General features: G+C 51.2%; 5 protein-coding genes and 1 long non-coding RNA gene across 16 annotated transcripts in view; 4 read left to right on the top strand and 2 right to left on the bottom strand.

Annotated features, from left to right (window-relative positions):
* The window catches only part of ZNF48 (zinc finger protein 48), a 20,691-nt gene extending 7,765 nt beyond the window's left edge, over positions 1-12,926 (bottom strand). For both annotated transcript variants that reach the window (XM_035267402.3, XM_035267403.3), the window contains exon 1: positions 12,813-12,926. The gene's annotated coding sequence lies outside the window, so the exon portion shown is untranslated. The remainder of the gene's footprint in view (positions 1-12,812) is intronic.
* SEPTIN1 (septin 1) lies at positions 4,097-13,083 on the top strand. 3 transcript variants are annotated; one of them, XM_009009434.5, is made up of 13 exons: positions 4,097-4,223; positions 8,458-8,514; positions 8,650-8,723; positions 8,884-8,974; positions 9,070-9,156; positions 9,376-9,499; positions 9,793-9,927; positions 10,028-10,145; positions 11,232-11,333; positions 11,763-11,862; positions 12,108-12,273; positions 12,524-12,614; positions 12,704-13,083. In XM_009009434.5, exons 2-13 carry the CDS (start codon positions 8,460-8,462, stop codon positions 12,788-12,790), a joined length of 1,230 nt encoding a protein of 409 aa, XP_009007682.3. In that variant the 5' UTR covers positions 4,097-4,223; positions 8,458-8,459; the 3' UTR covers positions 12,791-13,083. The 3 variants fall into 3 exon arrangements, with proteins under 3 accessions (XP_009007682.3, XP_009007683.1, XP_078201271.1); XM_009009435.5 differs by lacking the exon at positions 4,097-4,223 and having other exon boundaries at positions 8,388-8,507; XM_078345145.1 differs by lacking the exon at positions 4,097-4,223 and having other exon boundaries at positions 8,388-8,514.
* Positions 13,084-13,263: 180 nt separating this feature from the next.
* On the bottom strand, positions 13,264-16,520 carry MYL11 (myosin light chain 11). Its single transcript, XM_009009433.5, has 7 exons — positions 16,462-16,520; positions 15,348-15,440; positions 15,036-15,111; positions 14,736-14,840; positions 14,564-14,642; positions 13,549-13,597; positions 13,264-13,457 (listed from the first exon to the last, which is right to left on the bottom strand). Exons 1-7 carry the CDS (start codon positions 16,462-16,464, stop codon positions 13,353-13,355), a joined length of 510 nt encoding a protein of 169 aa, XP_009007681.1. The 5' UTR covers positions 16,465-16,520; the 3' UTR covers positions 13,264-13,352.
* Positions 16,521-21,465: 4,945 nt separating this feature from the next.
* On the top strand, positions 21,466-33,749 carry TBC1D10B (TBC1 domain family member 10B). Of its 2 annotated transcripts, XM_017978860.4 has the most exons (9): positions 21,466-22,681; positions 25,893-25,992; positions 26,288-26,395; positions 26,496-26,602; positions 31,006-31,120; positions 31,241-31,306; positions 31,481-31,670; positions 32,009-32,163; positions 32,253-33,749. In XM_017978860.4, the coding sequence occupies exons 1-9, from the start codon at positions 21,744-21,746 to the stop codon at positions 32,895-32,897; spliced, it is 2,424 nt and encodes an 807-aa protein (XP_017834349.3). In that variant the 5' UTR covers positions 21,466-21,743; the 3' UTR covers positions 32,898-33,749. The 2 variants fall into 2 exon arrangements, with proteins under 2 accessions (XP_017834349.3, XP_002756109.5); XM_002756063.6 differs by lacking the exons at positions 25,893-25,992; positions 26,288-26,395; positions 26,496-26,602.
* Positions 33,750-36,381: 2,632 nt separating this feature from the next.
* On the top strand, positions 36,382-41,608 carry CD2BP2 (CD2 cytoplasmic tail binding protein 2). 7 transcript variants are annotated; one of them, XM_054242762.2, is made up of 7 exons: positions 36,382-36,449; positions 36,955-37,059; positions 37,652-37,787; positions 37,914-38,071; positions 38,174-38,609; positions 38,689-38,795; positions 39,352-41,608. In XM_054242762.2, the coding sequence occupies exons 2-7, from the start codon at positions 36,982-36,984 to the stop codon at positions 39,403-39,405; spliced, it is 969 nt and encodes a 322-aa protein (XP_054098737.1). In that variant the 5' UTR covers positions 36,382-36,449; positions 36,955-36,981; the 3' UTR covers positions 39,406-41,608. The 7 variants fall into 7 exon arrangements, with proteins under 7 accessions (XP_054098737.1, XP_009007674.1, XP_035123291.1 ...); XM_009009426.5 differs by having other exon boundaries at positions 38,881-41,608; XM_035267400.3 differs by having other exon boundaries at positions 36,382-36,498; positions 38,881-41,608.
* A 7,155-nt stretch (positions 41,609-48,763) lies between these two features.
* On the top strand, positions 48,764-55,573 carry LOC144578613 (uncharacterized). The gene is made up of 3 exons (XR_013524777.1): positions 48,764-49,016; positions 49,111-49,163; positions 55,440-55,573. It is a non-coding gene; the product is annotated as an uncharacterized LOC144578613 (long non-coding RNA).
* Positions 55,574-67,356: the final 11,783 nt, after the last annotated feature.

Genomic DNA, 67,356 nt, shown 5'->3' with positions numbered 1-67,356 from the left:
ATTGAAAACCTAATATGGGCCAGGCATGGTGGCTCACACCTGTAATCCCAACACTTTGGGAGGGTGAGGTGGGCAGGTCTCTTGAGTATAGGCGTTTGAGACCAGCTTGGCCAACCTGGTGGAACCCCATCTCTACAAAACATATAGAAAAGTTAGCTGGGAGTGGTGACTCACACCTGTAATCCCAGCTACTCGGGAGGCTCAGGTGACAGGATTGCTTGAGCCTGGGAGGTAAAAGTTGCAGGGAGCTGAGATCATGCCACTGCACTCCAGCCTAGGTGACAGAGCAAGATCCTATCAAAAAAAAAAAGAAAGAAAGAAAAGAAAACCTAAGGCCAGGCTCAATGGCTCACGCCTGTAATCCCAGCACTTTGGGAGGCTGAGGTGGGCAGATCACCTGAGGTCAGGAGTTCAAGACCAGCCTGGCCCACATGGCAAAAACCCATTTCTACTAAAAAATATAAAAATTAGCAGGGGGCCGGGCACGGTGGCTCACGCCTGTAATCCCAGCACTTTGGGAGACCGAGGCAGGTGGATCACGAGGTCAAGATATCGAGACCATCCTGGTCAACATGGTGAAACCCTGTCTCTACTAAAAATGCAAAAAAAATTAGCTGGGCATGGTGGCGTGTGCCTGTAATCCCAGCTACTCAGGAGGCTGAGGCAGGAGAATTGCCTGAACCCAGGAGGCGGATGTTGTGGTGAGCCGAGAACGCACCGTTGCACTCCAGCCTGGGTAACAAGAGCGAAACTCCGTCTCAAAATATATATATAAATTAGCTAGGTGTGGTGGCACCTGTAATCCCAGCTACTCGGGAGGCTGAGGCAGGAGAATTGCTTGAACGCAGGAGCCAGAGGTTGCAGTCAGCCAAGATCACAGTACTGCACTCCAGCCCAGGCAACAGAATGAAATTCTGTCTCAAAAAAAAAAAAAAAAAAAACAGAAAGAAGGAAAACCTAATGTGTGCTAGAAGCTTGAGATCCAAAGATGACTATGGATTATGACCTATTCTCAGAGAGGAAAATAGAGAACAGTTCTATTTTTTTTTTTTTTTTTTTTGAGTTGGAGTTTTGCTCTTGTTGCCCAGGCTGGAGTGCAATGGCATGATCTCAGCTCACTGAAACCTCCACCTCCTGGGTTCAAGTGATTTCTCCTGCCTCAACTTCCCAAGTAGCTGGGATTACAGGCATGTCCCTCCATGCCCAGCTAGTTTTGTATTTTTAGTAGAGACAGGGTTTCGCCATGTCGGTCAGGCTGGTCTCAAACTCCCGACCTCAGGTGATCCATCTGCCTCAGCCTCTTGGAGAGCTGGGATTACAGGTGTGAGCCACCTTGCCTGGCCTGAATAGTTCTATTTTAATGTTCTATGAGTTTACATAATAGGAAAGCAGTGAAAGATGAAGATAGAGTGTAAGTTTATTCAGCCAGGTGTGGTGGCTCATGCCTGTAATCCCAGCACTTTGGGAGGCCAAGACAGGTGGATCGTGAGGTCAGGAGATAGAGACCATCCTGGTGAACACGCTGCAACCCCATCTGTACTAAAAATGCAAAAAAATTAGTAGGGCATGGTAGCACGTGCCTGTAGTCCCAGGTACTCAGAGGGGCTGAGGCAGGAGAATCGCTTGAATCCGGGAGGCAGATGTTGCAGTGAGTCAAGATCACAACACTGCACTCCAGCCTGGCAACAGAACAAGACTCCGACTCAAAAAAAAAAGAATGTATATTCATTTGTTCCACAAACATTTCCTGGGTATCCATCAGGTACCAGGTACTTGTGCTGGGAAATAGAAGAGAGTATAAATGGTCAGCCTGCCCACACTATACTTACTTGCAGAGCTACCTAACTTGGACTTTCAGAGGACAAAGCCTAGAGTTATTAGATCTGAACTTGAATTCATGTCTGAAGATATAGAGGTCCCTTCAGGGATGCAAGGGGGAGGGGCAGAGGTAACTATGAAAACATAATGGATGTCTCAAGCCTGTAGTCCTAGCACTTTGGGAGGCCGAGGCAGGTGGATCACGAGGTCAAGAGATCGAGACCATCCTGGTCAACAAGGTGAAACCCCGTCTCTACTAAAAATACAAAAATTAGCTGGGCTTGGTGGTGTGAGCCTGTAATCCTAGCTACTTGGGAGGCTGAGGCAGGAGAATTGCTTGAACTCAGGAGACGGAGGTTGTGGTGAGCCGAATAGCACCATTGCACTCCAGCCTGGGTAACAAGAGCAAAACTCGGTCTCAACAAAAAAAAAAGAAACTCCTTCCTTTGTCGAAGCAAACAAGCCCCAAATATCATGTGACTGATTGGCCATGATTAGTTGGAATTAATAAGCACGGGAGTTTTGACCAGCTCCGTTTCCTCGTGATCCACCCGCCTCAGCCTCCCAAAGTGCTAGGATTACAGGCTTGAGCCACGGCGACCGGCCATCCATTATGTTTTCATAGTTACCTGCCCCTCCCCCTTGCATGTAAATGGATTATGGTGTCACTGTTAATATAAACTCTACATTTAACACAATGACCAAGCAAGAGCCCTTTTTTGCAGGGCAATTGGTTTGTTGTTGTTGTTGTTACCTTTTTTTTTTTTTTTTTTTTCAGAGACGGGGTCTCCCTATGTTGCCCAGGCTGGAGTGCAGTGGCTTTTCACAGGCACAATCCAACTACTGATCAGCACGGGAGTTTTGACCAGCTCCATTTCCGACTTGGGCCGGTTCACCCCTCCTTAGGCAACCTGGTGGTTCCCGGCTCCCAGGAGGTCACCATATTGATGCCAAACTTAGTGCGGACACCTGATCAGCACAGCGAACTACAGGCCAAAATTCCTGGGCTCCTGATCCCCCAGCCTCAGCCTTCCGATTAGCTGGGACTACAGGCACGCGCCACTGCGCCTGGCTTATTTTTCTTTTTCTTTTGAGATGGAGTCTCATTCTGTTGCCCAGGCTGGAGTGCAGTTGTCCGATCTCTGCTCACTTTACCTCCGCCTCCCGAATTCAAGTGATTCTCCTGCCTCAGCCTCCCACGTAGCTGGGATTACAGGTGTGTGCCACCACACCTGGCTAATTTTAGTTTTTGTTTTGTTTTTGAGACGAAGTTTCGCTCTTGTTACCCAGGCTGGAGTGCAATGGCGCGATCTCGGCTCACCGCAACCTCCGCCTCCTGGATTCATGTAATTCTCCTGCCTCAGCCTCCTGAGTAGCTGGGATTACAGGCATGTGCCACCATGCCCAGCTAATTTTTTTTTGTATTTTTAGTAGAGACGGGGTTTCACCATGTTGACCAGGATGGTCTCGATCTCTTGACCTCGTGATCCACCCGCCTCGGCCTCCCAAAGTGCTGGGATTAAAGGCAAGAGCCACCACTCACAGCCGGTTTTTTTTTTTAAAGAAAGTAACTAGAAATTGTTGTTTTGTTGAGACAGAGTCTCACTCTGTCGCCACTGCACCCAGCTTGGCATTAATATGTACAAATGCCTTAAATATATAACTTCCTGGGCCAGGTGCAGTGGCTGTAACCTCAGCACTTTGGGAGACCGAGATGGGAGGACTGTGTGAGTTTAGGAGTTCAAAGCCAGCCTGGGCAACATAGCAAGAACTTGTCTCTACTAAAAGTCAGAAAGGTTAACTGGGTATGGTGGTGTGCACCTGTCGTCCCAGCTTAAAAAATAAAAAGATAATGTACATGTGCATGTATCATAGGAAGATGTAGAGAATACAAGAACTGACAAAAGCAGATTCCCAAAGTTATGGTGTGACCTTTTTTTTTTTTTTTTTTTGAGACAGAGTCTTGCTCTGTTGCCCAGGCTGTAGTGCAAAGGCACGATCTCTGCTCACTGCAACCTCTGTCTCTGGCTACCTCAGCCTCCTGAGTAACTGGGATTACAGGCATGGGCTGACATGCTAATTTTTGTATTTTTGGTAGAGACTGGGTTTCACCCTGTTGGTCAGGCTGGTCTCGAACTCCTGACCTCATGATCCACTGGATCATGTGATCTGCTGGGATTATAGTTGTGAGCCACTTCCCCCAGCCACATTTTATAATTTTTCTATGAGAGCATGTGTTGGTTGTATAATAAATAGATAAATTATTTATTTCTTTTTTAGACAGGATCTCACTGTCACCCATGCTAAAGTGCAGTAATGCCATAATGACTCACTGCAGCTTCAAACTCCTGGACTCAAGTGATCCTCCTGCCTCAGCCTCCCCTCCCAACTATCTGGGACGACAGGTGTGTGTCACGACGCCCAGCTAATTTTTTTTTTGTGTGTGTGTGGAAACAGAGTCTCACTGTGTTGCTCAGTCTGGTCTCAAACTCCAGGCCTCAAGTGATCCTCCCACGTTGGCCTCCCAAAGTGCAGATATTACAGACATGAGCCACTGCCAGGCCTATATGTTATATATTTTATTTTTTTATAGAAATGGGGTCTTACGGGCCGGGCGCGGTGGCTCACGCCTATAATCCCAGCACTTTGGGAGGCCGAGGCGGGTGGGTCACGAGGTCAAGAGATAGAGACCATCCTGGTCAACAAGGTGAAACCCGTCTCTACTAAAAACACAAAAATTAGCTGGGCATGGTGGCGCACGCCTGTAGTCCCAGCTACTCGGGAGGTGAGGCAGGAGAATTGCTTGATCCCAGGAGGCAGAGGTTGTGGTGAGCCAAGATCAAGCCATTGTACTCCAGCCTGGGTAACAAGAGGGAAACTCGGTCTCAAAAAAAAAAAAAAAAAAAAGGAAAATGGGGTCTTACTATGTTGACCAGGCTGGTCTTGTTCTCCTGGCCTCAAGCAATCCTCCCACAGCACTGGGATTACAGGCATGAGCCACCATGCCCGGCCTTTTTTTCTTGAAACATGTTACTCTTTCAAAGGTTTTTGAACAACTCAGAGATCAGGGTCCCAACCCAAAGTGGGTTAATGTCATGGAGGGTATGAAGAAAAGGGGACCAATTTGTCTGATGGATAGGCCGGACTTGGAAACACTTGTGGGGAGGAGGGTCAGAGCAGTTCAGAATTTTAACTAAGACCATAGAGATGCTCAGCCTGGGGAAAGATACAGGAGGAAGTCAGTCGTGGAGTGCTCAGGGGTACCATGATCCCTGCCCTTTGCTTATTTTATTTTATTTGTTTATTTTTGAGATAGAGTTTTCACTCTGTTACTCAGGCTGGAGTTCAGTAGCGCAATCTCAGCTCGCTGCAACCTATGCTTCCTGGATTCAAGCAATTCTCCTGCCTCAGCCTCCAGAGTAGTTAGGATTACAAGCACGCCCCACCACACCCAGCTAATTTTTGTATTTTTAGTAGAGATGGGGTTTCACCGTGTTGGCCAGGCTGGTCTCAAACTCCTGACCTCAAGTGATCTGCCCGCCTCGGCCTCCCTAAGTGCTGGGATTACAGGTATGAGCTACCTTACCCGGCCTCCCTTTTTTCTTTTTCTTTCTTTTGTTTTTGAGATGGAGTTTCACTCTTGTTGCCCAGGCTGGAGTGCACTGGTGCAATCTCAGCTCACTGCAATCTCCACCTCTGGGGTTCAAGTGATTCTCTTGTCTCAGCCTCCCGAGTAGTTGAGATTACAGATGCCTACTACCATGCCCAGCTAATTTTTGGCATTTTTAATAGAGATGGGGTTTCACCATGTTGGCCAGGCTGGTCTCAAACTCCTGACCTCAGGTGACCCACATGCCTCAGCCTCCCAAAATATTGGGATTACAGGCATGAGCTACTGCGTCCAGCATTTTTTGAGTTTTGAGACAGTTTCAGTCTTGTTGCTTAGCCCGAAGTGCAACGGCACGATCTCTGTTCACTGCAACCTCCGCCTCCTGGGTTCAAGGGATTACAGGCATATGCCACCACACCCGACTAATTTTTGCATTTTTAGTATAGATGGGGTTTCATCATCTTGGCCAGGCTATTCTCCGACTCCTGACCTCAGGTGATCTGCCTATCTCAGCCTCCCAAAGTGCTGGGATTACAGGCATGAGCCACCATGCCCAGCCCCCTTTGCTTATGTCTAAGTAGTCTGCTTCCTGCATTTTTAGCACAAGTGCTGTGTGTTGCACTTGCTTGTGGCTGTCTCTCTCCTGAGAGGGTCACTTGATTCACTGTGTCCAGATTCTTAGCAGTCCCTAGATCTGAGCTGTGGTATCACCACGCCCCTCAGGTCATGTGATGATATTAAGTAGCATTTTGTATGAGCTCATTTCCTATGCTAGGTGCTGTACTAAGAGCTTTATGTACATTAACCCATATAGAGGTAGATTTTTTTTTTTAATAGAGACGTGGTTTTACTATCTTGGCCAGGCTGGTCTTGAAACCCTGGCCTCGTGATCCACCCTCCTCAGCCTCCCAAAGTGCCGGGATTACAGGCCTGAGCCACGGTGCCCAGCCCCTATGAGGTAGATTTTTTAAAAAACATTTTTTTTTTTTTTTAGATGGAGTCTCACTCTATGGCCCAGGCTGGAGTGCAGTGGCACAGTCTTGTCTCACTGCAACTTCCACTTCCCAGGTTCAAGCAATTCTCCTGCTTCAGTCTCCCAAGTAGCTGGGATTACAGGCACACCACTGCACCTGGATGATTTTTGTATTTTTAGTAGAGACAGGGTTTCACCATGTTGGCCGTGCTGTTCTTGAACTCCAGATCTCCAGTGATCCACCCGCCTCGGCCTCCCAAAGTGCTGGTATTATAGGCGTGAGCCACTGCAACTGGTCTGAGGTAGATTTGTTTGTCTGAGACAAGGTCTTGCTCTGTTGCCTAGGCCAGAGTGCAGCGGCACAATCTTGGCTCACAGCAACCTCTGCCTCCTGGGTTCAAGCAATTCTCCTGCCTCTCAAGTAGCTAAGATTACAGGCATGCACCACCATGCCTGGCTAATTTTTGTATTTTTGATAGAGACAGGGTCTCCTCATGTTGGTCAGGCTGGTCTTGAACTCCTGGCCTTCAGTGATCTGCCCGCCTCAGTCTCCAAAAGTGTTGGGATTTCAGGCATGAGCCACTGCACCCAACCAGGCGCAGGGGATTTAAAGAAGGGACAATGACCCTGCCTATGGTAGGTGGGGAGATTGCATAGAGGCAGAGCCCTTTGAACGAAACTCTTGAAGGATGAGTAAGAGTTCACCTGATTTGAAAAAAGGAAAAGCTCAATGTGAGTAGACAGCCAAGGATGTTTGGATGAATGACAGATGGGTTGATGAGGCCAGCTGAGGGAGGCTTCGGTGTCCAGGTCAGAATTCAGACTTGACTCAGTCACTGGGGCGTCCCTGAAAGATTCTGAGCAGCAGAGTTCCTTGGCCAGGATTCTGAAGGAAAATCTCTGCAGCAGCGGTGTCCAAAGGCATGGTAGAGTCCTCTGATGAATCCATTCCCTAAGCTGGAAAATGGATGGCCTCACCCACCCCCAATCTCATCGTGGCTACTGGTCATGAGAACTTTTATCTTTTTCTTTTTTTGAAACAGGGTCTTGCTGTGTTGCCCAGACTGGAGTGTAGTGGTGCGATCAGAGCTCACTGCAGCCTTGATCTCCTGGGCTCATGCAATCCTCCCACCTCAGCCTCCCCAGTAGCTGGGACTACAGGATTGCATCATCATACCTGACTAATTTTTTTTTTTTTTTTGAGATGGAGTTTCACTCTTGTTGCCCAGGCTGGAGTCCAATGGTGCGATCTCAGCTCACCACAACCTCTGCCTCTTGGGTTCAAGGGATTTTCCTGCCTCTGCCTCCAGAGTAGATGGGATTATAGGCATGCACCACCACATCCAGCTAATTTTATATTTTCGGTAGAGATGAGATTTCTCCATGTTGATCAGGCTGTCTTGAACTCCTGAACTCTCGACCTCAAGTTATCCACCCACCTTGGCCTCCCAAAATTCTGGGATTACAGGCATGAGCCACCACACCCGACATGCCTGGCTAATTTTTTAAATTTTTTGTAGAGATGGTTGGGGGGCATGTCCCTCTGTTGCCCAGGCTGGTCTGAGCTCCTTGGCTCAAGCAATCCTCCCACCTCTGCCTCCTAAAGTACTGAGATTACAGGCGTGAGCGACCTTGCCCGGCCTGGGAACCGTTTTTTAACCAGCTCATCCAAACCTTCATCTCCACTGGGCACGGTGGCTCAGGCCTGTAATGCCAGCCCTTTGGGCGGCTGAGGCAGGCAGATCACTTGAGGTCAGGAGTTTGAGACCAGCCTGGCCAACATGGCGAAACGCTGTCTCTACTAAAAATACAATTCGCCAGGTGTGGTGGTAAGTACCTGTGATCCCAGCTACTCAGGAGGCTGAGGCAGGAGAAGCACTTGAACCTGGGAGGCGGAGGTTGCAGTCAGCCAAGATCACAACACTGCACTCCAGTCTGGGCAACAGAGTGAAACTTCGTCTCAAAAAAAAAAACCAAAAAAAAACCCTTCATCTCACCTGCTAACAAAGGCTGTCTGCTTTCTTCCTCTCTGCACATACCCCATGTCTCACCACAGTGATGGGGCTGCAGTGGCACTTGGAATCCAGATGTGTGAAGAATGGAGGGGTTGAAGGTGCGTGGAGGGGTGATAGGACAAGGGGTCCAGGAGGCGGTAACCCCAGGTTTCTTGGCCTTGGCCTTCCCTACCTCTCTGGGACTGGGCCAGCTTGAGCATCTCAGCTGCCTCTTCTGCCCGCCCCCTCTTTAGCCGCAGTCAACTTCCTCCCCCACCACAGGAAGTGGGGTGAGACAGCAGGTGCAGTGACGGCTGGCGGAGCCATGGTGAGTCCTTAAGCCCAGAAACCTGGGCATCTTGGTCCCCAACCCCCTATGCCCAGGGTCACAGACCCTGCTGACTCTTCCTAGCCCAAGACCTCAAGTGATGCTGGGGGACCCTGCCTGCCATTGCCAACAGCTTCGTATTGTCCACCCCCATCCACAGGACAAGGAGTACGTGGGTTTTGCTGCCCTCCCCAACCAGCTGCACCGCAAGTCCGTCAAGAAGGGGTTTGACTTCACGCTCATGGTGGCAGGTCTGGGGGTTTTGGAGAGGGAACTGTGGAGGGGATGTCCTTAGGAGACCCTGGCTGTCCTCTCCCCTGACCAGCTGGGCCTGTTCTGTCCACAGGGGAGTCAGGCCTAGGGAAATCTACCCTCATCAACAGTCTGTTCCTCACCAACCTCTATGAGGATCGCCAGGTGCCAGAGGCCAGTGGTAAGACCCTCACCACCCTCTCCAGGCAGTAGCCCCTGTCCCCATCCCCTGTCCCTGGGTTACATCCTAGTCTTTTCCATCTGGGGACTCAGGTAGCTGACTTTTTTTCTGAGACCTTCCTCCCCTGGAAAACGGGTGCAGGCAGCTGTGAAATTGACAAAGTAAATTAATCCTGTCTCAGAGCCTCCCTGGATCCCTGACCTCTCTCCCATCTCAAAGCTCGCTTGTCACAGACTCTGACCATTGAGCGCCGGGGTGTGGAGATCGAGGAGAGGGGTGTGAAGGTGAAGCTGACCGTGGTGGACACGCCTGGCTTTGGGGACTCGGTGGACTGCTCTGATTGGTGAGGAGGGGAGGGGACAGAGGCTCAGCCTTTCACAGTGGTGACTCCCTGGAGACCAACATGTCAGTTATAGGGCTGGTTTGTGCTGGTTCCCTATCCCAAAAGCTGGTATCTGTTTTGGAGGGCCACTGGGTCCCTGTGCTTCTTGAGGACTCACATAGGCCCCACCAGTTCCCTTTAATGTCTTTGGATGAAGCCAAATAAATGATGTTTTACTCTCGAAGTCCTGGCTAGCCTCACCCCCTGCCCTCTGGCCTTTGATCTCTGACTTCACATCCTCTTCCAACATCCAGCTGGCTTCCTGTGGTGAAATTCATCGAGGAGCAATTTGAGCAGTACCTTAGGGATGAGAGCGGCCTGAACAGGAAGAACATCCAGGACTCCCGAGTCCACTGCTGCCTCTACTTCATCTCACCCTTCGGCCGGGGGTCTGGTGGGGGAATCCCGGGGGCTGGGGCATTTAGGGAGGGCTTGGGGCTGGGGGTCTTTGTGCCCTGAGGCTGGGCACTGACCAGTCCCTGGGTGCAGGCTCCGGCCCCTAGACGTGGCCTTCCTCCGGGCAGTACATGAGAAAGTCAACATCATCCCAGTCATTGGCAAAGCGGATGCCCTGCTGCCCCAGGAAACCCAGGCCCTCAAGCAGAAGGTGTGAGTAATGACCTCTGACCTTTAACCCAAGTGCAGCCGAAAGTCACCACCAATCATAACATTTCAGCTTAGACGTCTTTGATCTTGTAGTGGCCTTTTTGGAGCATGGTGTGTCAGGCTAGACTGTAGAAGCTTGTGAGAAAGGCAGGTGGTAAGCTGCCAGCGTAGCCCTGTCTCTGAAGGCTCAAAATAGGCTAGATATGCAGCCTCTGGGCTAGATGCTTGGCTAAGGCCTATTTGAGGGCAGGAGCATAGACACGAGGACATGGTGACTTCCCTCTGGCCCCTACCTTGTGTCTTCAGCACCCTTTCCTACTGTTTCTGCTTATGTCTCTCTTGGCCTCTGTCTTTTTTGTTTGTTTTGTGGAGATAGAGTCTCACTCTGTGGCCCAGGCTGGAGTACGGTGGCACACCACTGCAGCCTCAAACTTGTAGGCTCAAGTGATCCTCCTGCCTCAGCCTCTTGAGTAGCAGGGATTACAGATGTGCGCCACCATGTCTGACTAACTTAAAAAATACTTTTTTGGCTGGGCATGGTGGCACACACCTGTAATCTCAGCACTTTGGGAGGCTGAGGTTGGAGGATTGCTTGAGCTGAAGAGTTCAAGATCAGCCTAGGCAACATGGCAGAACCCCATTTCTACAAAAAGTACAAAAAATAGTCAGGTGTGGTTATGTGCACCTGTAGTCCCAGCTACTCCGGAAGCTGAGATGGGAGGATCACTTGAGCCTGGGAGATTGAGGCTACAATGAACCAAGATGGAGCCACTGCACTCCAGCCTGGGAGACAGAGTAAAAATTTGTTTCAAAAAATATACATTTTTTTTAAAGAGATGGGATCTAGCTATATTTCCCAGGCTTCTCCTGATCTCTTAATGTCTACCCCATCTTAGAATCTTGTTTCTCACCGTCTGTCTCTGAGGTTTTTATTTTGGTCTTCCTGTACGTCCATCTCTCCCCATCTGTATCTTTCATGTCTTTCTCTCTATCTCTCACCACCCAGTATCTCTGTGTCTCACTGTCTCTGGCCATGCAATGTTTGTCATTGTGGCCTGTTTCATACTGTCTCTGTATGTTTCCTGAGATCCGGGATCAGCTGAAGGAGGAGAAGATCCACATCTACCAGTTCCCTGAATGTGACTCTGACGAAGATGAAGACTTCAAGAGGCAGGATGCAGAGATGAAGGTGTGGGAGATGAAGGAAGGGGGTGCAGAGTGTGGTGGCTCACGCCTGTAATCCCAGCACTTTGGAGGCCAAGGCGGGTGGATCCTTTGAGGTCAGGAGTTCTAGACCAGCTTGGGCAACATGTTGAGACCCCTGCCTCTACTAAAAATACAGATATTATCGAGGGATAATGGTGGGCACCTATAATTCCAGCTAGTCAGGAGGCTGAGGCAGGAGAATCACTTGAACACTCCAGCCTGGGCAATGGATCAAGAAAAAAAAAAAAAAAAAAAAAAAAGACCCTGTCTCAAAAAAGAAAAGAAATAGAAAAAGTTTAAAAAAAAAAAAAGAGGAAGGGGTGAGAAGCAGAGGAGGCGGGTGTGGAGGTTGAAGCTGGGGAAGAGTTTCTACCATGTGGGCCAGGAGTGACCCCTGCCCCCTGCCCTCCAGGATAGCATCCCTTTTGCAGTTGTGGGTTCCTGCGAGGTGGTGAGGGATGGCGGGAACCGACCAGTGAGGGGACGCCGATACTCTTGGGGGACCGTGGAGGGTGAGTGAGGACAAGCAGGGGTCCTGTGGCAGGAGGGAGCTTGGGGCTTCTGGGTCAGCCGCACTCAACATGTGAGGTTGGGGTGGATCCTAGGAGGAAAGAGGGGTCGTTGGGCTGCAGATTGTAGACCCTCCGATAGAGTGGCAGCAGGACTTCCTTGTAGACCCGACCCTGCGGGTGGGTTGGACTTGAAACTTCCTGATGTTCGCTGCTCCGCCGCCCCCTTCCCCCCTCCAACCTCCCAGTGGAGAACCCACATCACTGCGATTTCCTGAACCTGCGACGAATGCTGGTGCAGACACATCTGCAGGACCTGAAAGAGGTGACGCACGATCTGCTTTACGAGGGCTACCGGGCCCGCTGCCTACAGAGCCTGGCCCGGCCTGGGGCTCGAGATCGAGCCAGCCGCAGGTGAGAGACGGGGCCGACATTCTTGGAGCCTCCAAGGTCCTGCCTCACCCATGACCCGGTCCTCACAACTCGTGACCCCGCCTTCACCACTCAGACCTCTCACTCTACACCCCCTTTGCCTTCGGCCCTAACCTCAGGGACCTGGCTCCGCCTCCTAGACCCCAACCTCGCCCCAGGCCCTGCTTCCAGGGTCTCACTCACAACCTCAGGCCCGGTTCCTGATTCTTGACCCCTTCCCACTGCCCCGCAGTAAGCTTTCCCGCCAGAGCGCCACGGAGATTCAGCTGCCCATGATGCCTCTGGCGGACACCGAGAAGCTGATCCGCGAGAAAGACGAAGAGGTGAGCACGCACCTCGCTTCTCCCCGACCGAGGCCACAGATCCCTTTCTGGCCTCGCCCGGTCACCGCCTGCAATCTCCCCCCGCACAGCTGCGCCGCATGCAAGAGATGCTGGAGAAGATGCAGGCCCAGATGCAGCAGAGCCAAGCCCAGGACGAGCAGTCAGACGCCCTCTGAGGCCACGCCCCGCCCGGCCTACCTTCGGTTCCGCCTTCAGTCGGCCTCTTGTCCAATCCCCGCACCCCACACTGCCCAGCGCCTAATCCCGGACTCCCGCGGGTGCCGCCCTCGCGCTGGCTCGTGGGAGGTTCTCCCAGCCAGGATCAGAAGCCCCGCCCCTTCCCCGCCCAGCAAGACCACGCCCACTTCCCGGCCAGAGCCTGCAGCCCAGTCCCGGACTGCCGCACTGTCTTTCGGGGTCGTCTCTTCTCCCAGGCTCTGTCTTCAATAAAAACTGAGCTTCCTGCGGCCATGCGAGACTTCTCCTTCCTTGCGGAAACAAGCGGCAGCCGTAGATTGTAGGGCCGCCCCCCCCACAGGCCTCCAGGCCGCATCCCTCCATTTGTGGGGTGCTCCCTTAGGGGTGGGCCGCGTCTGGGCCCAGCCTCCTGCCTGAGGCCCTCGCGCAAACACACTAAACGCGTTGCCGATAAGAAAGAAAGACCAGTTGAATTTTATTGGGAGCCGCATGGGGGTCGGGCCGGCCGGAAGCGTCGGCCAGGGAGGCCCGCGGAGGCCCCTACTCCTGGTCCTTGGCGTCGCCGTGCGTGATGACGTAGCAGATGTTCTTGTAGTCAACGTTGCCGCCCACGTCGGGAGGGAAGGCAGCCCACATGTTCCTGATCTGGGGAAAGACGCAGTGGCGTCTCGCACCGGCCCTTAGGCTCCCCAGCCCCTGCCCCTTCAGTTCTCCTGCCCGACCCGCCCCTACTCACCTCCTCCTGGGAAAAGCGGTCACACTGCGTCGTCAGCAGCTCCTCCAGGCTGGAGAGAGGTGACACACGCGGAGTTGCGATTGGGTTCCTGGTTCCTTTCCACTCCCTCGCAGCTCATGCCCGTTGCCAGCCCCAGCCTCCCCAAAACCCGGTCACTCCCTTCATTAGCCTCCCTGAGGCTCGCTTTTGCCCTCTCCGCCCACATTTGCTGTGGAAATGCAATCTTACCGCCCATTACCACAGTCCTAACTACTCCGTTACCTCTGACAGTGCCTAACCCTTTGTAGGAATTTTTGTTTCTTTGTTTTGAGACAGGTCTTGCCCTGTCGCCCAGGCCGGAGTGCAGTGGTTTGATCATAGCTCACTGCAACCTGGAACTCCTGGGCTCAAAGGATCTAACTGCTTCGGCCGCCAGAGTAGCTGGGACTACAGGTGTTTGCCACCACGCTCGCGATTTTGTTTTGTTTTGATACAGTTTCACTGTTGTCTCCCAGGCTAGAGGGCAGTGGCTTCATTTCGGCTCACTGCAACCTCCGCCTCCAGGATGCAAGCGATTCTCATGTCTCAGCCTCCGGAGTAGCTGAGACTACAGGTGCCTGCTACCATGCCCAGCTAATTTTTATATTTTTAGTAGAGACTGGGTTTCACCATGTTGGCCACGCTGGTCTTGAACTCCTGACCTCACATGATCCGCCCGCCTCGGCCTCCCAAGGTATTGGGATTACGGAAACAAGCCACAGCGCCTGGCCAGCCCACGAATTTTTTAATTAAGTTTTTCAGAAACAGGGTCATGCTATGTTGCCCAGGCTAGTCTCAAACTCTTGGACTCAAGCCAATCCTCCTGCCTCTGCCTTCCAAACCACTGAGATTATATAAGCCTATCCTCCTGCCTCTGCCTTCCAAAATACTGAGCCACAGCGCCCTGCCTTGGTAGGAATTTAAAGGAGGCTTTCAGTGTGGGAGCAGCTGGTGGAGTGAGGGGAAGGCAGGAAAGGATTGGGGGACCAATGCTTACAACTGCTTCTTGATGGTGCCCTTTCCCTCGGGGTCCAGGACCTTGAAGGCTCCAGTGATCACATCCTCAGGGTCAGCACCTGTGGGGGTCAGAGGGCAGATGAAGCTGATGGGTCCCTGAAGGATCTGGGGAAAAGGCAGCTGGGGTCTTAGACACAGAACACTCCACTCACCCTTGAGCTTCTCCCCGAACATGGTCAGGAAGACAGTGAAGTTTATGGGACCGCTGGCTTCCTTCATCATGGCATCTAACTCCTCATTCTTCACATTGAGGCGGCCTGGTGGGGGAAGCATAGGCTAGAGTAGGCTTCTGAGGCCGGGGCTGTGCTTCCCACTAATTCAGACGATCCCATCCGTTTTTTCACCTGGGTAGACTGAGGCCCAAGGTGGAGCTGACAGGGCCTGAACCCAAGGCTACTGAATTTCCTCGACTCTGCAGCCCTGAATATTCCCGCCTGGGGTAGGAGGCTTACCCATGGCTGCGAAGGTGTCCCGAAGGTCCTCCTTGTCGATAATGCCATCACGGTTCTGGTCAATCACGGTGAAGGCCTGGGCAGGGCCGGGATGGGGAGGGTTAGGTCCCCCATGGCCCAACCTCAGCATCCCTACCCCAGGCGGATCAGATGCTGGCTCCCAGCCAGCTGTCCTCTTCTACCCCAAGCAGGGAGGGGAGGAAGGACTTCTAAACCTTTTCCCTCCTTCAAACAGGTGCACATTCCAGGGAGAGGGCGGGGGAGAGGGCTGCATTTGGTCAGCCTTTCAGTTTCCCCTGTCCCCTCACTCACCTCCTTGAACTCCTGGATCTGAGTCTGGTCAAACATGGAGAAGACATTGGAGCTTCCGCCCTCTACTGCCCTTCTCTTGGCTTTCTTGGGTGCCTGGAAGGTGAGGGTTGAACAAAGGGGCCCATGGACCAGTCTCTCCACCTCTCTGGGGGCAATAGATTAGATTCAGAATTCTTTGAGTCCTGGTTCCTAAAGCAACTCTTTGGCCTGAGTCTCCCCTTCCTTCGGACCTCTTTGCTGAGGGGACTTGCTTTGATTGCATTCCCCAAATTCCCATCTATGGCTCCTGGGCCTCTATCTCTTCATCCCCCACAATGAATGGAAGCTTCCTTCTCTTCTCAGTGTACTGAGCCAGGTTCCTCTGAGCCCCAGACTTGCTGTGTGACCCCAACCACTTATTTGCCCAGTTTGAGCCTCTACTTTCTTTTCCTTCCCTCCTTCCCTCCTTCCTTCCTTCCTTCCTTCTTCTTTCTTTATTTGTCCTGTCTTTCTGTTGTTTTTGGTTTTTTTTTTTTTAAGAGTCTCACTCTGTCGCCCGGGCTGGAGTGCAGTGCTTCGATCTCGGCTCATTGCAACCTCTGCTCCCGGGTTCAAGCAATTCTAACGCCTCAGCCTCTGGAGTAGCTGGGATTACAGGCATGCATCACCATACCTGGCTAATTTTTATATTTTTAGTAGAGACAGGATTTTGCCATGTTGGCCAGGCTGGTCTCAAACTCCTGGCTTCAAATGATCTGCCCACCTCAGCCTCCCAAAGTGCTGGTATTACAGGCAGAGCCACAGCACCTGGCCTGAACTTCTACTTTCTTATTTGTAAAATGGGATAGGAGTTATTGCCTGCGTGGTGCCAGAGGGCTTTAGGAAGATGGAGTGCAGGAACGATGGAACAGGTTTTGAAAGGGACTGGGCCCCTATGAGTTGAATGTCTGGGCAGATTATCATTGATTGGATCCTTTAGGCTATTACACATTCTATTTTGCATCAGTGATGCTGAGAAAGTGATAACCATCCTTTTAACTTTTTGTTGGACTGGGAACCGGCTACTTTCTTTCAAAGGCTGAGGCTGTCCTGAGGTCTAACGGATTTGGGGAGGGGTTGGAGGATTGTCACTCACCATGTCTTCAGTCTCCGGGGGGCAAGGCAGTGGCTCTGGTGTGAAAGAAGCAGGGAGTCAGCACGGGGCAGTCCCTCTGGGGTTATATAGTCCTGCCCCAGGGAGCCCTTAACATACCAAGGTAACCTTAGCCCTGTGGGTACCCACCCCAGATACCAAAATAGCCCAGCTCAAGGCCTCTCCTTTCTTGGAGGGCCTGCAACAGCTGGAGCCCAGGGGGAGCGGGTGGGGGCGGGGGGAAGCAGGTCTTGGGATGCATGTCTCACTAGGGCCTGGGCAAGAAGGGATATTGTTTCCCCCAAAGAGGGGCTGGAATGTACCAGAGTTTAGGGTGGACCCAACCCAAGGCAGCGTTCTGGGAGAGAAATGAGCCAGATCCTATACTCCCGTGTGGGGTCGGGGGGCTCACATTTAAACCCAGTAAACTTCCGGGTGCAGTGGTTCACACCTATAATTCCAGCACTTTGGGAGGCTGAGGCGAGAGGATTGCTTGAGGCCAGAAGTTCAGGACCAGCCTCCTGGCCAACATAGTGAGACCACTGTCTTTTTTTTTTCTTTTTTTTGAGACATAGTCTCGCTCTGTTGCCCAGGCTGGAGTGCAGTGGTGCGATTTCAGCTCACTGCAACTTCTGCCTCCCAGGTTCAAACATTTCTCTTGCCTCAGCCTCCCAAGTAGCTGGGATTACAGTTGTGCACCATCACGCTCCGCCAATTTTTTTTTTATTTTTAGTAGAGACCAGGTTTCACTGTGTTGACCGGGGTGGTCTCGATCTTCTGACCTCATGATTCACTCACTTTGGCCTCCCAAAGTGCTGGGATTACAGGCGTGAGCCACCATGCCTGTTCCCCTGTCTCTATTTTATTTATTTATTTGAGACAGAGTTTCACTCTTGTTGCCCAACCGATCTTGACTCACCACGACCTCTGCCTCCTGGGTTCCCCTGCCTCAGCCTCAAGAGTAGCTGGGATCACAGGCATGTGCCACCACACTGAGCTAGTTTTGTATTTTTGGTAGAAATGGGGTTTCACCATGTTGCCCAGGCTGGTCTCGAACTCCTGACCTCTGGTGATCTGCCCTCCTCAGCCTCCCAAAGTGCTGGGATTACAGGCATGAGCCACTGCTCCTGGTCCTCTATTTTAAATTAATAAAATAAACCCAGTAAACATGTATTGTATGCACAGTGTGTCACGTGCTAGGCCAGGCTTTGTGGGTGCCCTTTGGCAGACACAATCCCTCCACCTCCACATGGTGGACTTCATAGTCAAATGTATGTAAATGTGGAGGTAGTGGGAAAGAGCCATCTGTGGAAGCTGGGGGATCAGCTACCTCCCTTCAAAGAGAGGGGAATTTTTGCTTTTTTGAGATAGAGTCTTGCACGTCACCCAGGCTGGAGTGCAGTGCGTGATCTCGACCCACTGCAACCTCCGCCTCTCGAGTTCAAGTGATTCTTCTGTCTCAGCCTCCCAAGTAGCTGGGATTACAGGCACATGCCACCACATCCGGCTAATTTTTTGTATTTTTAGTACAGATAAGATTTCACCATGTTGGCCAGGCTGGTCTTGAACTCCAGACCTCAGGTGATCCACCCACCTCGGCCTCCCAAAGTGCTGGGATTACAGGTGTAAGCCACCATGCCTGGCCGAGAGGGGGATTTTTTTGAGGAGAGATGCTCTGTAGTCTCAGGTTTTGTCCTGGGCCTTGGTTTCCCTTCTGTAAAAGGGAGATGTAGTTCCTATCCCTCAGAACTTGCATTATAACTAATAATTATCCCTGCCTTGGTGGAACTTACAGTTTAGCCATAGAGATAGGAATGAATGCAGAAACGGACACACCAGGCCAGGCGTGGTGGCTCATGCCTGTAATCCCAGCACTTTGGGAGGCCAAGCCGGGGATCATGAGGTCAGTAGATCAAGACCATCCTGGTCAACTTGGTGAAACCTCGTCTCTACTAAAAATACAAAAAAATTAGCTGGGCATGGTGGTGCGTACCTGTAATCTCAGCTACTCAGGAGGCTGAGGCAGGAGAATTGCCTGAACCCAGGTGGCGGAGGTTGCGGTGAGCCGAGATCACGCCATTGCACTCCCACCTGGGTAACAAGAGCGAAACTCCATCTCAAAAAAAAAAAAAGGAAACGGACACACCAGCTGGTCAGGAGCCCAGAATTGGAGGGCATGGCGGCCCTGTCTAGGAATATGTGAGTGGCTTAACGAGGTCCAGGGAGTCAGGTGCAGGTGGAGGAGCAGGTGAGCTCAATAGAGGGCATGGCCTAGGCAGAGGCCTGGAGAGTGGAAGATCAGAGGTGTTCAGGTTGCCAGAATTGTGATGGGACTGGTGACCAGCCCCTGAGGGCCCTTGAAGGCCAGGCACAGGGCAGAGACCCTGGGGAACCTTGGAAAGGCTTCATGCAGAAGAAGGACATGGTCTAGTATGAGTCTAGAATCTTTTCTCTGGGTACTGGTGTGGAGGCTGGAAATCAGGAGGGAGGCAAAGACCCTAATCGGACAGCCAGATGACCACCTTCTGTGAGGTGGCTTGATGGCCAGTGGCAGCTTGCTTCGTTTTGGCCAAGAGCCAGCTTGGCTGATTGTGTGACTTTGATGTACCCTCTCTTTTCCCTCTGGGCCTCAGTAACCCAGTCTTCTCCATGCAGCAGAAGTCTGGGAAAATAGTGGCTGAGGAAGCCCCAGGTTGGCAAGGACAACCATCTCCTTCTCCTCCTGCTCCCTCTATGACCTGATGTCCTGAGGAAGATGCCTCCCCCTTCCCCCTCCCCCAGCCCCATGCCAATGCCTCTAAGACATTTTCTTTTCTGGGCACTGAGGCCCAGCCACCTGTTGTCTCTAAGAAGAGAGAAGGAGCCACCCTAAACTTAGCAGCTGGCCTTAGACTCCCACACCAGCTCCTCCCTGCCTCAGATGGCAGCTGCCTCGCCTTATAGGGTTACCATGGGGGTCCAGGCCAGGGGGGTTCACTTATTACTGGGTTCTGGGAGAGGAGGAGGACTCCAAAAAGGGGAATGGGAGGAGCGTTCAGGAAGCTTGGGTCAAATGGAAGATGAGGAAGGTGAGAAGGAGATGAGACATTGAATGGGAATTGACAGGACTTGGGGATGAGTTGGGAGTGAGGGACCTTAGAAAACTCAGAGATCAAGGAGGGGCTGGAAAGTTGGGAGCTAGGTCTCACTGGAATTCCAGGATGGTGGACGCTATATGGAAATTGGACTATGGGGGTCAGAGAGAGAAGAGGGTGTTTTAGAAGTTGGAAAGTTGGGCCGGGCACTGTGGCTCATGCCTGTAATCCCAGCACTTTGGGAGGCCGAGGCAGGCAGATCAGGAGGTCAGGAGGTCGAGGCCATCCTGGCCAACATGGTAAAACCCCGTCTCTACTAAAAACACAAAATCAGCTGGGTGTGGTGGTGCATGCCTGTAATACCAGCCACTCAGAGGCTGAGGCAGGAGAATCGCTTGAACCCAGGAGCGGGAGGTTGCAGTGAGCCAAGATAGCGCCATTGCGCTCCAGCCTGGGTGACAGAGTGAGGCTGTCGCAAAAAAAAAAAGCGAAGTTGGAAAGTTGGAGCTCATAACGTCAGGTCTTTATGCTTGTGATCTAAAGACAAGCTGGAGCACTCATGAGATTGAGGCCGGGGTTCTCAGTGGAAAATGAAGAGCGCAGAGGGATGTGGCAATGAGGGGACAGGGGTTGATGGAACTGGGGTCTTGAATCCCCAAAAGAATAGTAACACACACGGGGAGTTCATGGTATTGAGGATTTATGGATTTGGGGTTTGAGATCTCCACTAAAAGAACAGGAGGGGGCGGACTCAGAGGGATAAGGTCTTAGGAATTGGAGCTGGGTTCTGCGGAGGAGCTCAGAGGAAATGAGAGGAACTCATGGGAACTGAGGAGAGGGACTTGGAGGTTGGAATTCCCGCAGGACATGGGTGAAGCAGAGAGATGAGTTGCTTATAGGATTTTGGGGTTCTGACTATTGCCAGCTGGACCTGGAGTGTTGAGATAGTTGGGGATCGGGATTGGAAAATTACAGAGTGAAGGATGAGAGTAGTGGGTCAGGGCACTGGATCTGTGGTGGGGCTCAGGGTCCCACAGACCACCAGAGTAGGGGCCTCAGGAATTGAACGGAAAATAGGAACCCGGAAAGAACTCGAGAAGGGCAGCGCGGCACTCATTGGCTGAGGGCTGCACTAATGCCTCCGCCCCTTCTCCGTGCTGTCCCCAGCTGTCACCCTTCTCTAGGGGTTGTCTCCGGTTGTCACCGACTATCCCTGGGTTGGCACCGCCTGCTGGCAGCATCTTTGCCCTTTGGATGCTCCCATTGGCTGAGACAGATATCTAGCTTCCTGTACTGTGGGTAATGTAAAAGAACGCGACCATTGGCTGAGGAGGCGAATTAATCTCCAGTTTGCCCTGCCTCCCCCAGCTGTCATTCCTTCCTGACCATTTTGAGAGACCCAAAGAAGTCCTCAGCTCCTTCTATTGACTGCAGATGCTGTCTGTCAACGCCCAACTAGAGACAAATTGCCTGTCAATTTGACCTCCACCTACTCCCCTTTTCATCGGCTTCCTTTCACCGTCCCTATTGGTCAAAAAGCTTCCAGATCCCGCCTCTTCCTCCGCCTTTCCGCGGTCATTCTCTCTTCAGTCATATTCATTGGCCAGGAGGTTCAGGCCCTTGCACTTCTATTGGTTATTTTCTTCGTCCCACCTCCAACTCCTCCTGGCTTTCCTCACCCTCTGACTGGTCTCACAGCCCTCCGCCTTCTCCGTTTCCTCTTTTCAGATGATCCATCCCCTTTTCGCTTCCAGCCCCGCCCACGATTCCAACGATTGGCAGAAGCCCAGTTCCCTCTCTCCCACTATTCGTCCATATCCTCTGACGAGGCGGGAGAAAAAAGAAGCGCGATGGGACAGTCCGCGCGCAGGCGTGGAACATCGAGACGCTGGCCGCGGAGCCGGCACTGCAGCGTGTGCGCAGGCGCGAGGTCGGCGGCTCGCCCTAAGCGGGAGGGAGGGGGCGGCGGCGAGAGCGCGCGAGAGGGCGAGAGCGCGCGAGAGGGTGAGAGGGCACGAGCGAGACCCCGGCGCATAGCGCCCCAGGACCTCTGCCCCGCCTCTGCTTGCCCGGCTGTCGCCCCGCCTCTGGCGCGGGCCGAGCTGCGCCCTTCGCCCTCTCCCCTTTTTTAGTTGGCCTCGCCGGGAGGCCTGAGGGGCGGCGCCTTCTGCGGCCTCCCCAGCGGGGGGATGTGAGGGGCGGCCCGCGGCCATGGAGACGGGCCCGGCGCCCCTGGTGGCCCCGCCGCGCCGTCACGGCGCCCCCGCGGCTCCCTCGCCGCCGCCCCGGGGTTCCCGGGCCGGGCCCGTCATGGTGGTGGCTCCGGGACCTCCAGTGACTACGGCCACTTCGGCCCCCGTCACCCTGGTAGCCCCAGGGGAGGCGCGGCCCGCCTGGGTCCCGGGGTCGGCCCAGAACTCTGCTCCGGCCCCGGCCCCAGCCCCAGCCCCAGCCGTCACGGGCAGCACGGTGGTGGTGCTGACCCTGGAGGCCTCGCCCGAAGCCCCGAAGACGCAGGTTCCCTCCGGCCCTGAACCCCCAGAGCCGGCAGCGGTGGCAGGAGCTGAGGCGTTGAAGGCTTTGGCCGCAGGGGCAGACTCTCCGAAGACAGAGGAGGCTCGACCCTCCCCCGTCCCAGGATCAGGGACCCCCACCAGGACCCCTTCCAGAACGGCTCCTGGGGCCCTGACCGCCAAACCCCCGCTTGCCCCCAAGCCGGGAATCACAGTGGCCTCAGGAGTGACTGCACGAAGTGCATCAGGACAAGTGACAGGTGGGCATGGAGCTGCCGCAGCAACATCAACATCAGCAGGACAGGCTCCTGAGGACCCCTCAGGCCCTGGCACAGGCCCCTCGGGGACTTGCGAGGCTCCGGTAGCTGTCGTGACCGTGACCCCAGCTCCGGAGCCTGCTGAAAACTCTCAAGACCTGGGCTCCACGTCCAGCCTGGGACCTGGCATCTCTGGGCCTCGAGGGCAGGCCCCGGATACGCTGAGCTACTTGGACTCTGTGAGCCTCATGTCTGGGACCTTGGAGTCCTTGGCGGATGATGTGAGCTCCATGGGCTCAGACTCTGAGATAAACGGGCTGGTCCTGCGCAAGACGGACAAATATGGCTTCCTTGGGGGCAGCCAGTACTCGGGCAGCCTGTGAGTACCAGTGGGCACCCAGCGGGACCGCCTTGGGGAAGCAGAGGTTGGGGGAGGGCGAAACGATACACTTTGCCCAGACTTTGGCAGCCCAGCCTCCTCTGAGGATCCAAGGGGTGATCAGCACGAGCTGCCATGCCTTGAGCATCCTGAGGTGTCTGTGACATTGGCATGTTAGTGAGTTTCAGATCAGGGGTCAGGAAGTCTGGGTTTAAGCCTTGCCTTTGATGGGTTGTGTGCCCTTCAGCTAGTGGCTTCTCCATTTCCGTGCCTCAGTTTCCTCCTCTATAAAGTGGGTTGAATGAGGTGATACCTGAGGTCATCCCAGCTCTTTGATGGGGAACTCCCGCTACAGGCAGGATATTTTGGAGGGTTGGTTGGGCGAGGTTTCTGGTAGAGACCCTTGGTCTCTTAAGGGGAGAGCCTGGGAGGGGTGCAGGCACCTCCCTTCCCGCATCGCCCTGGGTCCCTGGGATGGAATAGAGGTGGGGAAGTTTGGGCGAGGTTTCTTGTAGAGACCCTTGGTCTCTTAAGGGGAGAGCCTGGGAGGGGTGCAGGCACCTCCCTTCCCGCATCGCCCTGGGTCCCTGGGATGGAATAGAGGTGGGGAAGTTTGGCCGATGTAACGGAGACCGTGCAGTCAGGACCCCTCTATGAAACAGGGCAGTCTTGTATTTGCACTGAAGGAAAGGGGGTGGGAGAGGCCTCTTCCCCATTTCCTCATCTCCTCAGCCCGGCTTACTCTTTCCTAGTTCCCTCCGGGGCCTGAGTCACTCCCAAGGTAGGGGGTGATTGCCTCTGACTTCTTCCTTCCCCCTCTCTGGATCCTGCTCCTTGTTCCTGTGTCCCTTTGACCTGCAGGTCCACTCCATCTTCAGCATCACCTGGCCCCCTCACCCCATGTCAGGCCTCAGGTACTAAGGATAAAGTAGTCCTTTCAAAGAGCCAATCATCTGGAGAGAAAGACAAATACTTAACAGTTGGTTTCAATAGAAGACATCTGGTTTAGCCTAGCGATACCTAGAGGGTTTCCTGAGCACCTAGAGCAGGGTATCAGCTGAAGCTGCTCTGAATCATGGAGTGTAAGTAGGGTTTAGTCATGGCTGTGTGTGCTGGGATGGGGGGAAGTCCTGTGGGAGGGTTTTCCAGGCAGAGTTCATAAGCCAACCAAAATCAGAAAGCCTTTGATTGGGTGCCAACATTCAGGGTCTTACATGGGAAAGCAACTGAAGTTTGACCCTGGTGCTTTCTAGGCACGAGGACTTGGTTTACAGATGAAGAAACAGAATTAGCGCAATTGAGTGAATTGTTCCCTCAAATAATCTGGATCGGTGTGACCAGTGGCTCTTTCCTCAATAGCAGACTGTCCTAAGGAACTTGGGCTGAATTCAGTTTGAGGGAGTCCCTCTTGCGTGCCAGGCACACCAGGTGCTGTTTCTCTGCTTTGTAGCTTTGTCCCTCTAAGATCAGCTTCCATGCTCTACCTCTGGGGCAAGATTGACCGTAACCTACGTTACTTTTGCAGCGTTCAGTGGCCCACTCTGTCCACAGGATGCAGTCCAGGCTTTTCAGCCTGCACACAGCCTCTCTGGTCACCTTTGCCACCACTCCTCACCAGATGCTTTGCACTGTGGCCCTTAAACTAATTGTAGTCCTTTTGCCTTGATATTCACACTGTTCACCTGCCAGGAGTGCTCTTCTCGCCTTCCTTTTTCTGCTGAGTTCTACTCAGTTCTTCATGGCTTATCTCATATGTCCCCTCCTCCAGGAAGCCTTCCCTGATTTCCACTGCCCCCACTCCAATTAGATGTCTCTTTGGTGCATCTTTGTCATTGCATTTCCCATACCATATTACAGTTCTCTCTCCTCTTAGGCCGTGACCTTCTTGAGGGCCAGAAGGTATCTCACTCTTCCCAGCCTTTGCCAGAGTTTGGAACTGACTTGTGATAGAAATTAATGAGAGATAGTCTCTCTGTTTAAGCAGCTTCTAGGACAAAGGAAACTAGCATTTAACAAGCCCCCTTCTATTGAACAGTTGTTTCTATGCAGTTTCTCAATAGTCTTCTCATAACTTTGTGATGTGGGTGATGGTGTCTTTTTATAACTGAGGAAGGGACTCAGGTCATCCCTTGTCAAGGCTCCCCAGGGTCTCAGACAGAACTGGAATTTGAACTTAGGTGGGTTTGATTCCTAAGACCCAAGCTTTGTTCCATTCCACTCACCTGCTAGTACTGGCTCCTAAAGTAATGAAGAATGATGGGGCACTATGAGTGTGAAGCCCTGACAGAACAGTAAGTAAATAGGGCAGGGAGACTTTTATTTGCTTGGGGTGATTTCAAGGAGGAAGAGGTAAATTGCAGGTGATCCAAGGAATGGTAAAAGTTTGATAGGACAAAACTCAGATGGTTGCGTCTAAGGAGACAGAGAAGTACATTTGTTCTGGATTTCATTAGTTTTTGAGATAGTCTTCCTTTGTTGCCCAGCCAGAGTGCAGTGGTACAGTCTTGACTCACTGTACCCTCCGCCTCCGGGGTTCAAGTGATACTCCTGCCTCAGTCTCCAAGTAACTGAGATTACAAGTGTGCGCCACCATGCCTGGCTAATTTTTGTATTTTTAGTAGAGACAGGTTTTACCATGTTGTCCAGGCTGGTCTCGAACTCCTGGCCTCAAGTGATCCTCCTGCCTCTGCCTGCCAAAGTGCTGGATTATAGGCATGAGCCCTCTATATTTTATTTTATGGATAGTAAGGCATTATTTAATGGGCACCTTGCTGTGTGTTATTTTGTATAAACTCTCAACAAACCCCTCTGGGTAGATACTGTTATTCTCTCCACCTTGCAGATGAGGAAATTGAGGCTTAGCAAAATTAAGTGATTTGTTCAAGATCACACAATGAATAAATGGGAAAGCTAGGACTTGGATCCAGATCTAATGCAAAATGTGGCTTTAAAATACTCCATACTCTCTCCTCAGATTTGGATGTGTTGGGAGTGAGATTTAAATATGACTTCTGAATAGAGATCCATCAGGGAAGGAAACCGTTTCCGTGTGCCCTGGGATGGCCAAGTGGCCAGACATCCTGATGTTTGGTAGCTCACAGACTATCCAGTTTCTCATTTGAGCCTGGGGAGGTGCCTTGCCTCAGTTCCCCCTGCAATGCAGGTTTTAACTACTGCTACTGACCCCTTCCATGCTCCCCCCACCCTGCAGAGAGAGCTCCATTCCCGTGGATGTGGCTCGGCAGCGGGAGCTCAAATGGCTGGAGATGTTCAGTAACTGGGATAAGTGGCTGTCACGGCGATTCCAGAAGGTTTGAAGGCTGAATGGTGGGCAGGGTGATGTACAAGTTGGGAGGGGTGGCATGTGCTCCAGGGAAGCCCTGGAAGCTGGTAATATCTGTCCTCTGGACCACACTGGGGATAGATGGTACTTGGGCCTTGTGGGGGAGTGGCTTTAAAAATAGAAGGCCAGGCCAGGTCCAGTGGAACCAAGCTTATGGGATGTGGGGGGAGTATCCAGATCACAGGGAGCCTGTGGATTGCTGGGGAAAGCTTGGAGGCTGTGCCGGCCCTTGAAGCTGTACCCCGCCTGCCACTTTGCCTTAGGTGAAGCTGCGCTGCCGGAAGGGGATCCCCTCCTCTCTCAGAGCCAAGGCCTGGCAGTACCTGTCTAATAGCAAGGAACTTCTGGAGCAGAACCCAGGAAAGTTTGAGGTGCGTGCAGCTCCAGGGTATGGGGACATGTGGCCCTGTCTATTCGAGGGGTATCAGTTCCCCCAGATCCTGAGGTATAATCCCCGCTGTCCCACTGCAGGAGCTGGAACGGGCTCCTGGGGACCCCAAGTGGCTGGATGTGATTGAGAAGGACCTGCATCGCCAGTTCCCTTTCCACGAGATGTTTGCTGCTCGAGGGGGGCATGGGTAAGGTGGCTGGACCATGGGGATTAGTCAGCAAACATTGGCTGGAGGATCCACCTTTTATCTAGGTACATACAAGACTGAGTGGAAATCGGTTTTTGCCCTCCAGGACTTGTAGAAGAGCGATCTGTAAGGGACTGAGTGTCAAGCCATGTCAAAGGAACTGTCCCGGGAAGGAGACTTGACTTGGGTTGTGTGTGGGGCACATCACAGGCTCCTTTAACAGCTCGCATTTGGGCTGGGTTTTGGAGAGGTGGGAGCTAGAGTGGGATTGTGGGCAGGGTTCTCCTGCCCAGGAGTAATGGAAAAGGTCACCAGGGACCCTTAAATCTTGTGCCACGTCATTTGGAATTTTGTTCTATAGACCAAGCTTCCTCCAGATATCAATATATACTGTTCCCTAGTAGTATGCAAGATGGTTTTAGGGGGTTCTCAGATGGACCTTTTTTTTTTTTTGAGATGGAGTCTCATTCTGTTGCTCAGGCTGGGGTGCAGTGGCGTAATCTCTGCTCACTGCAGCCTCCACCTCCAGGGTTTAAGCGATTCTTATGCCTCAGCCTCCCAAGTAGCTGGGATTACAAGTGCATACCACCATGCTGAGTTCATTTTTGTATTTTTAGTAGAGACAGGGTTTCACCATGTTGGCCAGGCTGATCTTGAATCCCTGACCCCAAGTGATGTGCCCACCTAGGCCTCCCAAAGTGCTGGGATTACAGGTGTGAGCCACTGTACCCAGCCAGATGGCCTTTTTTTTTTTTTTTTTAGATGGAATTTTGCTCTTGTTGCCCAGGTTGGAGTGCAGTGGTGCGATCTTGGCTCATTGCAACCTCTGCCTCCTGAGTTCAGGTGATTCTCCTGCCTCAACCTCCCAAGTAGCTGTGATTCCAGGCGCACACCATTCCCAGTTAATTTTTGTATTTTTAGTAGAGACGGGGTTTCACCATGTTGGCTGGGCTGGTCTCGAACTCCTGGATTACCTCAGGTAATCCACCTGCCTCAGCCTCCCAAAGTGCTGGAATTACAGGCGTGAGCCACCATGCCTGGCCAGACATTTTTTTGATCAATAATTCACCCTTTAGCAAATACTTATTGACCATCTGCTATCTGCCAGGCACTGTCTAGTCTCAAAAATTGCAGTGAACAAAAAAAACAAAAACTCCTCTCGTGGTGTTTATATTTTAGTGGAGACAAACAATAAATCAGGGAAAGGAAAATACGTTGTATGTGAATGATGGTAAGCATTAAAGAGGTTATTTTTATTTTTACTTTTTTTTTTTTGATAGAGACGGGTTTTCATCATGTTGCCCAGGCTGGTCTTGAACTCCTGGGCTCAAGTGATCCACCTGTCTCAGCCTCAACTGCTGGGATTATAGGTGTGAGTCACTGTGCCCAGCCCTAAAGAGGAGTTTAAAGCAAGAGGGCAATAGAGAATGTGAGGGGGGATGGGGTTACAAATGACTTGATCCTACTTGTTTGAAAAGGGTCATTCTGGCTACCATGCTGATAATTGACTATAGGGAGACAAGGACAGAAATGGACCATTTAGGAGATTTTCTGTAATCAAGGAGGGGATGAGAGACCAGCATGGTAGCAGCGGGAGTATGGGGAGAAGTGGTTGGATTCTGCATATATTTTGAAGGTTGAATCAAAGAGATTTGCCAATGGATTAGACATGCAGTGTGAGAGGAGAGGAGTAAGGTTTTTGGCCTGAGAAACAAGAAGAATGGAGTTGCTGTTTACTAATATAGATGAGGTAAAGGTAGCTGTGGGGGGCATCTCACAAGCTCAGTTTGGGAACGTTAAGTTTATTATTATTATTCTTTTTTGAGATGGAGTCTCACTCTGTTGCCCAGGCTGGAGTGCAGTGGCGTGATCTCAGCTTACGGCAGTCTCTGCCTCAGCCTCCCAAGTAGCTGGGATTACAGGCGCCCACCACCACACCCGGGTAATTTTTGTATTTTTAGTAGAGACGGGGTTTCACCATCTTGGCCAGGCTGGTCTTGAACTCCTGACCCTCGTGATCCACCCGTCTTGGCCTCCCCAAGTGCTGGGATTACAGATGTGAGCCACTGCACCTGGGAGGCTATTATTTATTATTTTTGAGGTGGAGTTTTGCTCATTGCCCAGGGTGAAATGCAGTGGCACTATCTTGGCTCACTGCAACTTCTGCTTCCCGGGTTCAAGCAATTCTCTTGCATCCGCCTCCTGAATAGCTGGACTTACAGGCGCCCGCCACCACTTCTAGCTAATTTTTGTATTTTTAGTAGAGATCAGGTTTTGCCATGTTGACCAAGCTGGTCTCGTACTCCTGACCTCAAGTGATCTGCCCATCTCAGCCTCCCAAAGTGCTAGGATTATAGGCATGAGCCACCACGCCTGGCAGGGAATGTTAAGTTTAAAATGCTTATTGAACCTCTAGATGGAGACGAAAGTTCAGTGTACAATATACACAAACCTGGATTTCAGGGGAGAAGTTTAAACTGGAGATAAATTGGAAATTAAGAGTCGTCAACTTATAGAGGGACTAAATCTTACCCATGAGACTGGATGAAGTCACCAAGGCAACAAGTGTAGATACAAAAGGAATTGATGCTAAATGTTCAAGGATTGAGCCCTGTGGTGCCAATGTTTTGAGAATGGGAAGATGAGAAAGAGCTCGGAATGAGAAGCTGGAGGTAGGAGGAGGAGGACCAGGAGCATGTGATCGGGACAGAGTGAAATGGGGTTTCAAGGGTCAGCTGTGTGAAATGCTGCTGAAGTGTCCAGTAACGTCCAGCCTGAAAATTGACCTCTGGATTAGTGGCCATGTTAAAAAGAGTGTGTGTAGAGCAGTGGGTGAAACCCCAACTGGAGAATTGGAGGAAGGAAATTGAAGACAGCAAGTCTGTAGGTAAGGAAAGAAACAGTGTGGTATTTGGAGGGAAGAGAGGTAAAGAGACTTTTTTTTTTTTTTTTAAATACACAGTCTCTGTCGCCCAGGCTGGAGTGCAGTGATGCGATCTTGGCTCACTGCAACCTCTGCCTCCTGGATTCAAGCTATTCTCCTGCATCAGCCTCTCGAGTACCTGGGATCACAGGCACCCACCACCACACCTGGCTAATTTTTGTATTTTTAGTAAAGATGGGGTTTTGTCATATTGGCCTCAAACTCCTGACCTTGGGTGATCTGCCTGTCTCAGCCCCCGCAAAGTGCTAGGATTACAGGCATGAGCCACTGTGCCTGGCCAAGAAACTTTTTTTTTGAAACTCAAAGAAATAACAGCATCTGGGTTTGCTTGTGGGAATGGCATAGTAGAGAGAGGAACTGATGGTGCAGGAGCGAGGGGAAGGTTGTTGGAGTGGTGGCCTGTACAGGTGAGAGGGGATGGGATCCTGGGCCCAAGTGGAAAGGAAGTACTTGCCAGGATCACAGACTCTTCACTTACAGTAACAGGGAGACGGCAGGGACACGGAAGCAGGCAGGTGGGCGATGGGGTGTGGGCGCTTGTGGAAGTTACGTATTTATTTTAATATGCATTAGATAAAATAACCATATCTAACCTGTCATTTCGTGGATGCTTTTGCAAAGTGGAGAAAAAATGTCAAGTAAATAATACTAGGGTGATATGCAGAGAAAATACAGATAAAGATCACACTTGAATGCCTGGAGTTTTGGGAAAAGCTATTCTGGGCAGTGGTCAGGAGGAGGATGTGTGAGACTGAAGGCAGGGAGTAGATCTGGGAGGTCATTGTTTTCTGGGCAAGAAATGGAGGTCTGAGCTGCCAGTGACTGTGGAGAGGGAGCAGGCAGGAATGGAATTCAGGGTGCAGCACTGCTTAGGCTTGGAGGCAGGGGCTCTTTTCTGATGTGGGGCTGAGTGAATAGAGGTCCTAGACATGGGCAGCGGGACACCCTCAAGGAAGAGGAGCAGGTCTAGGGTACAGATTTTATTATTTTGGATGCAGTGATAAGAGAAAGGGCTGAGGCACAGCTGGCTTTCAAGCCTTCCCCTTTCCCAAGAACTGTGAAATTCAGTGAAACCAATAAGGCAGGCTCTGCTCTGGGGAGCTCCTGCTTTGGGGTGACAAAGACATTCAGTGCTAGGGGAGGGCTGATGCTGTGGCTGTGGAAAGCTTCCTGGAGAAAATGACCTTGAAGGTTTCTGGGATGTGGCAGAGGAAGGAGGGTGAGGGTGCAGCCGTGCTGGGATGGCAGGGAGCATGTGGAGTGTGCAGCCAAAGGCGGAGCCCTGGGGCCTGGAGTGCTCTGCTGTGGGCTGAGCCTTTGGCTGAAGCTCACTCAGCAAGCCTGAGCAGGTGGATGGAGGAGCCTGGTGGTAAAGCTCTGGGATGAATCTGGAACTGGGTTTGGGTACAGAGCTCTCGGCCCTTGTGACTGCCCTCACCATCTTTCCCAACCCCCACAGGCAACAGGACCTGTACCGAATCCTGAAGGCCTATACCATCTACCGGCCTGACGAGGGCTACTGCCAGGCCCAGGCCCCCGTGGCCGCAGTCCTGCTCATGCACATGCCTGCTGAGGTCAGCATTGTGGTCCTGGGCTGGGAGGGGCGGGAGGATCTTGGCTTGCAGTGGTGATGGGGAGCTCCCTGCTCCCTGTTTCTCAGGCCCCACCTCTCCTCTTGTTCTTGCTCTTCTCAGCAAGCCTTTTGGTGTCTGGTGCAGATCTGCGACAAGTACCTCCCAGGCTACTACAGTGCAGGGCTGGTGAGTGAGTGGAGGGTGGGTGCATCCGGGGCTGTGGCATTTCCTCCAGGCTGCAGGGAGGCCCCTGCCTGCCTTGCCCCACCCAGGCCTTCTGGGCCTCTGCCCACAGGGCCAGTTCTCCTGAGGGTGACACAGGTGACTTGGCCCTCTTCTCATGGCTTGTCCCACCTGCAGGAGGCCATTCAGCTGGATGGAGAGATCTTTTTTGCGCTCCTGCGCCGGGCCTCCCCGCTTGCACATCGGCACCTTCGGCGGCAGCGGATTGACCCCGTGCTCTATATGACGGAGTGGTTCATGTGCATCTTTGCCCGCACCCTGCCCTGGGCATCAGTGCTGCGCGTCTGGGATATGTTTTTCTGTGAAGGTACTTCTGTGGCCCACCAGGCCATGAGGGGCTGGGCTACCAGGGGTCCTGTCATGTTTCTGGTAGTCCAAGGACTAAAGGTACTTGTTGAGTGGAGGTTTCATCATAAGCAGCTGAGGGCTGGAGAAACTCCTGATTTGGTTCTGCCACCAACCTAGAGCCTGCTCTTCCTACCAGGAGCCTGTGACTGATGGCAGCTCATTTCCTTTCTTAGGGCCTCAGTTTCCTCATCTGAGATTGGCAGTAGATGGGGATGGAGGCTGTGCGTCTGTCCTGATCAGGACAGGCTCAGATGCTGTGTCGGACCACCCTATGCTCTCTATTCTCCACCCCTGCAGGTGTTAAGATCATCTTCCGGGTGGCGTTGGTGCTGCTGCGCCACACGCTGGGCTCAGTGGAGAAGCTGCGCTCCTGCCAAGGCATGTATGAGACCATGGAGCAGCTGCGCAACCTGCCCCAGCAGTGCATGCAGGAGGACTTCCTGGTGCATGAGGTAGGCCTGCGGCCTCAGCACACCCCCTGCCTGCCTCAGCCCGTTCCCACCCTCAGCTCCATTCTGTTATGCACTTCCTCTCTGTCCAGGTAACCAATCTGCCGGTGACAGAAGCACTGATTGAGCGGGAGAATGCAGCCCAGCTCAAGAAGTGGCGGGAAACACGGGGGGAGCTGCAGTATCGGCCCTCACGGCGACTGCATGGCTCCCGGGCCATCCATGAGGAGCGCCGGCGGCAACAGCCACCCCTGGGCCCCTCCTCCAGCCTCCTCAGCCTCCCTGGCCTCAAGAGCCGAGGCTCCCGGGCAGCTGGAGGGCCCCCCTCTCCGCCGCCCCTCACCCGAAGGGCCAGTGCTGGGCCTGCCCCAGGGCCTGTGGTCACTGCTGAGGGACTGCATCCATCCCTTCCCTCACCCACTGGCAACAGCACCCCCTTGGGTTCCAGCAAGGAGACCCGGAAGCAGGAGAAGGAGAGGCAGAAACAGGAGAAAGAGTGGGAGAAGGAGCGGCAGAAACAGGAAAAGGAGCGAGAGAAGGAGCGGCAGAAGCAGGAGAAAGAGCGGGAGAAGCAGGAGAAGGAACGGGAGAAGCAGGAGAAGGAGCGGCAGAAGCAGGAGAAGAAGGCTCAGGGCCGGAAGCTTTCACTGCGTCGAAAGGCAGATGGGCCTCCAGGCCCCCACGATGGCGACGACAGGCCCTCAGTAGCTGAGGCCCGGCAGGACGCTTACTTCTGACCTCTGCCCTGGGGCTGGACTGCATGCCCCCCCTCTTTCCCTCAGCCAAGAGCAGGCCTGGCCCGAGGTGCCACCCCGTAGCCCCTCGGCAGGCTGTCCCTCACTGGGGAAAGTAGCTTGGTTCTCCGTCTCCTCACCAGCTGCTGATCCCTACACAAGCAGGACAGATGGGCAGCTGCAAATGAGTCTGGAGCTTCTCACCTCCCATGAGACTCAGCTGGGGTCTCTGTCACTCCTGCCCCAGTTCCCTCCAGGTCCCCTCCTAGGTGCTGTCCTGAGTGGCCCATTGTCATCCCAGGGGTGACTCCTGGTGATGGGAGTCAGCAGTTTCAGATTCTTACACTCCATGGCTCCCCTTATGATGAGGTGGAGCTGGCTTCCTTTTTCCCATCTTCAGCCCTGCCTGTCTTCCCCACTTCCTGGCCAGGGCTCTCCTTCTGGACCTCTCTGTGTTGTAATTATGTACAGAGAATGGGGTTGGCCCTGGTTGGGGTAACGGGGGTCTCCCTTTATCTTCTGTTCTTTGGTTCTCCTTCCATAATGCTCCTGTACCCAGTTTATTTAAGGGGACATGCACTGGAATAGGAAATGTCCCCCATCTCTTTTCCTGCACTGTGCTGTGTGGTCCCTCCAAACCCACCTTGCTCTGTTCTCAGGCCCTCCTGCTTTGTCTCATCAGGACCCCTACCTTTCACCTTGTTCCCTTCTACCCCTCTAGTTACTCCCTATCTGGGTAAGGGTCTTCCCTTGAGCTCCAGGGGGTGGAACCCAATGTTTACATTCTCTTCTGTCTCTGCCCCCACCCCATGCAGCGCTTTGAGGAATCGGAAAAGAACCTGCTGTTGTACCTGGGCCTGTCTCCTGCCTTTTTATTTGATGGGGGGATGGGGGAAGGACAAGGGAGGGAGGGACAGAGCCAGGACCTGGGTCTCTGTTGAAGCAGTCTGCTATCTTGGCAAGTAGTTACCTCTTGGCTTTGGGTTCATCTCTCAGTCACTCATCAAACTGGTTGAGCTTCTGCTGCACTTTGCCTGGGATTTGCTGTCTCCATTGTCACTGGCTGCCTGGAGCCCTCTATGTACTACCTACAGCACCCGGATCTCCTTCCGAATATGCTCATGCAAATCCTGGGAAGCTGGAGGGGTTACTCACAGTGGCTAGAGGGTCACGGTCCTCTGGGGGTGAGCTCGGCTCTTGGCCAGCTGTCTGGCACAGCTCCTGGTATTGGGCCTTGAGGGGCGGCATCAGTCCAGCTAGCGGCCTCCAGCTCACGCCAGCCAGTGCCTACAGCCAAGTCTCCAGCTCTTCCTGGGTTTCTGTAGCCAGCTTGTAGGCCCGCCCACCTGTTCTCTCCACCTCAGGGGTCAGGATGGTAAAGCCATAGGGTTCTGTGGCCTGAAGGCATGGCTCCACCTGGCAGTTCTCCAACAGGATGAGGCCCAGGGGTGTGTGGTCGGTGTGGTGTTCTAGGTAGAAGAGGAGGTTTCCCTGGAAGATGAACCATCGGCGCCGGTAGCTAGGGTTTCAGGTCCCCTTCTTTAGCAAGATACCTTCCTGGTCTGGGACCTGTGTTCTGTAACCATGAAAGAAACTGAGCACCGACTTTCTGTGCAGTTTTATCGTGATCCAATATGGGAGGAAATGCCTAGGGAGAGAGAAGTGGTCCATCTAGTTGTCTTGGGGGATAGTAGGGGGGACTCCCATGCTGTCCTCGTCTGACTCCAGCAGGTGCTGCCTGGGCACAGTCTTGGCTTAGGGGGACGCAGCCTCCGAGTGTCATCAAGAGCTAAAGGTCCCAGCACAGGGGCTGACTCCCCCACTTCCCCCAGTCCCACCTCTGCTTGGGCTACATTCTGTTACCTGGGCAGCAGTTGCTAGGCTCTTTTGCTCAGGGGGGCTTCATGCTGCAGAATGGCACTGTTGCCCTTTTCCAGGCCTACCTGAGAGCTGGGCACAAGGGGCTTCTAGCCTGGGTACTGGTGCCAATGCCACCTCTCCAGTGATGGCTCACCTACCGCAAACCAGGAACCCAGGAACTCGCCCAGGGAATGGACGTGGGACACATGACTACCCGTGTGTCCTAAAGGGTGCTGTGTTCAGAAAGTGCCCGGAGAGCCATCCAGGGGCCCCAGGTTGGCCATCTGGTCATCAGGAGAGCCAGGCTCCCCCTTGGGAGGGCAAGGCTGCATTTCTCTGGCTAGGAGAGCTGACCACAGGACCACAGGAGTGGGAAGACATGATTTCTTTCTTTTTTTTTTTTGAGACGAGTCTCACTTTGTCGCCCAGGCTGGAGTGCAATGACGCGATCTCAGCTCACTGCAACCTCCGCCTTCCGGGTTCAAGCAATTCTCCTGTCTTAGCCTCCCGAGTAGCTGGGATTACAGGCTCATGCCGCCATGTCCGGCTAAATTTTTGTATTTTTAGTAGAGACGGGTTTCACCGTATTCCCCAGGCTGGTCTTGAACTCCTGAGCTCAGGCAATCCACCCGCCTCGGCCTCTCAAAGCGCTAGGATCACAGGCGTGTGCCACCGTGCCCAGCCCGAAAGCAGGATTCCTTTTTTTTTTTTTTTTGAGGTTGCCCAGGCTGGAGTGCAGTGGCGCAATCTCGGCTCACCGCATGCAACCTCCGCCTCCCGGGTGCTTGCAATTCTCCTGCCTCAGCCTCCCGAGTAGCTGGGACTAGAGGCGTATGCCGCCACGCCCGGCTAATTTTTTTGTAGTTTAGGAGAGACGAGGTTTCTTTTCTTTTCTTTTTTCTTTTGAGACGGAGTTTCGCTCTTGTTACCCAGGCTGGAGTGCAGTGGCGCGATCTTGGCTCACCGCAACCTCCGCCTCCTGGGTTCAAGCAATTCTCCCGCCTCAGCCTCCCGAGTAGCTGGGACTACAGCCGCGCACCACCATGCCCAGCTAATTTTTTGTGTATTTTTAGTAGAGACGGGGTTTCACCATGTTGACCAGGATGGTCTCGATCTCTTGACCTCGTGATCCACCCGCCTCGGCCTCCCAAAGTGCTGGGATTACAGGCGTGAGCCACGGCGCCCGGCCGAAGGCAGGATTTCTAGCGACACGGTAGGGGCGCAGAACCCTTCCCTGGGGGAAGGGTTACTCGAACCCAGGACAGGAAGACAAGAAAGCAATCCAGTGGCTCTGCTCAGACTTTGCTCCTAAATCCTGACACTGAGCGACCCTTTAAGTAGATGCGCTCCACTTTTTCTCCAGAGCCTCTACGGCTCAATGAGAGAATCAAAGCTACTTCCGGCCATTTCTCACGCCGGGTTAGAGTCTAGGAATTCTTAAGTCTCCTCTTTTCGCCACTTTCCTCCCACGCGACTGACGTCACTTCTGGCGTAAGAAAGGGTGGAGGTGTCTTCCCTCGCTCATCGCGTACTTCCGCCCGCTCTTCCAGTTGGTCCTCTGGCCGGAGTGAAGCCACTTCCGGCCTCCCCGGCGCATTCCTCAGTCCTCTTCCGGGTGATGGCGGCCGGGTGCCCCGGATGTAGCCCTGGCGCAAGCATCTCTTCTTTGCCGCCTCACCTCCAGCGGATCCCCAGGTGAGCGCGCGAGCGTGGGACCATCCGAATCCCCGTGGCCCTCTACTTTGTACGCAGCCCGGGACAGGTGGAGCTCACCACACGGAATTGGGAGTTCGGAGCAGGGAGGAACGGGGCGGCGAGGGCGCCAGGTCCTGGGTCCGCCCGGGCCCCGCGAGCTCCGAGAGAGCCTGGGTAGGAGGCGGGGGTCAGCCCGTCGAGCCTGGTGGTACCCAGACTGCGGGGGCTGGGTTTGGAGGTGGTCACATGGTGGAGCCTGTCTCCTTTTGGCCGGGGTCGGGGGATCCAGAGGGATTGCCCCTCCGTCCCCGCCCCATTTAATTCGAGGATGCCAGACCGAGTACCAGAGGCCTTCTGGCTTCCAGCTCCCTTTCCGCCCCTGCTTTTGTGCTCCCTTCCCTCTCAAACTGTACTTGTCACCAAGAAAAATGTTTGCTGTGCCGGGAATCCTCTGGCGGCGAGTCCCCTCCTCACCCCGTTCTCTTCCTCTGCATACTTTCCTCAGCTTGAGGAACACCTTCTCTGCCCTGTCATGCCAAAGAGGAAAGTGACCTTCCAAGGCGTGGGAGATGAAGAGGACGAGGATGATATCAGTGTCCCCAAGAAGAAGGTGAGGGGACCAAACTTCTTTGTGTGGGGGGAAAGAGAGGAGCTAGAAGCCTGAGGAGGAAGAAAGTTGGGAGGGGCAAGGCGGGCTGGCAGAGAAAAGCCTAGTTTTTCCAGGTTCACTGAGGAATGGATTGGGAGCATCTTCAGTGTGGGTCCTGAAATATTTGGGGAAGTAGGGCTGGGCACGGTGGCCCACGCTTGTAATCCCAGCACTTTGGAAGGCCAAGGCAGGCAGATCACCTGAGGTCGGGAGTTGAAGACCAGCCTGGCTAACCTGGTGAAACCCCATTTCTACTAAAAGTACTAAAAATTAGCCGGGTGGTGGTGGGCACCTGTCCCAATTAGTTGGGAGGCTGATGTGGGGGAATCCCTTGAACACAGGAGCCGGAGGTTGCAGTGAGCTGAGATCAGCCATTGCACTCCAGCTTGGGCAACAAGAGTGAACTCTGTCTCAAAGAAAAAAAAAAAAAGAAATATCTAGGGAAGCAGTTGAGATCCTGAAATATTTGGGGAGTATTTGGGTCCAGATCTGGCAGTATTTGGGGAGGTAGCCAGTAACCTGCATTTCTTGACTTCCTGGCTCCTGCTCACAGCTGGTGGACCCTGTGGCTGGGTCAGGGGGTCCTGGGAGCCGCTTCAAAGGCAAACACTCTTTGGACAGCGATGAGGAGGATGATGACGATGGGGGGTCCAGCAAATATGACATCTTGTCCTCAGAGGATGTAGAAGGTGAGCTGTACTCAAGAATACACTCTACTGAAGGAAAAAGTAGAGACCTCTGGTGGTGTGAGGTGAGGGAGGCCCCGGTCTCTTTTTTTTCATCCCCAGCAAAGGACACCCCTGTCTTTGGTGCAGGTCAGGAGGCAGCCACACTCCCCAGCGAGGGGGGTGTGCGGATCACACCTTTTAACCTGCAGGAGGAGATGGAGGAAGGCCATTTCGATGCCGATGGCAACTACTTCCTGAACCGGGATGCTCAGATCCGAGACAGCTGGCTGGACAACATTGACTGGGTGTGGCCAAGGGGCTGGCATGGCTGGGGCCAGGGAGTGGCAGAGCTGCTGCCTGCTCCCGTGGCAGTTTGTGGGAAATCACTCCCCTTCTTCCCATTACAGGTGAAGATCCGGGAGCGGCCACCTGGCCAGCGCCAGACCTCAGACTCGGAGGAGGAGGATGGCTTGGGCCAGACCCCAATGAGTGCCCAAGCTCTCTTGGAGGGACTTTTGGAGCTCCTGTTGCCTAGAGAAACAGTGGCTGGGGCACTGAGGCGTCTGGGGGCCCGAGGAGGAGGCAAAGGGAGCAGCAAGGGGCCCGGACGACCCAATTCCCCACAGCGCCTGGACCGGCTCTCTGGGTTGGCCGACCAGATGGTGGCCCGGGGCAACCTTGGCGTGTACCAGGAAACTCGGGAACGGTTGGCCATGAGGCTGAAGGGTTTGGGGTGCCAGACCCTGGGACCCCACAATCCCACACCCCCACCCTCCCTGGACATGTTTGCTGAGGAAGTGGCGGAGGGGGAACTGGAGACCCCAACCCCTACCCAGAAAGGAGGTGAGCTTGGAGGACACAGGAGGAGGCACTGGGCAGGAGGCAGACACTGGAGGCCAAATGGCTTTGCCTGTTATTTTAGAAGCAGAGTCGCCGGGAGATGGTCTGGTGGATGTGATGTGGGAATATAAGTGGGAGAACACAGGGGATGCCGAGCTGTATGGACCCTTCACCAGCGCCCAGATGCAGGTGAGCCGCTTTCTTCCTCCTTCTGCCTTGTCCCTGCTTCCCCAACTCCTGTCAGTCCTTCCCCAGCTCTGCCCTCTCCTTGCAGACCTGGGTGAGCGAAGGCTACTTCCCGGACGGTGTTTATTGCCGGAAGTTGGACCCCCCTGGTGGTCAGTTCTACAACTCCAAACGCATTGACTTTGACCTCTATACCTGAGCCTGCTGGGGGCCCAGTTTGGTGGGCCCTTCTTTCCTGGACTTTGTGGAGGAGACCCCCAAGTGTCTCAGGCAGTGAGGAAATTGGAGGCCATTTTTCAGTCAATTTCCCTTTTCCAATAAAAGCCTTTAGTTGTGTATTAGGGCCTTCGCTGTGCTGATGGCCGGAAGCCAGAGGTCTTCTCCACAGCCTCTTTGGACTCACCTTGGTCCCTGAGTGTTTGCTCCCATGAAGATCCTCCATGGAGGGGCCTGTCAGGCGTCCCGTGGCCTCCATGCCTGGACTCTGCTTGCTGTGTAAACACCCCCAACTGTGTCACTCTCTGGTTCTCTCTGAGGTTTCTTGTTTGATTCTCCTTAGGTCTGTGGCTTTCAGAATTTCAGATCCTTTGTTCTTGCAGCCACCAGGGAATAGAACACCAGAAGGGGAGCTTTTAGGACCAGGAGGACCTGGGCATCCAGAAGACACTGGGACCCTGTTGGGGGAGAGCAGGAATCCTCTTACTCTCACTCCACCCTCTCAAGCTCCTTAGACGTTGGGCAGAAGTGAGATGAGTGGCCCAAGACCAAGGCCTGTCCCTGAGGTTCTGAGAGCCAATATCTTCTCTAACCTGGCTTTCCTCTGTCCTTGCAGTTGTTCCCACAGCCCTTCAGGGAAGTGCAAACTCAGTGGCCAAGCATGGGCCAAGTGTGTAGTGTACTGGCACAGAGAGGGGCAGTGACTCACTGGAGGTCACAGGAATCAAAGGGCTGGCCCAGACCCAGTGGGCCCTTTCTCAGACTTTTCTTGGCACAAAGCCTTTGCTGTCTAGCCTTTGTGGCCCTTCGGCCTACATTCTCTGGGCCCCACTATGTGCCTGGCAGAGGGCTAGTGCCTTGAGGAAACTGAGGTAGCTGGGCTGGTCCCCGTCTAGGAATTCAGAGTCTTGGTGGTAGGGGCATGGAAGACAGACAGGTGTAATTCTGTAGCCTGGGCCTGGCACCCCCACCAACACTGCCTTATACCTCCCTTGCACCATGCTAGATGGTTTCTTCTACTTTTTCACTCTGGCTGTCCCTTGGAGTCTCCCAGGGAGCTGTAATGTCTTTTTGGAGATTCAGATTGAGTTGGTCTAGGTTGTGGCCCAGGCATTGGGTTTTTCAGAAGCCCCCAGGTGTTTCCAGCACACAGCCAGGCCAAGAGCCCCTGGGCCTAACCCCCATGGTTGATGCACACCTGGGGGGAGGGGTGGCTCCTGGACCCCACCATGGTTGTAGAGCTGAGTGTGTGTGACTCTGATGAGGTTCATTAGTTATGGGGGTCTGGGCACCAGAGCTCTAGGATGCACAGGAGCCCAGGGCAGAAGGGGCCAGATGAGCAACTAGGAAAGACCTGGGGCCAGGGTGCAGTGGGGGTACCTGACGCTCTTGTGAGGCCCCCTCTAGTGCTTGGCCACACTGGAATTTCATTGACTCCAAGAAGCCATCAGGGGTGAGATGCCTTCCTTTAACCATCACCAAGAAAGAAGAGGCCTGTCAGTGACACAGTAAGATGCCATTCATGTAAAGATGTGTCTTGATTTCAGAGAGGTCTGGAAGTGGAAAGCGGGTGTCAGGGCTGCTGAGTACAGGGTTCGCCTGTAGGCCCCAGGGATGGTCTTTTGGGGGTGCTCGGTGAGTGCATGGTAAATGGATGGAGCCCAAGGGCGCCTCCTGTGGGTGTTTTCCAAGCACTCAAATCTAGCCCTTCCAAAGCTGACCTCACAGTCCTTCTGAGGCGGCCTCACTGATGTTGGTGATGGGCTGAGTAATAGCCTCCAAAGATGTCTAGGTTCTGAACCCCAGAACCTGAAAATATGTTCCCTTGCATAGTAGCAAAAGGGACCCAGTGCCCAGTGCTTCAGTTCAGAATTTCTTTTTTTTTGAGACAGAGTCTTGCTGTGTTGTCCAGGCTGGAGTGCAGTGGCATAATCACTACAATCACTGCCTCCTGGGTTCAAGCAATTCTCCTGCCTCAGCCTCCCAAGTAGCTGGGATTACAGGCACGCACCACCACGCCCACCTCATTTTTGTTTTGTTTTGTTTTGTTTTTTTTTTTTGAGAGATGGAGTTTCACCATGTTGGTCAGGTTGGTCTCAAACTCCCAACCTGTGCCACACGCCTCAGCCTTCCAAAGTGCTGGGATTACAGGCATGAGACACCACGCCCGACTTTTTTATTTGAATGAATGAGAGGTTCTTATGTTGCCCAAGCTGGCCTTGGACGCATACCCTCGCCTCCTGAAGCACCAGGACAACTGGCCCGAGCCAGCGTGGCTCCCCAGGATTTCATGGTAGGGAGATGACCCTGGGTGGTTGAGGTGGGCCCTGAGTAATCATGGGGGCCTTTATAAGGGACAGGGAGTCAGGAGGGTCTGCAAGTGAGGCAAGGAAGCTGCTGGCTCTGAAGATGGCAGGGAGGCCCTGGGCCAGGCAATGAGGTGGCCCCTGGAGGAGCTGGAAGAGGCATCGGATTCTGCCCCAAAGCCTCTGCAGCGAAACGCAGCTGCACTCACATGACTTCAGCCCAGTGAAAACCATTCTGGACTCCTAACCTCTAGAACTGTAAGATAATAAATTGGTGTGGTTTTCAGCCTCTAAGTTTGTGGTAATTTGTTAGCCCCAATAGGAAATAACTACTCATCCATCCAGAGGACACCTCGTGAACCACCCAGTCACCACCAAATTCTCCCTTCCTGTGACCACATTGCTATTTCAGGTCTCTGTCTGCACTTAAAAATATGGCTGCCTCTTGCCAGGGTAGCCTTTATAGCACATCTGAAACCGCACACCTTGGCTTTTTCTGTTTTTAGGGACAGGGCCTCACTGTCGCCCAGGCTGGAGTACAGTGCCGTGATCACAGCTCACTGCAGCCTTGAACTCCTGGGTTCAAGTGCTGTGCTCCTCCTGCTTCAGCCTCCTGAGTATCTGGGACTACAGGAGGGAGCCACTTCGTCTGGCTAATTAAGAAGAATTTTTTTTTTTTGGGTAGTGACAGGGTCTTGCTCTGTTGCCCTGGCTAGCGTCAAACTCCTGAGCTCAAGCGATTCTCCCAGCTCAGCCTCCCAAAGTGCTGAGGTTACAGGTGTGGTCCCCTGCTTTTCTTTTTTAATTGTATTCTTTTTTAATGTATATATGCAGTTTATATGTATACAGTTTGCAAGTAATACATTGTATAAACTTTGAGTAAGCTTTTTTTTTTTTTGAGATGGAGTTTTCACTCTTGTCACCCAGGTTGAAGTGCAAATGGCAGTCTCAGCTCACTGCAACCTCCGCCTCCTGGGTTCAAGGGATTCTCATGCCTCAGTCTCCCGAGTAGCTGGGACTACAGGCACCTGCCACCACGCTTCAGTACACTTCAGTGTTTTTTTTGTATATTCACAGGGTGGTGCAACCATTACCACAGTCTAATTTTAAAACCTTTTTTTCCTACCATAAAAGAAACCTGACCCATGAGTAGTCCCTCCCCACTGCTCCCCACCCTTCCTCACACCCCAGCCCAGGCAACCACCCATCTACTTCTTGCCTCTAGATTTGCCTCTTGTGGGCATTGCAGATAAATACAACCACACATGTGGTCTCCTGGGTCTGGCTTCGATTTGGCATCACGCTTTGAAGACCACCCATGTTGTATATATCGTCATCCATATGTTTTTTTTTTTTTTGAGATGGAGTCTCGCTCTGTCACCCAGGCTGGAGTGCAGTGGCTTGATCTCAGCTCACAGCAACCTCCACCTCCTGGGTTCAAGCAGTTCTGCCTCAACCTCCTAAGTAGCTTATAGGCGTGTGCCACCACGCCCAGCTAATTTTTGTGTTTTTAATAGAGACCGGGTCTCACCATATTGGCCAGGCTGGTCTTGAACCCGTCACCTAGGTGATCGGCTCGCCTCAGATTCCCAAAGTATTGGGATTATAGGTGTGAACCACTGCGCGCAGTCCTCGTGTTTATGGTTGAATAACTATTGTGTGGATGAATGGTACATTACTACTAATTGAACATCACACTTTTAAAAAATTTTTCTAGTTTTCCCATAATGTCCCTTTCTGCTTTAGGGTCCCTTCTAGGACACCACATTACGTTTAGTTGCCACATCTCCTTAGCTTCCTCAGTCTGACAGCTTCTCAGACTTCACATGTCTTTGTTGATTTCGACAGTTTCAAGGAATGCTGGTTAGGTATTTTGTAGAATATTCTATTTCTTTTTTTGAGACAGAGTTTTGCTTTGTTGCCCAGGCCTGGAGTACAGTGGTGCAGTCTTGGCTCACTGCAGCCTCTGACTCCCGGGTTCAAGCAATTCTCCTTCTCAGCCTCCTGAGTAGCTGGGATTACAGGCATGGAATACCAAGCCTGGCTAATTTTTGTATTTTTAGTACAGACAGGGTTTCACCATGTTGGTCAGGCTGGTCTTGAACTCCTGACCGCCTCGGATGATCCACCTGCCTCAGCCTCCCAAAGTGCTGGGATTACGGGTATGAGCCACTTCGCCCAGCCTATAATTTTTTTTTTTTTTTTTTTTTTGAGACGGAGTTTTTGTCACCCATGCTGGAGTGCAATGGTGCGATCTCTGCTGAGTGCAACCTCTGCCTCCTGGGTTCAAGTGATTCTCCTGCCTCAACCTCCCAAGTAGCTGGGATTACAGTTGCCTGCCACCACGCCCTGCTAATTTTTATATTTTTAGTAGAGATGGGGTTTCACCATGTTGGTCTGGCTGGTCTCGAACTACTGACCTCAGGTGATCCTCTTGCCTTGGCCTCCCAAAGTGCTGAGATTAGAGGCATGTGCCAATGCATCCGGCCTCAGAATATTCTTTAAAAAATTATTTTTTATTGCATTTTAGGTTTTGGGGTACATGTGAAGAACATGCAAGATTGTTGCATAGGTACACACGTGGCAGTGTGATTTGCTGCCTTCCTCCCCTTCACCTATATCTGGCAAAAAAAAATTTTTTTTAATTTAAAATAATTTTTTTTCTAAAGATAAGGTTTCACTATGTTGCCCAGGCTGGTCTTGAACTCCCAGGCTCAAGGAATCCTCTTGCCTCAGCCTCCCACGGTCTTGCGATTATAGGTGTGAGCCTCCACACCCAGTTGAATATTCTTAGGATTTGGGCTTGTCTGATACTTTTTCTCATGAATAGGCTTGGGTTATGGAGTTTAGGGAGGAAGACCACAGGGGTGAAGTTCTTTGCTTTTCACTTAAAACTTTTTTTTTTTTTTGAGACAGAGTTTTGCTCGTTACTCAGGTTGGAGTAAAATGGCGCGATCTCGGCTCACCGCATCCTCTGCCTCCTGGGTTCAGGCAATTCTCCTGCCTCAGCCTCCTGAGTAGCTGGGATTACAGGCACATGCCACCATGCCCAGCTAATTTTTTGTAGTTTTAGTAGAGACGGGGTTTCACCATGTTGACCAGGATGGTCTCAATCTCTTGACCTCGTGATCCACCTGCCTCCGCCTCCCAAAGTGCTGGGATTACAGGCTTGAGCCATTGCGCCCTTAAAACTTTTTAAAAAAATGTTTTAACTTTTTTTTTTTTTAATGAAAGCAGGTCTTGCTCTGTCAAGCCGGGTAGAGTGCAATGTGCAATCACGGCCTGAGCTTCTGGGCTTAAGTAATCCTGCTTCAGCCTCCCTCATAGCTGGAGCAAAAGATGGACGGCACCACTTCTGGCTAGTTTTTTGTAATTATTTTGTACAGATGGGGTTTCACCATGTTGCCCAGGCTGGGCTTGAACTCCTGACCTCAGGTGATGCACCCACCTCAGCCTCCCAAAGTGCTGCGATTATAGGCGTGAGCCACAGCACCCCAGCCTGAATGCAGCCTCTTGCCTTGGCCAGGTTATTCTTCAGAGAAGCTGCAGGAATTGGGGAAGGGAGTAAGTCCCGGCACCCCTGGCAGAGGCTTGGGGTGTCAGACTCTGTCCTGGGCACCTGCTGGGGCCCTGCAGGAGACAAGGACTACACAGGAGTCCAGGGGGGTTAAAATAAGCAAAAGGTTCGGATCCCCACACCTGAGGAGTGAGGGCTCTTCATGCTTCTGCCACACCTGCCACCCCTTCCCATGAAGTGTGGCTGGTTACCCAGACCTAGAGCCACGGTGGGGCTGGCTTGATGACATGCTACTAGTCGCTGCACCAGGCTCCCAGGCTTCCAGGCAGGTGGGTGGCCCAAACTACTTGCCTTCCAGTAGGAACCAAGCCAGAGACCTGGACATGCCCAGCTCCTCCTGATGCCGAGACCTGAGAGGAGTTTCAAGGGTGGATTTCGAGGCAGATGTTTTGTGTGGGGCCTCCGTGGAGTCAACAGCCACTCTCAGCTTCCTATACAGCCCAGTCCCCAGCCTCTGGGCACCATTGGGGGTGTGCTCTGCAGGGGAGAGTTCACACCCCCTGCAGCAGACCGCCCCTGCCATCTCCAGTTGGCCACTGTGGGTGGCTGTGACCCTGTCTCTCTAGGCCCCTGTCCTCCAGGAGGCTTCTCTGGCCTAGACTGTCTTTTATGTAAGATCCCAGCTTCTTAGCTGCCTGTGCAGACGTGGCACACGACCTGTCTGTAAAAGTCACCAGCAGGCGCTGGTAGCCTCTGGTTTCCCTGTTATTTATTTATTTATTGAGACGGAGTTTCACAATGACGTGATCTTGGCTCACCGCAACCTCCACCTTCTAGGTTCAAGCAATTCTCCTGCCTCAGCTTCCTGAGTAGCTGGTACTATAGGCACATGCCACTATGCCTGGCTAATTTTTGTATTTTTAGTAGAGACAGGGTTTCACCATGTTAGCCCAGACTGGTCTCAGACTCCTGACCTCGTGATCCGCCCACCTTGGCCTCCCAAAGTTCGGGGATTACAGGCATGAGCCACTGTGCTCAGCCTAATTTTTTGTATTTTTAGTAGAGACGGCGTTTCACCTTGTTGGCCAAGTTGGTCTTAAACTCCTGACCTCAGGGATCCACCTGCCTGGGCCTCTCAAAGTGCTGGGATTACAGGCATGAGTCACCATGCCCGGCCCTTTTTAGTTTTACTTTTTTCTGAGACACAGTCTCGCTCTGTTGCCCAGGCTGGAGTGCAGTGGCGTGACCTCGGCTCACTGCAACCTCCACCTCCCATGTTCAGGCGATTCTCCTCCCTAGTAGCTGAGATTACAGGTTCCTGCCACCACACCCAGCTAAGTTTTATAGTTTTAGTAGAGACAGGTTTTTACCATGTTGACCAGGGTGGTCTCGAGCTCCTGACCTCAGATGAATTGCCTGCCTTGGCCTCCCAAAGTGCTGGGAATACAGGCATAAGCCACCACACTCAGCTATTTTTTTATTTTTAGTGTCAGGGTCTTGCTGTGTTGCCCAGGCTGGAGTGCAGCGGGTCCTCCTAGCTAACTGCAGGCTGGACCTCCCACCTCAGGCCCTTTATTTTTATTTTTTGTAGACATGGGGTCTCACTATGTTGACCAGGCTGATCTCAAACTCCTGGCTTCAAATGATCCTCCTGACTGGGCCTCCCAAAGTGTTGGGATTACAGGCATGAGCTGCCATGCCCAGCCCGGTTTCTCCATTCTGATGGCATCATACTTGCCCTTACCTTCCCGATTCCCCACCCCTCCCTATCCCCTTTCTGTATATCTGCCCTGCACCTCTCACTGGCTTCAGGCCTTTTAGGTCCAGCGTACTGTTTGGGACACATTTCTCTGTCTTGTGCACTTCACATTCCCTTGGATACAATATGGGCATCTGCACTCTGGCCTCAGACATCAAGGCCTGTTACCTGGCCCAGCCCTTCCCAGGCTTCCACTCTAAGCCTGTTCTCTGCCAAGCGTGTATTTCCAGCACTTTGGGAGGCTGAGATGGGTGGATGGCTTAAGCCCAGGAGTTTATTACACTCCAGCCTGGGTAACAAGAGCGAAACTCCGTCTCAAAAAAAAAAAAAAAAAAGATTTTCATGCCTCAGCCTCCCAAGTAGCTGGGATTAGAGGCATGCACCACTACACCCAGCTATTTTTTGTACTTTTAGTAGTAACAGGGTTTCATCATGTTGGCCAAGATGGTCTCGAACTCCTGACTTCAGGTGATCCGCTGCCTTGGTCTCCTAAAGTGCTGGGATTATAGGTGTGAGCCACTTCGTCTGGCTGTGAATGTGTTTTTAACAGCTGCTCAGTCTTTGTCTTGCTATATGTAACATTTGGGATGATCAGAGACCATTTCCACTGCTTTTTCCCCTTGCATTTGAACTGGATTCTGATGCCCCCCCAAAAGTGGTTGTTGTCATTGCTTTGTGTTTGTTTTATAATGTGCCACGGTGTGTGGTCACTGATGTCTCTGCTTCGTTTTTAAAAAATTCTCGTTTTTGTTTCCAAGCTTGAATTCCTAGGAATACCCCTGTGTCTGTGTAGCCTTAGGTCAGCTGGGTAGAGGCTGGGCTCAGTCCCCTTGAGCCAAGGAGAGTTCTGCCCTCTGTCGGTGGATCTGGGTGTGGGTGGGAGAGCACAAAGTTCAGGCTGTTTCTCTGCCTGCCAAGCCTGGCGCTTTGGAATCTTTTCTGTGTTTGCCACCTTAGGGTCAGCCTAGAGCATATGAGTACGTTGGGCTGTCTTTGCTTTCTGCTGCAAATGGACATGGTGCCCGCTAGGAATATGTGTGCCCCAATTGCAAATACGTCAGGTTCCTACTTGCTTGCCACGAAGATTTGTCACTTGCATTGATATTGATGGACATTGGTATTGTTCGCTTCTCTCAATCAAATGAGTTCCCTTTGGCAGTGAAGCTGCCAGCCCTTAAGGTGGACCCACCTTGGCAGAACCTCTGCAGCTACCAGCTGGGAATGGGGATGAGGGAGCCGTCATGGCAAGAACACTGCAGACCCCCACTGTTTTCACTCAGAGGTGAGCAGTTTTCAAGCATATATATATGCCTGTTAGATTGCTATAGGTCCTTCTTTTTTTTTTTTTTTTTTTTGACAGAGTCTAGCTCTGTCACCCAGGCTGGAGTGCGATGGCACGATCTTGGCTCACTGCAACCTCCGCCTTCTGGTTTCAAGTGACTCTCCTCCCTCAGCCTCCTGAGTTGCTGGAATTTTAGGCGTGTGCCACCATGCCCGGCTAATTTTTTTGTATTTTTAGTAGAGATGGAGTTTCATCATGTTGGTCAGGCTGCTCTTGAACTCCTGACCTTGTGATCTGCCCTCCTCAGCCTCCCAAAGTGCTGGGATTACAGGTGTGAGCCACCGTGCCCAGCCTTTTCTTTTTTCCTTTTTTTTTTGTGAAGGACAAAACTTTCTTTTTTTTTTTTTTTAAATGTATTTTCCTGCCGGGGGCGGTGGCTCACGCCTATAATCCCAGCACGTCAGGAGGCCGAGGCAGGTGGATCACGAGGTCAAGAGATCGAGACCATCCTGGTCAACAAGGTGAAACCCCGTCTCTACTAAAAATACAAACATTAGCTGGGCATGGTGGTGCGCGCCTGTAGTCCCAGCTACTCGGGAGGCTGAGGCAGGAGAATTGCTTGAACCCAGAAATTGGAGGTTGCGGTGAGCCGAGATTGTGCCATTGCACTCCAGTCTGGGTAACAACAGCGAAATTCCGTCTCAAAAATAAATAAATGTATTTGTGTGTGTGTGTGTGTGTGTGTGTGTGTAGACAGGGTCTCACTATGTTTCCCAGGCTGATCTCAAACTCCTGGCCTCAAGCAAGCCTCCTGCCTCAGCCTCCTAAGTAGCTGGGACTATAGGTGTGTGCCCATGCCTGGCTAATTTTTTTTTTTTGTATTCTTTGTAGACACCAGATTTTGCTGGTGGCCACTTTGGCCAGGCTGGTCTTGAACTCCTGACCTTGTGATCGCCTGCCTCAGCCTCCCAAAGTGTTGGAATTACAGGCATGAGCCACTGCACCTGGCCAAGAGAAGGGAAAAATGCATTACCATGAAATGTCTGAAATCGCAGCTTCCTTATTACTCCGACCTGGGAATCTCACCTCACCGTCTCTGAAATCCAGCCTCTATCTCCTCCACTCAGGGAGACTGCTGCACCCTGTGAGTTCCTCTCCTGTGCTACGGCCTGGAAATTCTCCCCAAGCAGGAGGCTGGGCAGTCCTAGGATCTATCTCCTTTGTTTCTTATTTCTTAGTGCTCACTGTCCTGTGCTGTTGCTGTGCAGTGTCTGAAAGACTGAGATTTTGGGTGAGTTTTTACTTGTTTAAGATAGGTAGGTATATCTGGCTCACGTTACTCCTTTCTGGTTGGACGGCCCCATTTAGACTTTTTTTTTTTTTTGAGGTGGAGTCTCACTCTGTTGCCAGACTGAAGTGCAGTGGTGTTATGTTGGCTCACTGCAACCTCCGCCTCCCAGGTTCAAGCGATTCTTCTGCCTCAGCCTCCTAAGTAGATGGGATCACAGGTATCCACCACCACGCTCAGCTAATCTTGGTCTTGTTTTGTTTTTTGACACAAAGTGTCGCTCTGTGGCCCAGGCTGGAGTGCAGTGGCACAATCTGGGCTCACTGCAACTTCTGACTCCCAGGTTCAAGCGATTCTCCTGCCTCAGCCTCCCAAGTAGCTGGGATTACAGGCGCCCACCAGCATGCCTGGCTAATTTTTGTATTTTTAGTAAAGATGGGTTTTCGGCTGAGCGTGGTGGCTCACACCTATAATCCCAGCACTTTGGGAGGCCGAGACGGGTGGATCACGAGGTCAAGAGATCGAGACCATCCTGGTCAACATGGTGAAACCCCGTCTCTACTAAAAATACAAAAATTAGCTGGGTGTGGTGGCGCGTGCCTATAATCCCAGCTACTCAGGCGGCTGAGGCAGGAGAATTGCCTGAACCCAGGAGGCGGAGGTTGCGGTGAGCCGAGATCACGCCATTGCACCCCAGCCTGGGTAACAAAGAGCGAAACTCCGCCTCAAAAAAAACAGATGGGTTTTCATCATGTTGGCCAGGCTGGTCTTGAACTCCTGACCTCAAGTGATCCGCCTGCCTTGACCTCCCAAAGTGCTGGGATTACAGGTGTGAGTCTAGACCGAGCCCGGCCTAGACTTCAATTACACTATGCTGTGTCCCAACTCAACCTCCCCCGGTGCCCCAGCATCCCTGTCAGCAGAGAAAGTTGACGGAGAAGCCTCTGGTTTTCCATAAATCTCCAGAAATTCTTCAGGAAGGTCAGTAGGGGGCACCATTCTCTGTGCTTAGGCACATGTGTGCAATGCGGCCTAGCAGCAGGTGTGAGGGATAAGGGCAGAGATGGAGCCTGGCCTTGAAGGTCATTGTCATGGGCTTTCTGTGACCCTACTGCCACCAACTTGTCTGCTTTCCATGAGGAGGCAGGACATATGACAGCTACCTGGGTCACTGGAATGTTTGTCTTGTGAGGCTTTGGTCTGATTGTTCCTGAAGTTGCCTTCAGATAAGAACAGCACCTAATATTTATTAAACATGAATAATGTGAACTAGGATAGGTTTCATATCTACTAGTCCTTGTGATATGATTGTCATGCAGGTGTAGACCCCTTGGTAGCTGGAATGTGGGGCCTTCTGGGGTTTCCTGAAGGAGTGGCCAGAGTAACCAGGGTGGGAGGGCTTGGGGGAGTTGCTTGGGCCACTCGCTAATTACCAAGAGGCACAGAAGAATTTCAGTATTTTAGCAACTGGGAGGCTGGGCAAGGTGGCTCATGCCTGTAATCCCAGCACTTTGGGAGGCCAAGGCAGGAGGATCACTTGAGCCCATGAGTTTGAGACCAGCTTAGGCAATGTAGTGAGACCCCCATCTATTCAAGAAATTTCAAAAAGTGGCACATACCTGCAGTCCCAGCTACTCTGGAGGCTGACTCAGGAGGATTAATTCAGCCCAGGAGTTGGAGGCTGCAGTAAGTGGTGATTGCCCCACTTCACTTCAGCCTGGGCAATGTAGTAAGAACCTGTCTCTAAAAATAAGTAAATAAAAAAATAAATACCTTTTGGAACAGTTTTATTGAGGCATTTTTTTTTTTCAAGAAGTGCCTTTTTGAAAGTGTTTATTTTGGCTGGGCACAGTGGCTCGTGCCTGTAATCCCAACACTTTGGGAGACCGAGGTGGGTGGATCACCTGAGGTCAGTTCAAGACCAGCCTGGCCAGCATAGTGAAACCCTGTCTCTACTAAAAATACAAAAATTAGCTGGGCATGGTGGTGGGCACCTGTAATCCCAGCAACTTGGGAGGCTGAGGTAGGAGAATCACTTGAACCTAGAAGGCACAGGTTGTAGTGAGCTGAGATCACTCCACTGTACTCCAGCCTGGATGACAGAGTGAGAGTCTGTCTCAAAAAGAAAAAAAAAAAAAACGATGGTCTCACTCTGTTGCCTAGGCTGGAATGCAGTGGCCTCCCAAAGTGCTGGGATTACAGGTGTGAGCCACCGCACCTGGCAAAGACTATCTTGAGAAAATTAGGCCGGGCGCGGTGGCTCAAGCCTGTAATCCCAGCATTTTGGGAGGCCGAGGCGGGTGGATCATGAGGTCAAGAGATTGAGACCATCCTGGTCAACACGGTGAAACCCTGTCTCTACTAAAAAAAATACAAAAAATTAGCTGGGCATGGTGGCGCGTGCCTGTAATCCCAGTTAATCAGGAGGCTGAGGCAGGAGAATTGCCTGAACCCAGGAGGCGGAGGTTGCGGTGAGTGGAGATCGCACCATTGCACTCCAGACCGGGCAAGAAGAGCGAAACTCCGTCTCAAAAAAAAAAAAAAAAAAGTGTACAATTCAATACTTTTTTAGTATATTTACAGAGTTGTGTGACCATTACTACAATCAATTTTAGAACATTTTCATCGCCTTTAAAAGAAACCTTATACCTTGTTTCTCCTCTAACCTCCCCAGCCCCTGGCAACGCCCAATCTATTTATTTTCTGCCTTTTCTGGACTTTTTTTTTTTTTTTTGAGACATGGTCTTGCTCTGTTGCCCAGGCTGTAGTGTAGTGGTGGGATCTCAGCTCACTGCATCCTCCGCCTCCTGGGTTCAAGTGATTCTCCTGCCTCAGCCTCCCAGTTAGCTGGTATTACAGGCACCTGCCACCACACCCAGCTAATTTTTTGTTCTTGTTGTTGTTTTTATTGAGACAGAGTTTCGCTCTGTCAGCCAGGCTGGAGTACAGTGGTGCTTTCTCGGCTTACTGCAACCTCTGGCTCCCTGGTTCAAGGAATTCTCCTGCCTCAGCCTCCCAGCTAGCTGGGATTACAAATGTGCGCTACCTTACCTGGCTAATTTTTGTATTTTTAGTGGAGAATGGGTTTCACCATGTTGGCCAGGCTGGTCTTGAACCCCTAACCTCAGGTGATCCACCCACCTCCACCTCCCAAAGTGCTGGGATTACAGGCATAAGCCACCGCATCTGGTCCTTCTCTGGACATTTTATGTAAGTAGATGTGATCCTTTGTGACTGGATTCTTTTTTTTTTTTGAAACAGAGTCTTGTTCTGTCAGCAGGCTGGAATTCAGTGGAGCCATCCTCTCAGCACAGCCTCCGACTCAGTTCTCCTGCCTCAGCCTCTCAGGTAGCTGACGTTACAGGCACAGGCCACCACACCTGGCTAATTTTTGTATTTTGAGCAGAGATGGGGTTTTGCCACATTGGCCAGGGTGGTCTCAAACTCCTGACCTCAAGTGATTCATCCTCCTCAGCCTCCCAAAGTGCTGGAATTATAGATGTCAGCCACTGCGCCCAGAGCTTTGCTGGACATTTTATATAAATAGATGTGATCAATCATTTGTGACTGAATTTCTTTCTTTCTTTTTTTTTTTTTTTTTTTTAAAAACAGGATCTTGGTCTGTTGCCCAGGCTGGAGTGGTGTGGTCACGGCTCACTGCAGCCTCAACCTCTTGGGCTCAAGTGATCCTTTCCACCTCAGCTTCCTGAGTAGCTGGGACCACAAGCATGCACCATCACACCTGGCTAATTTTTGCATTTGTCATAGAGACAGGGTTTTGCCATGTCGCCCAGGCTGGTCTCAAACTTGGCTCAAGTGATTCTCCTGCCTTGGCCTCCCAAAGGCTGGGATTACTAGGGTACGCCACCACATTCAGCCAGATGTATCACTTTATCCATTCATCAGTTGATAGACACTTGGGTTGTTTCTGGTTTTTGGCAATTATAAAGAATTCTATGAATACTTGTGTACAGTTGTATATGTGTACACGTTATTGATCGATTGATCGATTGAGACAGTCTCACTCTGTTGCCAGGCTGGAGTGCAGCTGTGCGATCTCAGCTCACTGCAACCTCCGTCCCCGAGGTTCAAGCAATTCTCCTGCCTCAGCTTTCCGAGTAGCTGGGATTACAGGCGCCTGCCACCATGCTTAGCTAATTTTTTTGTATTTTTAATAGAGACGGGGTTTCAGCGTGTTGGTTAGGATGGTCTTGATCTCCTGACCTCATGATCCTCCCGTCTTGGCCTCCCAAAGTGTTGGGATTACAGGCATAAGCCACCGTGCCTGGCCAAACACATTTTTTTCTTTTTCTTTTTCTTTTTTTGAGATAGAGTTTCGCTCTTGTTACTCAGGCTGGAGTGCAATGGCGCAATCTCGGCTCACCACAACCTCCACCTCCTGGGTTCAGGCAATTCTCCTACCTCAGCCTCCTGAGTAGCTGGGATTACAGGCACATGCCACCATGCCCAGCTAATTTTTTGTATTTCTTGTAGAGATGGGGTTTCACCATGTTGACCAGGATGGTCTTGACCTCTTGACCTCGTGATCTACCCGTCTCGGCCTCCCAAAGTGCTGGGATTACAGGGGTGAGCCACCGTGCCCGGCCAAACACATTTTTATTTTTTAAATGCCCTTGGGTATCTACCTAGAAGTGGAATTTCTGGATCATATGGTAACTCTATGTGTAGCATTTTGAGGAACTGCTGAACTGTTTTCCAAAGTGGCCGCACCGTTACACATTCCCACTAGCAGTGTATGAGGGTTAGACGTTATGTCTCAAATACTTGTTAGAATAGTTGAGGATCAATGACTTTATATTATTTTATTGTATATTTTTTTGAGATAGGGTCTTGCTTTGTTGCCCAGAATGGAGTCCTAGCTCACTGTAGCCTGGACCTCCTGGACTCAAGTGATCCTCCCACCGCAGCCTCCCAAGTAGTTGGGACTACAAGTGCATGCCACCACGAACAGCTAATTAAAAAAAAAAATGCCAGGTTTGGTGGCTTACACCTGAAATCCCAGGACTTTAGGACTCCAAGGTGGACGGATCGCTTGAGACCAGGAGTTCAAGACAAGCCTGAGCAATGATAAAGATAGTGGTGAAACCCTATCTCTACAAAAAATACAAAAACTTCCCAGGTATTGGTGACATGTGCCTGTAGTCGCAGCTACTCAGGAGGCTGAAGTGGAAGGATCACTTGAGTCCGGGAGGCAGAGATGTCAGTGAACCAAGTCCACACCACCGCACTCCAGTCTAGATTTTGATCCTGTGTCAAAAAAATAAAGAGGCTGGATGTGGTGGCTCACGCCTGTAATTCCAGCACTGTGGGAGGCCAAGGCGGATGGATCACTTGAGGTCAGGATTTCGAGACTATTCCGTCTCTCCTAAAAATACAAAAATTAGCTGAGTGTGGTGGCGCGTGCCTGTAATCCCAGCTACTTGGGAGGCTGAGGCAGGAGAATTGCTTGAACCAGGGAGTTGGAGGTTGCTGTGAGCAGAGATCATGCCACTACATTCCAGCCTAGCAACAGAGTGAGACTCTGTTCCCCCCAACCCATCCCCACCCCCCAAAAAAGGAAAAATAAATGAAATCCTCCTGTCTCAGCTCCTGGGTAGCTGGGATTACAGATGTGAGCTACCACATCTGACTCTAATTTTAGTTTAAATATCCACATGTGGCTAGTGGTTATCTATTGGAACACGCAGTTCTAGAGGCTTTAATACAGAGACCCCTTGTGGAGAAATGGGTCTGGTTAAAGCAGGCAGCAAGGAACGCTGAAGCCCTAAGATGCTAGCAACTGTGGGGCCCTGTTACTACTTCTAGGACTGACGAGGTAACAGTGAGAAACTGTGTTACTGAAACTCATTAAAACCTGGGAATGTGGAAGGGGCTACCTGACAGGCACTGCAGGTGTGGGTGGGGAGATGAAGCCTATTGGGAGTCAGCCCAACCCTGTATGTGGGTGCCCCGTGTCCCGGCAGTGACGAGGGAGTGAGAAAAGAAATAAAGAAAAAGACACAAGAATAGAATTTTACAGCATGGGTCTACGGTTCCAACACAGTCTCGCGGGGTGATTCGTGTTGGCTTTGAGCTCTGGGCTTCATGCGCTTTTATTGGGCGCATTATCTTGTTAATCTTGCAGGCTGTGGGGAGGGGGGTAGAGGAGGAAGATAGCTGGAGGAAGAGCACATGTCTGCAGCATTCAATAGCAAACTCGTTTCTCCTAAGAAATGCTAACTAAGGACACTGAGCTTTTACCTCCCATTGTCTATCCAGGTGTTTCCGTGAACGAGGTGCAGCGGATAAGCTGACATAAGGTCTGACCACACACAATGCATCAAGGGGCTGTTATCTCCCGAGCATTGTGGACATTGAGCAATCGGAATTGCTCCATATTCTGAGAACACAGGCAGAGCCTATGGCGTTCCGGTGTCTCTGCCCTTCAAGGCTTTCCGGCCTTCCCAGCACCCATCTGCGAAGACCCTCCTGAGTCTTGTGAGCAGAGGTTGCATTACTTCCCAGAGTCTTTTGCATAAGCTCCCTTTACTAGATTCTCACACAAACTCTATGTTGGGAAGAGTTGTGGGACCAAAGCAGTTTTTTCTGCTCTGCGGCCACACTGCAGGGTTTCGTGGTTCGAGGGCGCTCTCAGATGGTCCTCACCGTAGGCCTCCTGTTACCGCTGGATCTCTGCTTTTGTTTTACTGCACCGTAGTTTGGATATGATCCATGGCGCAAATGTTGTAACTGAGCAAGCACAAAATCACCACTGAGACAAAGACTGGGCCAAATTGCAGGGTCTTTATTGCCGGCAGCCACTGAGGACTCTCATCTCTCCTGTGACCTCGAAAGGAGGATGTCAAGACCTTTTATGCCTGTAAACCACCTCCTGGGCAGGGGTGAGGGTGAGGGACTTCAGACATTCCAAGGGCCAGTGGACTTTGGACATTCCTTAAACCACCTCCCGGGTGAGGGGCTTTGGACATTCTGATTGTTACTTAGTGATTCACAGAAGATAAGTGTTAGTTTACGCACTAGGTAGGGTGGAATTTACAGACCTTAGTTACTTATTACAAGTCACAGGGGCCAAGATGGCATGGGTTTGGATTGCTTGCCGGTCACATTAGGGTTACAGAGAGCAGTTTCAATGGAAAGCTGAGGTATGGTTGAGGTATGCAGTTTATGGGGCGATTACCGTGTCACACAAATCTCAGTGTATAAAGAGCAAAGCAACTTTGTAATTATTTAATATTGTTGTACAGGCTGGAGCATAGAAAGTCAACACCAAGACAAATTGCAGGGTCTTTATTGCCGGCGGCCACGGAGGACTCGAGTCTCTCCAACCCGTGGCCCCGAAAGGAGGGTGTCAAGACAGTTTATACCCGTAAAAGCACCTGGGGAGTGAGGGTGAGGGGCAGGGGTTGGGGTGCGGGGCTTCAGACATTCCGAGGGCTAGCGGATTCTGTAAATCACCTCCTGGGCGGAGATGAGGGTGAGGGGCTCCGGACATTCCAGGGGATTCCTGGGCGAAGATGAGGGTGAGGGGCTCTGGACATTCTGAGGGCCAGGGGACTTTTGACATTCTGATTGTTACTTAAGTGGTTCACAAAAGTCAAGATTAGCATTTGTTTACACATTGTCTGGGTAGGGTGGAAATTACAGTCCTTAATTACTTATTACAAGAGGCAGGGGCCAAGATGGCGTGGGTTTGGACTGCTTGCCTGTCACATTTGAGTCAGAGAGCAGTTTCAATAGAAAGCAGAGGTATGCAGTTTTATGGGGCTTTTACCATGTCACAATATAAGTGACACAGGTCTGCCCCTGGCCATCTCTTCCCACAAAGCCACTGCCAGAGATGTGAGGCACAGCAGGAAGACAGCAGGACAGAAATGTCCTGACTGTCCTCTCCCTCAGAGCTCCAGCCTGTTCTCCCTTTAGCTGACTGAACTCAAGTGAAATCCAGGCTAGGCGGTAGCTCACACCTGTAATCCCAGCACATTGGGAGGCCAAGGCAGGGAGTTCAAGACCAGCCTGGCCAACATGGCAAAACCCCGTCTCTATTTAAAAATATAAAAAATTAATTGGTTGTGGTGGTGGGCCCCTGTAATCCCAGCTACTTGAGAAGCTTAGGCAGAAGAATTGCTGGTACTGAGGAAGGAGACCTAGGTGTCAAGGATCACCTCCCCATTGCCTTCCACACTGCATTCCAATGAAAGAAAAGCCTGGTCAACTGGCGCCTCCTAAATCACCTTGTAAATAGCAGACATGATATGGGGAGTTTTTACTTAAACAAGATCAAACCCCCACCCCACTTCTCCATCGACCGAGACCTTTTCATATGTGATTTTTAAAGCTGTAAACCCAGACCCTTTCACTTGTAAATTCTAAGGCTGTGAACCTAAGATTCTTTCATGTGTAGTATCTAGAGTGTAAGCCTGTATAAAGGCAGAGCTTTTCTTTGTTAGGCGAGCTTATTCATTTAGACAAATTGTCGCCTGGCTCCTGGCCAGCGGTAATAATAATAAACACCTCTTCCTTCCCAGTTCCGTGTTCTAGAGGTCTGTTTCTTGTGGCCACTCCTGCTTCAGTACCGGGGAGGTGGAGCTTGCAGTGAGCTGAGATTGCGACACTGAACTCCAGCCTGGTGACAGAGTGAAACTCCATCTAAAAAAAAAAAATCCAGAGGGTGGGGGAAACTCCAGGGCAGAGGGTAGGGCTGAGAATGGGTCTGGGAGTGGGGGACAACCAGCTCAGAGCCACAAACCCCAAAACATCACCTCTGAACCCCAGTGCTCTGAGGAACCCTGTCTGAAACCACCTCCTAGGTGGGACACGAACTGAGCAGAAACTGAACTGAACAGATAGAGGGGCGGCGGGGGGACCCCTGGAGGTCCCTTCTGAGGAGTCTTTGCTGAGTTCTTTTTTTTTTTTTGGAGACAGAGTCTCACTCTGTCACCGGGGCTGGAGAGTGCAGTGGCAAGTTCTCAGATCACTGGGACCTCAAGCGATTCTTCTGCCTCAGCCTCCCGAGTACCATGCCTGGCTAATTTTGTATTTTTAGTAGAGGTAGGGTTTCGCCAAGTTGGCCGGGCTAGTTTGGAACACCTGACCTCGGGTGATCTGCTCACCCTGGCCTCCCAAAGTGCTGAGATTACAGGCATGAGCCACCACACCCGGCTTTTGCTGAGTTCCTAAAGGCTGAGATGGGAAAAGAAAAACAGTAAACTCTGTGCCAAGCTTTGTTGTGAGCTGGGTAATTTCGCTATTTTCTTGTTGAACTTTATGACTGTCCTGGAGAGGGCAGCACCATTACCTTTAATTTAGAGCTGGGACACAGACAGTTGGTGACAACTATCTTGACATTGAGGATGGGAGTCAGTCTTCCAATGAATGGAGGGGGGCCGATTGAGGGTATGGTACTGAGTGCCCCAGCAGTTTTTCAGGGTTTGGGGCAGATTTAAAGTTGTATCTGTACTGGCTGACTTAGGTGGCCAAGGCCTCCAGCTTTGGAAACCTGTGATGGCTGCTACCACCTCTGGCTTTGCTCGGCCTACACATCTCATACTCAATGTGTTGCAATCCTGTGCAACTTCCAGGCCCACACTGAGAATCAAAAATCGTGGACTCTTGATTCTCTATATCTTCTCAAAAGCCCAGCTGCTGGCCAAGTGTGGTGGCTTACACTTGTAATCCCAGCAATTTGGGAGGCTGAGGTGGGCGGATCACTTGAGGTCAGGACTTTGAAACCACTGTGGCCAATGTGGCGAAACCCCATCTTTACTAAAAATACAAAAATTAGCTGGGCATGGTGGTGGGCGCCTATAATCCCAGCTACTTGGGAGCTGAGGCAGGAGAATCGCTTGAACCCGGGAGGCGGAGGTTTCAGTGAACTGAGATCATGCTACTGCGCTCCAGCCTGGGCGACAGAGTGAGACTCCATCTCAAAAAAAAAAAAAAAAAAAAAAAGCCCAGCTAAGAAATAGCCTAGGGCTTGAGAGCTGAGTGAACACTTCTTAAGTCCTCTAACTATTTCCAAATTATAGCCACGGGTCGCCTTAGATCAACAGAAACCTGTACGGATTACTCTGATGGAGTGCAAAAAGATCTGAACTAGGACCTTGCTGTGAATTCCGATCCTACCCTTTACCACCTGTGTGACCTTGGGCAAGACAGGAAACCTCTCTGCGCTGCCATCGCCCTCTCTGTAGGTGAACTGGCACCCATCTCATATGTCTGTGTTGGTCCTATTCTAATTGACACCACTCTTTTTTTAAAATTTGAGACAGGGTCTTATTCTGTTGCCCAGGTTGGAGTCCAGTGGTGTGATCCTAGCTCACTTCAAGCTCAAACTCCTGGGCTCAAGTGATCCCCCTACATCAGTCTCCTGAGTGGCTGGGACCACAGGCACGTGCCCCCGTGCCTGGCTAATTTTTAAATTTATAAGTAGAGATAGGGTCTCACTGTGTTGCCCAGGCTGGTCTCAAACTCCTGAACTCAAGTGTGATCCTCCTACCTTGGCCTCCCAAAGTGCTGGGATTACAGTAGTGAGCCACGGTGCCTGGTGACACTCACTCTTTTTTTTTTTTTTTTTTGTGGGGGAGGAAGGCAGGAAGGAAGGGAATAAGGACGGTAGGGAGGAAGGAAGGAAGGGAGGAAGTGGCGAGGGAGGGAGGGAGGGAAGGGAAGAAAGGAAATCAAGCAATGAAAGAGACATTGCCAACCTGGATCTAGAGGTTTACAAGTTGATTTCTTTTTTTTTGAGAGAAGGAAAGAAAAAAAAAATAAGTAAAGGAGAGGAAGAAAGAGGAAGAGAAAGAGGGAGAGTAAATGGAAATATTGCTTTATTTTGAAAAAAATTGGGTATTAATAATGGCCAATGTTTCATTTAAACTAATGGGTAGGTGTGATGTGGTATTGACAAGAATGTATATTTTGTGTATTTGAAGTGGAGAGCTCTATAAATATTTATTAAGTTTACTTGTTCTGGATCTGAGTTCGAGTCTTGGATATCCTTATTAATTTTCTGTCTCATTGAATCTAAGTCTCCTATCTGGGTGTTAGGATCGTTAGCTCTTGTTGTTGCATTGATCCTTTTACCACTATATCTTTGTTGCTTTAAAATCTATTTTATCCGATACAAGAATTGCAACTCCTGCTTTTTATTTATTTATTATTTATTTTTGCTCTCCATTTGGTTGGTAAATCTTTCTCCATCCCTTTGTTTTGAGTCTTTGTGTATCCTTGCATGTGAAACAGGTCTGGATGTAACATGCCATTGGGTTTTGGCTGTGTCTTTTGATTGGGAATTTAGTCAATTTAAATTTAGGGTTACTGCCATTTGATGTTGACTGGCTGTTTTATCCATTCGTTGGTGTAAATTCTTCTTTATGTTGGTGCTCTTTACTTTTTGGTGTATTTTTAGAAAGGCTAATACTGGTTGTTTCTTTCTGTGTGTAATGCTTCTTTCAGAAGCTCTTGTAAAGCAGGCCTGGTGGTAATAAAATCTCTTGAGTTCTTGCTTGTTCATAAAAGATTTTATTTTTCCTTCAGTTGTGAAGCTTAGTTTGGCTGGATATGAAATTCTGGGCTGAAGGTTCTGTTCTTTGAGGATGTTGAATATTGGCCCCCACTCTCTTCTGGCCTGTAGAGTTTCTGCCGAGAGATCTGCTGTAAGTCTGATAGGCTTGCCTTTGTGGGTAATCTGACCTTTCTCTCTGGCTGCCCTTAGTATCCTCTCCTTCGTTTCAATCCTGGCGAATCTAACGATTATGTGCCTTGGGGTTGCTCTTCTTGGGGAATATCTTTGTGGTGTTCTCTGTATTACGTGGGGTTGAATGTTGACCTGCTTTGCTAGTTTAGGAAAATTTTCCTGAATAATATCCTGAAGGGTATTTTCCAGCTTGGATTCATTCTCTCCGTCGCATTCAGGTACACCTATCAAACGTAAATTTGGTCTTTTCACATAGTCCCACATTTCTTGGAGACTTTGCTCATTCCTTTTTATCCTTTTTTCTCTAATCTTTTCTTCACGTTTTATTTCATTAAGTTGGACTTTGACCTCTGATATCCCTTCTTCTGCTTGAACAATTCGAGTGTTTAAACCTGTGCATACTTCTCGGAGTTCCTGTATTGTATTCTTCAGTTCCATTAATTCACTCATACTCCTCTCTAAGTTGTCTATTCTCAATAGGATTTCATCAAACCTTTTTTCAAAGTTCCTAGTTTCTTTACGTTGGGCTACAACATGTTCTCTTAACTCACCGAAGTTTGTTATTATCCATTCCTTGAAGAGTGATTCTGTCATCAGGATGCGCTCATTCTCCATCAAGCCTTGTTCCATTGTTGATGTGGAACTGTGATCATCTTTAGAGGGAGAGGCGTTCTGATTTTGAGTATTCTCAGCTTTTTTACGCTGGTTTCTTCCCGTCATTGTAAATTTATCCTCCTGTCGTATTTGAAATTACCAACTTTCAGATAAGGTCTCTTGAGTGGACGTCCAGGTTGTTAGTTCCCAGGGCCAGAGCAGCGGCGTTAAAACTGATGGTGCTTTTCTACCCAGGATTCTCCTGTCGGGCTTCCTTCTTGTTTCCGTAGTAGGCGACTCTGCCTTCCCGGGGCTCCAAACCTCAGTCAGAAGGGGAACCGGTCCCGTTTACTCTGCGCTGAGCGCTGCCGCGTCGAGGTGCCGGCGGAACCTCTGCGCCGACCACGAGAGTCGCGCTGGCGACTCTTGTGTTTCCACCACTGGGGGATCTTCTGCTCCGTGAGCGACCAGTGTGGCGTCCTCTAGTTCTCCGCGCCTTCCCGGAGAGCTGCAATCCCGGGATGTTAGCGATCGGTCATCTTGGATCGTTCTCTCCCGACACTCACTCTTAAAGTGAGCTCACACGGACCCCTGGCTTTAAATATCATCCAAATGTTAATGTCCCCCAAGTTTTCATCTTCACTGCAGACCTCTTCTATGAGCTCCAGAACTGCTTATTGAAACTTCCTCATGAGTGTCCGACAGGCAACACAAACTTAACATTTCCCAAAATGAACTCTCTCTCTCTTTTTTTTTTTTTGGGGGGGGGGATGGATTCTTGCTCTGTCGCCATGCTGAAGTGCAGTGGCATGATCTTGGTTCGCTGCAACAGATGCCTCCCAGGTTCAAGTGATTCTGCCTTAGCCTCTCGAGTAGCTGGGATTACAGGCGCACTACCATGCCCAACTAATTTTTTATATTTTTAGTAGAGACAGGGTTTCGCCATGTTGGCCAGGCTGGTCTCAAACTCCTGGGCTCAAGCGATCTGCCCTCCTCAGCCTCCCAAAGTGCTGGGGATTACAGGTGTGAGCCACCACGCCCAGCCCCAAAATGAACTCTATATTCTCCCCCAAACCTGCTCCTCCTGCAGCCTAACCATATCAGAATACAACAGTTCTATTCTTAAAGTAGATGTGAGTGAAAACCTTGGTGTTGTTCTGAATCCTCTCTCACACGTCCCCAAATGCAATCTGTCGAGAAACCCTGGTGATCACTTGAGCCCAGGAGTTTGAGACCAACCTGGGCAACATAGCAAGACCCTGTCTCTACAAAAAAAAAAAAAAAAAAAAGACAAAAATTAGCTAGACACGGTGGCACATACCTGTGGTCCCGGCTACTCAGGAGGCTGAGGTGGGAGGATTGCTTGAGCCTGGAAGTTGGAGGCTGCAGTGAGCCATGATTGCACCAGTGCACTCCAGCCTGGGCCATAGAATGAAACCCTGTCTCTAAAAAACAGAGCAAAACAAAGTTGAAGCTCTCTAAAGTCATCACACTGACTCAGAGTGAAAGTGCTAATAATGACCTAAAGCCATGCTCTATTGCCCCTTTCCTCACCTTTCATGCCCTCTGCTCCAGCCATACTGGCTTCCTTGGGCTTCCCAGAACATGCCAAGCAGGACCCAGTTTAGGGCCTTTGAACTGGCTTTGTCTCTAGAATTCCCTGGGAACATCGCATGGCTGATTTCTTCTCTTTCCTCGTGTCTCTGCTCAGCCTGTAGAAATGAGCACTTCCCTGCGTGATGTTTCTCCATGACACCTGCTTCCTGCCTATGTAGATTGTCTCACTCCAGAGAAGGCTATCCCCAAGAGGAAAGGCGACTGGGCTTGATTTCACTCATTGTCACAATCCTATGCCAGACACATGGTTAGTGTTCAACAAATATCTGTGGAGTTAAAGAACAAATTAATAGTGTTGTGAGATAGATACTCTATTCCCATTTTTATTTATTTTTGCTTTTTAGTATATTTCTACACTTGGTCTTAGCCAAAAGGCCGAGAAGTTATTTTTTTTTAGTATATTTCTTAAATCTAAAGACAGGGTCTCGCTCCGTTTCCCAGGATGGCCTTAAACTCCTAAACTCAAGCAATCCTCCCACCTCCACCTCCCGAGTAGCTGGGATTACTGGGACTACGCCACCCTGCCTGGCTCTTTTTTTTTCCTTTTACTACCCCCATTTTAAAGGTGAGGAAAACTGAGACTCAGAAATGTTCCCAAAGGCACACAGTGAGTGGTGGCTGCCTTCAGGTGGGTCTGTCTGACTCCAGTGCCCAAGCCTTTACTCAGGACTGGCAAGTTGCCCATGAGCTGTTTTATCCATGACGTCAACTGGCATGAGATATGTTCTCACATGAAAATTAATTTTACAAGTGAGTGCTAGGAAATACTGGCCTTCTGTGAGGAACTACTGTGTTTCTTCCTTTTTGACTGTAACAATTTATGAAAATTTTCCCTTTTGGGGCCAGCCCCAGGAAGCTCAGAGCCTAATGTGGGGTTGGTCACTCTATTAATTCTTTCTGAGGCTGGGATTTTTTTTCCCCTTTCATTTATGTTAACCTAATTACCAGCTGCTTTCTGTTCCTTAGGAAAGAGGTAAGTCATACGTGACATTTTTGGGTTTCCGGCTTGCCCGGCATGGGCTTTCTTTCATTGGGCAAGCACTAGGTGGCTTTTCAGCCTGAAGATGCATGTTTTTCATTGGAGTGAGGTTGTCTTATGATATTTCTCTGATCATTCTCTTTCTTCCATTTTCTTGGTTCTCTCTTCCTGGCACTCCTACTGGTTGGTTTTGGGCCTCTTGGATTGCTCCACTGTGTTTCTGTGGAAGTCTACTCATTATCCAAAATCCAGTGATCCCTTCTTCCCCAGGAACGAGGCCGAACTGCATGTCCCAGCATCTCTTGCAGTAGGCATGGTCATGTGACTAAGTTTCCACCAGTAGAATGTAAGGAAGTGGTATATGTGACCTCCGATCTTTGGCCTTAGGAAGTAGGCCAGCTCCATACTCTCCCTTCCTGCTGGCTGGAGCTCCCCACAACAGATTCAAACATGCAGGCGACAAACGGTGCCATACTGGATGGCAGAACAGTGATGAGGAAGGGACCTGGGTTCCTGAACAATGAGAGAAGCAGGGCTGCCTTCCTACCAACACTTTACTTGGACGTGCCTCCTCTTTTGTTTGCTTATTTTGAAGATGCATCTCTTTTCTTTTTTCTTTTTTTTTTTTGAGACGAAGTCTCGCTCTGTCCCAGGCTGGAGTGCAGTGGAGCGATCTTGGCTCACTGCAAGTTCTGCCTCCCGGGTTTAAGCTAGTCTCCTGCCTCAGCCTCTCGAGTAGCTGGGATTACAGGCATGTGTTACCAAGCCCGGCTAATTTTTGTATTTTTAGTAGAGATGGGGTTTCACCATCTTGTCCAGGCTGGTCTCGAACTCCTGACCTCGTGATCCACTCATCTCGGCCTACTAAAGTGCTGGGATTACAGGCGTGAGCCACCGCACCTGGCGGACATATCTCTTCTTTATTCCACTTACTGGATCTCTATGTTGTAGCAGCAGTCTCATATATTTTCTCTCATTCTTCTCCACCCCTACACGTCTTGGGAGTTCTATTTTCTGGGACAATTTATTTTTTAAATTTTTTATTCTTGAGATGGAGTCTCGCTCCGTCACTCAGGCTGGAGTGCAATGGCAGGATCTTGGCTCACTGCACCTTCTACCTCTGGGTTCAAGTGATTTTCCTGCTGCAGCCTCCCAAGTAGCTAGCTGGGATTACAGGTGCCCACCACCACACTTGGCTAATTTTTGTACTTTTAGTAAAGATAGGGTTTTGCCATGTTGGCCAGGCTGGTCTCGAACTCCTGACCTCAGGTGATCTTCCTGCCTCAGTCTCCCAAAGTGCTGGGATTACAGGCATGATTACTACCTCTCCTGGCGGTTTTCTGGGATATGTAAATGTTAATATAATTTATTAACATTTTATTCCAACACTTTGTATTTGTACAGATGAGGCCAGGCTCGCCTTGAAATTCTGGCCTCAAGCCATCCTCCTTGGCCTCCCAAACTGCAGGATTATAAGAATGAGTCACTGTGCCCAGGATTTTTTTTTTTTCTCGCCTCCTCCCCACCGCCCAGCTTCTTTATTCCACTGCTTTTAGTAATTCAATATCATGGCTTTAATTTCTAAGAATTCAGTCTTGTGCTCTATTTCTTTTTTCTAGCACCTGTTTTTATTGTAATATAGCGTAGCAATATCTTTTTTGTTTGTTTGAGACGAAGTCTTGCTCTGTCGCCCAGGCTGGAGTACAGTGTTGTGATCTCCACTCACTGCAACCTCTGTCTCCCGGGCTCAAATGATTCTCCTGCCTCAGTCTTCCAAGCAGCTGGGATTACAGGAATCCGCCACCACACCCAGCTACTTTTTGTATTTTTAGTAGAGACAGGGATTCACCATGTTGGCCAGGCTGCTCTTGAACCCCTGACCCCAGGTGATCCACCCACCTCAGCCTCCCAAAATGCTGGGATTACAGGTGTGAGCCACTGTGTCTAGCCTGCACCACCCTGATATGGGGTCTTGCTCTGTCGTCCAGGCCAGAATGTGGTGACATGAGCACAGCTCATTGCAGCATCACATTCCCAGGCTCAAGCAATCCTCCCACCTTAGCCTCCAAAGCACTGGGATTACAGGCACGTGCCACCATGCCCTGCCAAGCTAATTTTTTTTCTTTTTTGGAGGCAGAAGCTTCATTTATTAGGGGCTTTGGTGGCCATGGGGAAAGGTGACACCCGGGTCAGAGGTGCTGGAAGAAGAGCCTGGAGCCATGGTCCAGCATGTACTCACTGAGGCCTGGCCAGCTCCCACCCAGCAAATTTTTAAAGCTTTTGTAGAGACAGGGTCTCACTACATTGCCAGGGCTGGTCGCAAACTCCTGGTCTCAAGTGATCCTCCTGCTTTGGCCTCCCAAAGTGCTGGGATTATAGAGGTGAGCCTCATGCCTGGCCTGAAGCAGTATTTTCTCAAATGTCTCTAAGAATACCAGATTTTTTTTTCTTTTTCTTTTATTATTTATGTATTTACTTATGTATTTATTTTTAGAGATGGGGTCTTGCTATGTTGCCCAGGCTGGAGTACAGTGGCTATTCACAGGTGTAATCCTGCTACTGATCAGCATGAGAGTTTTGACCTGCTTCATTTCCGACCTGGGCTGGTTCACCCCACCTTAGGCAACCTGGTGGTCCCCTGCTCCCAGGAGGTCACCATAATGGTGCTGAACTTAGTGCGGACACCCGTTCAGCATAGCGCACTGCAGCCCAGAACTCCTTGACTCAAGCGATCCTCCAGCCTCAGCCTCCCGAGTAGCTGGGAGTACAGGCAGCGCTACTGTGCCCAGCTTTTTTTTCTTTTTCTTTACCTAAATGTTGTTCGCTCCAGGATTACTTTTCTTTTTTTTAAACATGTACTTAGGATGCGTTTGGCTACAAATAACTAAACATCCGATGTAGAGGAAACTCACAGAAGCGGGTGGCTGGGATTCAGGGCCCGTTGATCAGGCATTTGGAAGGCCTTGGAATCCTGCGCTCTTCCTCCTCCTCCTCTGCAATCCTACAATGTTTTCATCCGGGGGCCAGTTCTTCTCACAGTTCTAGGATGTATCCTTAATCGTGACTGGTAGGAGGCAGAAGTCTCTGCCCCTGGGTTCTCTTTTAAAAGGAAGGAGCCGGCCGGGCACAGTGGCTCAGGCCTATAATCCCAGCACTTTGGGAGGCCGAGGCGGGTGGATCATGAGATCAAGAGATCAAGACCATCCTGGTCAACAAAGTGAAACACCGTCTCTACTGAAAATACAAAAATTAGCTGGGCCTGGTGGCCCACGCCTGTAGTCCCGGCTACTCGG

The sequence above is a fragment of the Callithrix jacchus genome, chromosome 12 (genome assembly GCF_049354715.1).
Source record: "Callithrix jacchus isolate 240 chromosome 12, calJac240_pri, whole genome shotgun sequence".
Classification (NCBI taxonomy): Eukaryota; Metazoa; Chordata; class Mammalia; order Primates; family Cebidae; genus Callithrix; species Callithrix jacchus.
The sequence above is the reverse complement of the archived record's forward strand: the minus strand, read 5'-3'. Positions and strand labels throughout refer to the sequence as shown.

Coding starts and splice junctions, on each gene's coding strand:
- SEPTIN1 (XM_009009435.5), top strand. CDS start 8,444: ATGTCTCACCACAGTGATGGGGCTGCAGTGGCACTTGGAATCCAGATG. Junction 11,863..12,107: donor CTCTTGGGGGACCGTGGAGG/GTGAGTGAGGAC, acceptor CCAACCTCCCAG/TGGAGAACCCACATCACTGC. Junction 12,615..12,703: donor TCCGCGAGAAAGACGAAGAG/GTGAGCACGCAC, acceptor CCCCCCGCACAG/CTGCGCCGCATGCAAGAGAT.
- MYL11 (XM_009009433.5), bottom strand. Junction 15,112..15,347: donor AGATCCAGGAGTTCAAGGAG/GTGAGTGAGGGG, acceptor GGCCCTGCCCAG/GCCTTCACCGTGATTGACCA. Junction 14,841..15,035: donor GGACACCTTCGCAGCCATGG/GTAAGCCTCCTA, acceptor TTCCCCCACCAG/GCCGCCTCAATGTGAAGAAT.
- TBC1D10B (XM_017978860.4), top strand. CDS start 21,744: ATGGAGACGGGCCCGGCGCCCCTGGTGGCCCCGCCGCGCCGTCACGGC. Junction 26,603..31,005: donor GCTGCTCGAGGGGGGCATGG/GTAAGGTGGCTG, acceptor CAACCCCCACAG/GCAACAGGACCTGTACCGAA. Junction 31,307..31,480: donor GCTACTACAGTGCAGGGCTG/GTGAGTGAGTGG, acceptor TCCCACCTGCAG/GAGGCCATTCAGCTGGATGG.
- CD2BP2 (XM_009009426.5), top strand. CDS start 36,982: ATGCCAAAGAGGAAAGTGACCTTCCAAGGCGTGGGAGATGAAGAGGAC. Junction 38,072..38,173: donor GGCTGGACAACATTGACTGG/GTGTGGCCAAGG, acceptor TTCCCATTACAG/GTGAAGATCCGGGAGCGGCC. Junction 38,796..38,880: donor TCACCAGCGCCCAGATGCAG/GTGAGCCGCTTT, acceptor CTCTCCTTGCAG/ACCTGGGTGAGCGAAGGCTA.